The following is a 72,089-nucleotide window of genomic DNA, read 5'->3' as shown; positions in this document are numbered from 1 at the left end:
GTTCCCCTTCTTCTCCGGCAGCACCCACCACCCTCTCCTGGAGTGAGGACCCAAGGGAGACCCTCCTCCCCACCCTCCTCACCTCCTTGCTTCTCCTCCTCCACCAGATGAAGATCTCCAGGCCAAAGTTGATCACCCAGCTATGATCGAGGGCCAACTCACAACATCTCAACTGGGATGAAAGAGTGGAGAACATCCAACCTCAACCCAACGGGGTCTTCTCTTCCAAGAAGAGACCCAAATCCATCCGGCGTGGCTGGACCAGCAGCAAGCGGGTTGTGCCGACAGCTGAGCAGGATGTTTCAGGGCGGGAGGGGTGGACAACTCCCTTCTTATTTATTATTTATTTGGATGATGAAACCCGGTGGCTCCCGGGTGGAGCCCAGGGGGTGACCACGTGGGGATGATGCCCCTCCCCCAACCCTTAGCGGGGGGTGCAGGACTCCTAAGGGGGTGCAGGTTGTAGCGATATGTGGGGTCACCGCCACGGGGGACCCCCCTCCCCACCCCCAATTTCCCACGAGTGTCACACGTTGTAATAAACTTATTGTTATTATTGTGGTAAATTGAGTTGTGTGGTTGGTTGGTGGCCGGTCGTAACTGGTGTTCCCCAGGGCTGGAAGTACTCGGAGACACCGGGAAGTGCTGGGGGAAGCACGTGATACCCAGAACACACTGGGAAGTACCAGGAGACACTGGGGAGCCCTGGAAAGTACTGGGATGCACTGGGGAGCATGTAATACCCAGAACAAACTGGGAAGTACTGGGATACACTGGGGTGCCCTGGGAAGTACTGGGACACCCTGGGGAGCACGTGGCACCCAGAACATACTGGGACACGCTGGGAAGTACTGGGATACACTGGGGTGCCCTGGGAAGTACTGGGGAGCATGTGGCACCCAGAACATACTGGGAAGTCCTGGGAGATACGGGGGAGTCCTGGGAAGTACTGGGACGAAGTGGGAAGCACACGGCACCCAGAACAAACTGGGATACGCTGGGAAGTACTGGGACAACCCGTGGAGCAAGTGGCATCCGGAACAAACTGGGATACATTGGGAAGTACTGGGACACCCTGACAAGCACGTGGCATCCGTAACAAACTGGGATACACTGGGAAGTACTGGGACACCCCAGGAAGGAGGGAACACAGCGGGGGGGCTACGGGACACCCCGGAGGAGAGGGAGAAAGGGGCTGGGATGGGACTGGGGACAACCCGGCGGGGACAGGGGACAATCTGGGGACACGCGCCACCCCCCCACCGCAGTGTCGCCACCACCATGGACAGCGCCCGGCTCGTCAGCACCAGGGACAGCGCCAAGGGGGCCGTGGGGGGGCAACCCATGGGTGACTGGGGATTGGGGGTCGTGGGAATGGCACCTATGGGTGCCTGGGGACAAAGGGTCTTGGGGACACTGCCCACGGGGGTCTGGGGATAGGGGACACTGGGGATGGCACCCATGGGTGCCTGGGGTGGGGGGGTGGGGCTGGGAAAGGCACCCATGGGTGCCTGGGGGACAAAGGGTCTTGGGGACACTGCCCACGGGGGTCTGGGGATAGGGGACACCGGGAATGGCACCCATGGGTGCCTGGGGGACAAAGGATCTTGGGGACACTGCCCACAGGTTCCTGGAGATGTAGGACTCCAGTGATGGCACCCATGGGTGCTCAGGGAGCCCAAGGACGGTGCCTGGGGATGGAGGAGCCTGGGGGCAGTGCCCAAGGAAGGAGACGCCCAGGGAGAGAGCTTGAGGGTGCCCCGTGGATGGCACCCAGGGACGGGTGGCCCTGGAGAAACCACCTGTAGGTGCCAAAGGGACGCGCCCAACCCCCGGTGCCACCATCCTCCCTGTTGCATGGTGAAGAGGGACCACAAAGCCAGGTTGGGGGACAGCATGGGGGTGGCACAGGTCCCGTTCTCTCCCCCCCAGCACCCAAAGGACTTGCACCCTTGGGTTGGCGGTGGGCGGAGAGGGGAGGGGACATGGCCGTGGTGCCGCTTTGCCACATCCCAATAAGGCTTCGACCATCCGGGGTGATTCAGCGGGAACCCCCGCTTTCTTTCTCCATCCACCCCCAGGAGGTTTGGGGAGGGGACAACGCCCCAAGGTGTGGGTTTGGGGAGGGGACAACACCCCAAGGTGGAGCAGGACGAGCGGGTGCCGGTAATCAAGGGAGACCGGCCATGTCTCGCCCTAATCTTATCAGCGTGGCGGAGGGAAAAGCGCGGCTCCCTCCCTCCCTCGTCTCCGGCTCAAGGGTTGGGCCCATTGTGGTCACTCCAGAGCTGGCCAAGAAGGTGGAACACCATGGGGACGTCCGGACCTTCCCACACCCTTTCTATTTCGGGATTTGATAAAAAAATTACTCAGTAATTATTTACCGGCGCGGCCCTACCTTGCGGTTGATGACCAGGCTGGATTTCGGCACACAAAGTCCCTGCGGTTGGTGCCTCCGGCTCAGTCGTTCTGTGGCTCCCGGCTCCTTCGGGTCTTGCTGATGATGGAGCTGGGTTCCGTCTTCTTCCTCCTCTTCTTCATCCCCTTGGAGGCTCTGTCAGGTAAGAGAGGGAGAAGATGGGAAGATCTTCATCCTGCTGGTGGTGAGGCATCATCCCACCTCCGCTGAAAAATCCCGCAAGGAGGTTTTTTTGGGCTCTTTCTGGGCTTTGCGGTCCACTGGAAGCTCCTCTTTGAAGAACTTGGACCACCCAGCTTCCCTCGGCACATGGGTGTTAATCCCAGCCCATGGGGTGTCCATGGGGATCCCCACCTGCCCTCCAAGGGCAAAGTCACCCTATGGGTGCCCGTTCCCCTCTTCCCTTCTCTGGGTGGGGTTTTAGTGCCTTGGGCACTGGTCGGAGCTGGTTTTTTTGTGGGGGGGGGACACCCTGCCCCAGACTCCTGGGTCCTCTCCTCAGGGGGTTGGGTTGGATAATGTTGACTCGTCAGAGGTGGGGTGGGACTCCCAGGTCCTTCCTCCAACCGGGGAGGAGGGGTCTGGGATTTGTGTTGTCGTCCCCCCCCTATCCCAACCTGTCCCTCTTCCAGCCCCCTGCGAGAACGGCGGCACGGCGGTGGGGGAGGGATGCGTGTGTCCCCCCGGCTACAACGGCACCCGCTGCGAGACGGAGGACCCCGCCAAAGCTTGCCAAAACGGTGCCACCGCCGTGGGGACGAAGTGCTACTGCTCGCCGGGATTTCGGGGTCCCCTTTGCGAACACCCCGACCCCGCCAGTGCCTGCCAGAACGGGGCCACGGCTTTCGGGACGGCGTGCGTGTGTCCCCCGGGCTACCGGGGAGAAGTCTGTCAGCACCCAGAACAACCCGATTCATGTCTAAACGGTGGCACGTTGGTGGGGGTGGCCTGTCACTGTCCCCTGGCAACCTGGGGACCCCGGTGTGAGTGCACCAGCCTGTCCCCTGCCGCGGAGCACACCACGGTGGGGAGCCTGAGCACGGTGGTCGATGAGACGGTCTCCATGTCAACGACTGGTGTCACCTGCTTGACAAATACCATGGAGACCCGTACCACGGTCCTGACCACCCTGGAAAGCACTAGCGTGGCCACGGTCCCGACTACCACTATGGAAAGCAAGGCTACAGCCATGCCATGGGCACCCCGGGCAAGAAACGCCATGGTCGCCCCCGCAGAAAGCAACACCACGGCCACGCTACCAACTACCGCCCTGGAGAGCAACACCACGGCCACGGAGAGCAACACCACGGCCACCACCTTGGAAAGTGAGACCACGGCCACGCTACCAACCCCCCTGGAAAGCAACACCACGGTCGTGGAAATAAACACCACGGCTACTTCCATGGAAAGTGAGACCACGGCCACGCTCCTGCCCTCCCCGGAAAGCAACACCACGGCCACCACCCTGGAAAGCGAGACCACGGCCACGCTCCTGCCCCCCCTGGAAAGCGACACCGTGGTCGTGGAAAGCGAGACCACGGTGACGGTACTGACCCCCTTGGAAAGGAACACCACAGCCCTGGAGAGCAACACCATGGCCGCCACCACCCTGGAAAGTGAGACCACGGCCACGCTCCTGCCCCCCCTGGGAAGCAACACTACGACCATGAAAAGCAACACCGTGGCCACCACCCTGGAAAGCGAGACCACGGTGATGGTACTGACTCCCCTGGAAAGCAACACAGCAGTCCGGGAAAACAACACCACAACCATGAAAAGCAACACCGTGGCCACCACCCTGGAAAGTGAGACCACGGCCACACTCCTGCCCCCCCTGGGAAGCAACACTACGACCATGAAAAGCAACACCGTGGTCACCACCCTGGAAAGTGAGACCACGGCCACGCTACTGACCCCCCCGGAAAGTAATATCACGGACACTCTGCCGACCCCCATGGAAAGCAACACCACGGCCACGCTCCCGACCGCTCCCACCAACGCCTCTGCTCCCCCAGCTCAGCCCAATGCCACCCACACGGTCCTCCTGGATGCCACCACAGCATGCGCTGGGAACTGCACCAGCCCCGCCACCGAGACCACAGTCGTGACGTCCCAGTCCCCTCCCAACACCATGGTGCCCACGACAGAGATTTTTGGCTCGGCCACCGTCACCACCTCGTCCTCTTCAACCAGCAGACCCCCCACCACCTTGGCCACCATCTGCCTCTACCTCCCACACGGGTCCAGCCCTCCGGCTAGTGGGTGCTCTGGAATGGGGTCCTTGGGGTGGGAGGGGTCTTCTTCCCCAGGGCCAGGAGGGACATGGGGTCTTCCAGGGTTGGGGTGAGGAGGAGGAGGGAGAGAAGGATGGACATGGGTCCAGCCCTGTGGGTGGTGGGTGTCCTGGCATGGGGTCCTTGGGGTTCTCCTTCCCAGGGGTCTCCTGGGGCAAGAAGATAAAGGGGCGGGGAGGTGAAGAAGGATGGATGTGGGTCTACCATGCCCAAGGATCAGAGCTGGGGGTGGCGGTGGGGAGGCCAGGACTTCTGGGTCCCCCCCACCAACTCCTTCTGCCCCCACCTCTCTTCCAGTCGTCTGCCGCAACGGTGGGGTGGCCAACTTGACCGAATGCCTTTGCCCACCCGGCTACTCCGGCCCCACTTGCGAGATGGTGGACACCACCGACCAATGTGCCGGCGGCAGCACGGCGGTGGGCAACCGGTGCATCTGCCCACCGGGGCGGTCGGGACCCCGTTGTGACACTCGTGATGAAACCACGGCTTGCCGGAACGGTGGCACAGCCGTGGGTACAGAGTGTTACTGCCCCGCTGGGTTTTATGGTCCACGGTGTGAGCACCACCGCACCACCGCCGGCCCCACCTCTGGGAGGACCACCACGTCCCGAGTAACCCCCCATCACCCTACGAGGAGCAGACCTACACCAAGGAGTAGACCTACACCAGGGACCAGACCTACACCAAGGACCACCAGGAGAACCACCACCACCACCACACCCATCCCAACCACCGCAGGTTGGTGGGTCCTCCTTGGCATTGGGTGCTCAGGCAAAGACCACCCTTCCCCACCCCAGTCCCTTCTGGGAGAGGGCCATCTGCGTGGCCACCCCCCCCTCCCCCCAGAGGGGCTACCCCCACCCCTACAGCCCCAATGTTGTCCCACAACCAAAGGGGGACACACCAGGGAGCTGCTGGTTGGGATGAGGAACCGCTTTTCTCCCTGTCCCCCCCCCGCCCCAAATTGGGGGGGGGGGGGCTGTGGTGATGGTGCACCCAACTGGATGGATCTGGGAGGGGACACGGGGTGCTGGACACGGTGGGAAGGAGGGTACAGGCAGGCAATGGGGGGCTACCCATGAGCCCTTGCGTCCTTCTCCCCACAGACCCCTGCCAGAATGGGGGTCACTGGACAGGGACATTTTGTCTCTGCCCCCCCAACACGGACGGAGCCCGCTGCCAGTTCGGGGCATCGACCATCAACATCACGGCAGGTAAGGCAGAGGGGGACACCTCACCTTGTCCCCGCCTTGTCCCCAAGAGGGACACCCCATGGGATGTCCCCATCTGATGGGCATCGCATCCTACCCCCTTCCACGAAGAGCTGGGTCCCTCCATCTTGATGCTGGCACGTGTCACCAACCGGAACTTCTCTGAGGACTTGAGGGACACCTCGTCCCCCACCTATCGCAGCTTCGTGGACGAGTTCAGCCGGATGGTGAGTCCCCCGTTGTGTCCTCCCACAACTCATGAGGGGGTCACTGGGACCACCCCAAGGGACCACCCAGCCCAGCCCCACTGGTGACATGTGTCTCCCTGTCCCCAGATGGACAGGATCTACCACAACGTCTCTGGCTACAGCGGCACCCGGGTCCTGACTCTGACGTGAGTGTGGGTCTGGTGGTGGGAATGGGATGGGATGGGTGAGGAACCCCTGGGATGGGATGAGACAGGATGGGATGGGACGGGTGAGGAAACCCTGGGATGGGATGGGATGGGAGAGGAACCCCTGGGATGGGATGGGATGGAACAGGACGGGTGAGGAACGCCTGGAATGGAATGGGATGGAACAGGACGGGTGAGGAACCCCTGGAATAGGATGGGATGAGATGGGATGGGATGGGATGGGAGAGGAACCCCTGGGATGGGATGGGATGGAATGGGATGGAACAGGACGGGTGAGGAACCCCTGGGATGGGATGGGATGGGATGGGATGGGATGGGATGGGACGGGTGAGGAACCCCTGGAATGGGATGAGATGGGATGGGATGGGTGGGGACCCCCTGGGATGGGATGAGATGGGATAGAATGGGACGGGTGAAGAACCCCTGGGATGGGATGGGATGGGACGGGACAGAACAGGATGGGTGAGGAACCCCTGGAATGGGGTGGGGTGGGGTGGGATGGGGTGGGTGGGATGAGGAACCCCTGGGATGGGATGGGATGGGTTGGTTGAGGAACCCCTGGAATGGGATGAGATGGGATGGGGTGGGTGAGGAATCCCTGGAACGGGACGGCATGGGAGAGGAACCCCTGGAATGAGATGTGACAGGTGGGGAACTCCTGGGATGAGATGGGTGAGGAACCCCTGGAATAAGATGGGATGGGAGAGTGAGGAACGCCACATCCCATGCCGATGCTCTCGCTGCCCCACAGAAGAGGCAGCGTGGTGGTGAACTACAAAGTCATGTTGCACCCACCGGCTGGAGACAAACCCACCCCCGACCTTCACCGCCGAGCCCGGGAGCTGCTGGACGCTGCCAACGCCGCGGCTCAGCCCCGAAACTGCAGCCACTCCGCGGGTAGGTGCCAAGCGAGCCACCGCCGCTCAGGGTTGGAGGGTTGGTCCCCACATCTCTGGTAGCCTCCAGTGACCTCTCCCCACTCTTCCCTCTCCCAGAAGGGCTCTGCTTCAGCACCTCCTTCTCCAGATCGACCCGTGCCGAGGTGCCGGCACTTAATGCCACAGGTAAGCGGGGATGGCTGGGACAGCTGTGGGGAGTGGGAGGGGAGGGGGTCAGGACTTCCCTGACCGGTGGCTTCTCCTCTCCAGAGCTCTGCAGAAAATACGCGCCGGCCAACTTCAGCCGGTATTACTACCCCTACCGCACGCAGAACAGCCTCCTCTGCATCACCAACTGCACCCTCAACGTCCCCGGCTCCATCAACTGCAACAGCGGGCTCTGCCGGTTGACGCTGGAGGGTCCCCGCTGCTTGTGAGTGGACCCAAACCATCCCCCTACCCATAATTCCCACCTCACCCCCCGGTCTGACCCCTCATCCGGGCTCAAATCTCCCCCCCAACGCTGACTGTAGACCCGATTCCAGTCCTAAACCTAAGGATGACCCTAACCCTAACCCCACTCCTGACCCAAACCTACTCCCTGTCATAGAATGAACTTCTTAACCCTAATCTGACCCTTAACCCCACCCAAGCCCTAACCCTGGTGGGAACCTGAACCCCAGTCCTTGACCCCCAACCCTTGTCCTCAAACCCCAATCCTTGTCTCCAAAACCTGACCCCAAGCCAAAACCTTGACCCCCCCCCAAGCCCCAACCCTCGACCCAACACCACAAACCTTGAGCCTTAAAGCCCCAAACTTGAGCCCAACACCCCAACCGCTGCCCTCCCAACCCAACCGCTGCCCCCCAAACCCCACCCTGCCTCTCCAAACCCAACCCTTGACCCTCAAAGCCCTAAACTTGAGCCCAACGCTCCAACCCCTGCCCTCCAAACCCAACCCTTGACCGTCAAAGCCCTAAACTTGAGCCCAGTGCTCCAACCCCTGCCCTCCAAACCCAATCCTTGACCCCCAAGCTCCAAACGTGAGCCCAAACCCCAAGTCCTGCCCTTCAAACCCAACCACTGCCCTTGACCTCCAAAAACCCTTGACTACAACCCCCAAACTCAATCCCAACCCGTGGACATGGGGATGGGTCTTCTGGGTTCTTCCCAGCTCTGGGAAGGGCTCCGGGAACCCAAAGGGTCTCTTGGAGGATCCCCACCCCCAAAGCCCACCTCGGGCGGGATCTGGGGTGGGGCGGGGACCCTGCCCGTGACTCGTCACTCTCGCAGCTGCCCAGACATGCCTTGGTACCTGACGTCCGGCGGCCGCTGCCAGACCCACATCAGCAAACTGGGGCTGGGGCTGGGTGTGGGGCTGGGGCTGGGACTCCCCCTCCTCATTCTGCTGGTCCTTTGCATCGTCCTCACCACCCGCTTGGCCCAAAGGAAGAAGAAATCTGCTGGTGCCAGGTGAAGGGGCTGGGGGGAGGGTGGGTTGTCCACGACGGTCCAGGGAGGAGAGACAGGGCCGATACCAAGCTGTGCCCCTTGGCCAAAACCACCAGGGGGGGCGGGAGCGTTCAAACTCCCCATCCCCACCCCAGAGGTGGCTCAGACCCCCAAGGCTGGAGCCCCCCCAGCGTCTCTTCCACCCTCCCCACCCCAGCCCCCCACACAAGTCCCGTGGACTCACCCGGCTCAACAGTACGGCCAGCGAGGACAGCAACTGGCCGGAGGGCAAGCGCAACGCCCGCGCCACCGGTATCTACCACGTAAATGGCAGAGGCTCCACCGCCCAGCAAGGTGAGACCCGCTGCGGGGCAGGGGGGGACAACGACACGACACCACACGAACCCATCCCCACCCTTACCGGACCCTCACACCCACCCCCCCACCCCCCCCGGCCTTCCTCTTCTTCCTCTTCCAGACCCTTACGGACACAGCTCCTACAAGCCCAACGCGGAGGTGGCGGCGGCACCCACCACGCCGGTAGGTACCCGGGGCAAAGCGTCGGGGGGGTGGTGGGGAGGACACACACGCCATGACACACACCCCCCCCCCCCCCCCCCCATCCTCACTGCTCCCTCCCCTCTTCACAGGTGCTGGCAGAAAGTGCAGCATCCCTGTGACACCCCCCCCCCCCCACCTCCAAAAATAACTGGTGTGGGGTGGTCGAGGTGCTCCCCCCCACGGCATGGGAGGTCAGCGACCAAAGACCTCACCCCCGCCCCCTGGTGGCGAGGGGAGGTGGGGAACGTCTTGTGCCTGTCGTCCCCGCCCCCCTCCCCCAGCATTTCGTATTTTTGGGTCAAAAACCGGTGGGATTTGGTTCCTCGGTGAGAGAGGAGAAGTTCCCCCCCCCCCACCGCCGCGACGATCCTGGGAGGGACTCCTTACTGGAGAGGACATCCCTGGGCTGGGCTGGGACTTAATCCAGCTGACGGAGCCTCGCCGGAGCTGGATAAACCTTATCTTAGCGGAAATTATATTTATTAACATATTTATTTTGCCTCCTGAAAAAAATAATCTGGCTAGACGGCGCTGCGGGAGGGGGGGGTGGGGAGGGGAGGGATTCTCAACAACAGGGCATCAAGGCCACCGTCCCACTTGGGAGGGCAAGATTTGGGGCTGTGGGTCACGGTGGGGGGGATTGGGGTCACGGTTGGGGTCTTGGGGATCATGGTTGGGGTCTTGGCGGGGACATGGCGAGACATGGTTGGTGTCTCGGTTGGGGTCACGGGGTTCACAGTTGGGGACTTGGGGGGGGTCACAGTTGGGGTCTTGGAAGTGTCAGTTGGGGTCTTTGGGGGTCCTGGTTGAGGTTTTGGGAGGGTCTCGGGCTTTTTAGGGTAAAGGTTGGGGACTTGGGGGTCCCAGTTGGGGTCTTGAGGGTTTCAACTGAGGACTTGGGGGTCTCAACTGGGGTGTTTGGGGGTCAAGATTGGGCTTTTTGGGGTCACAGTTGGGGTCTTGAGGGGGGTCTCCATTGGGGTTTTTGGGGTGACAGGGGGTGTCTTGGGGGGTTCCAGTTGGGGTTTTTGGGGTCACAGTTGGGGTCTTGGGGGGGTCTCAGTTGGGGTTTTTGGGGTGACAGGGGGTGTCTTGGGGGTTCCAGTTGGGGTTTTTGGGGTCACGGTTGGGGTCTTGGGGGTTTCAGTTGGGGTTTTTGGGGTCACGGTTGGGGTCTTGGGGGGGGTCTCCGTTGGGGTTTTTGGGGTGACAGGGGGTGTCTTGGGGGTTCCAGTTGGGGTTTTTGGGGTCACGGTTGGGGTCTTGGGGGGGTCTCAGTTGGGGTTTTTGGGGTGACAGGGGGTGTCTTGGGGGTTCCAGTTGGGGTTTTTGGGGTCACGGTTGGGGTCTTGGGGGTTTCAGTTGGGGTTTTTGGGGTCACGGTTGGGGTCTTGGGGGGGGTCTCCGTTGGGGTTTTTGGGGTGACAGGGGGTGTCTTGGGGGTTCCAGTTGGCGTTTTTGGGGTCACGGTTGGGGTCCTGGGGGGGGGGTCTCAGTTGGGGTTTTTGGGGTGACAGGGGGTGTCTTGGGGGTTCCAGTTGGGGTTTTTGGGGTCGCGGTTGGGGTCTTGGGGGGGTCTCAGTTGGGGTTTGTGGGGTGACAGGGGGTGTCTTGGGGGTTCCAGTTGGGGTTTTTGGGGTCACAGTTGGGGTCTTGGGGGGGGTCTCCATTGGGGTTTTTGGGGTGACAGGGGGTGTCTTGGGGGTTCCAGTTGGGGTTTTTGGGGTCACAGTTGGGGTCCTGGGGGGGGGTCTCAGTTGGGGTTTTTGGGGTGACAGGGGGTGTCTTGGGGGTTCCAGTTGGGGTTTTTGGGGTCACGGTCGGGGTCTTGGGGGGGTCTCGGAGTTCTTGGGGTGACAGTGGCTGTCTTGGGGGTTTCAGCTGGGGTTTTTGGGGTTATAAGTAGGGTTTTGGGGGTTATGAGTGGGGTTTTGGGGTTCACAACTGGGGTTTTGGGGGTCACGGGGGTGGGTTCGGATGGGAACTCCTAGTGCCGCGCCACCAAGGCAGGGCTGGAAACGATACGGGAAGACCCAACAGCAACCGGAGGAGGAAGAAATTACGCAGAAAACTCACTTGTTTGCACAGCACCGGCGGGGAGGGACACGCGGCCCACACCTGCCCGTCGTCCTGAAATAAAACGAGAATTAATCCTCTGCCACCACAAAGAAATAAATCCACCCAGCCCAACACCGCCCTTCACCCCTCCCGCTGCCCCCAGTCGCAAACCCACTGAGATTACCCGGTATTTGTTTTCTGGGTGGGAAAAAAAAGGCCCTTCCCTGGTCACCAGGCGGTGGGGGCGGGGGGGGGGGGAGAAGAAGTGGGAGAAAGATGGTCAAGGATTTTTGGGAAGGTCTTAGGGGGCAGGGGGTTTGCCTATTTTCCCCCACCGGTGATGTGCAACGGAGGGGAGGGGGCTGCCCGCGTCCATCTTGGCGGGGCGGGAGGGGGGTGGAATTTGGCACCGACCACCCCCCCCCCCCCCCAGAATCTTGAGGGTTGGCTTCGAATTCGCCACCGCCATCCCCCCCCCCCCCCCCCCCCCGCACACGCCTTGAGGAAATGCCACCCAACGGGTCTCAAAGGCCACCCGGGGCCTTTGGGGAGAGTCTTGGCAACCCAACAGCCGTCAGGGCCATCAAACAAACCCTGTGGTTCAATCCCTGCCCGTAGCCGGGGTGGGGGGACAAAGGTCTTCCCTCGGGCGCTTCTTGCCAGAGCTTCTTCTGCCCGCTCCCGGCACGGCTGGGGCTCTGGGATGTTGCGGGAGCGGTGAATGGGAAGATGAAGGTTTCCACCCTTCTTCTCCCCTTCTTCTTCCTCCTCCTCTTCGGAGGTACAATGAGTGAGTAGGGCTGGGGAGGACGGGGCTGGGGGGGGGGATTTTCCCTGGGTGTTTTTTGGCAGGGGAGGGGGGGGGGGGGGGGGGGATGACACACAGGGGAGCGGGTGACACAAGGTGGGACAGGAGGTGACACGTCCTCCTGGGTTCCTTCCACCTCCATCCCCTGGCCAAAAAAAAAAACCAAAAAAACCCAAAAAAACCCCACCCCACACCCCTTTTTCCCAAGCTCCCACCCCCCACCGTGGGGGTCTGAGAGGGATGCTTTGGGGGGGGGGTCCAAACTAGCCCCTTCCCCACACTCACCCGCCCCCCCTCAACCATGGGCTGGTGTCCCCAAATGGGTGACACTTGGTGCCTACGCGCAACCTGGTCCGGCCTCCACCGCCACCGGGTGGCCATAGCTCCGGATCGGAGCCAAGGCGCGACCCACCCCACCCCCCCCCCGCCCCCCCAACCCCCCCCCCAACCCAAAAGCTGACCACCCCCCATCACCACCACCCCCCACCCCTCCTCGCCCCGCTGTTTGCCGGTTTAGCCATCCCCATCCTCCTCCTCCTCCTCCCCGCTGCCGCCGGCGGCCTCTGTTGATGCCAACCCAACCACCTTCCCCCCCACCATGCCCGTGTCCCCCCCCTCCCGCCCCCGCACAGCGCCAGGAGCTTTTAATCCTCGTTAAGAGCGGGGGAAGAGGGCGAGTTGATTGCATAAGGGCGGCTAATTTCGGAGGAAGGCAGCAGGGCCTCGGCTGGAGAGCATCAATTAAGAGCAAATGAGCTGGAAAGATGGGGCTTTTTGGAACGGCATGGCTTTTTTTTTTGGGAGGGGGTGGGGTGGTTTTTTTTGTTGTTCGGGCGTTATTTTTTTAATTTGAGCGGGGTTTTTTTTGGCTGTTTGGTTGGTTGGTTTTTTTTTTTTTTTTGAGCTCGAACGAGCTGGGGAATTTTCCAGGGGAAAAAAAAAAACCAACAAAAAAAACCAAAAAAAAAAACCCCCCCTTGATTTGAAGGACGCCGTCACTAGGTGGGGGGGCAAGGGGGAAGAGGGCCTTCCCCCCCCACCCTCCTCCCCATGCCGGCATGACCCGTGCTCACCCGAGCAATAACGGCGTGAAGGTGTTGCCATCCTTCACCCCTACCCCGGTACGTGATTCCCACTCCCGTGGCTCCGCATCCTTGGCACGAGCCCCCGCCCTGCTATCAGTGACACACGAGTCTTTGCCGGAGCACGTGCTCCCTGACCCCTTTGATGAGGGTTCAACGCCTTTTCTTGGGAAACGAAAGCCTGGGAGACGAAGGTGCAAGAGGAAGGGCAGGGCTGAAGGTCGCGGCGTATGAGAATCAGCTGAAAACTTAAGTTCATTCTCACGCCGGCTTCTCGGCGTTGGGTTGGAGGACGTTCAAGGGGTGCTTTGGGGTAGGAGGGTGGCACCTTGCTGGTGGGATGGGACTGGGGTCACCTCCTGAACCTCAGGGGGACGCAGCACCCGTGGCGGGAGTGCATCCATGGGTGTTTGTTGATGAGACGCTCAACGTGAGCCGGCAACCGCATCCTGGGCTGCGCCACCGGCAGCGTGGCCAGAAGGTTGAGGGAGGGGATTCTGTCCCCTCTGGGTGAGACCCCAACCTGGAGTGCTGTGTCCAGCTCTGGGGCCACCGGCATCAGAAGGACACGGAGCTGTGGGAGTGGGGCCAGAGGAGATGCTGGGAGGGCTGGAGCCCCTCTGCTGTGGGACAGGCTGAGAGAGCTGGGGGGGTTCAGTCTGGAGAAGAGAAGGCTCCGGGGAGACCTTCCAGCCCCTTCCAGTCCCTCAAGGGGCTCTGGGAAAGCTGGGGAGGGACTCTGGAGCAGGGAGGGGAGCCATGGGACATTGGGAAGGGTTTTCCACTGAAAAGGGGAAGTTTAGATGAGATATGAGGCAGAAATTGTTGGCTGTGAGGGCGGGGAGCCGCTGGCCCAGGTTGCCCAGAGAAGCTGTGGCTGCCCCATCTCCAGAGAGGTTCAAGGTCAGGTTGGACGGGGCTTGGAGCAACCTGGGCTGGTGGGAGGTGTCCCTGCCCAGGGCAGGGGGTGGAACTAGATGGTCTTTAAGGTCCCTTCCAAACCATTCTATGGTTCTGTGGTCCATGGGGCGAAAGAGGGGGATGAATTTCTCCCCGTGTCCAGCCCCAAGGAACCCTAACTCTGTCCCACAACCACTAACAGAGGTCTCACCCTCAAGTCCTTCACAGCAACCCCTAAAAAACTCCATGAGAACTTCTGTAAACCACAAATGTCTCCATGCCCAACGCAACCACAACATTGTCTGCAAACCCCACCAACACCTACACAACCATCAACCCCACCGAACCCACCAAAGCCGTTACCACCATTGCACAAAGCACAGACACCAGAACATCTTCTCTCTCCACAGAACATGGCCCAAATGCAAGCACCAGCAGTCCTACCGCCAACATGCCCACAGGCAGCTCCGCAGAAAACACCGCGAGCACCACCATCTCCATAATCACCATGACCGCCACTAAGTCTACAGACATCGTGTCCTACAGCAACCCTAAAGTCTCTACACCCACCACCACCTCTAGAGTCACTATGTCCAAGACCATTTCAACAGCCACCACACCCACCAATGCCTCGGAAATATCCATCTCCACAAGCTTCTCGGAAATGTCCACAGCAGCCAGCTCTGCTGGAACCCCCACAGCCACCTTCACTTCTAAAACCACCATGACCACCAGCACCTCTGAAAGCCCCACAACCACCAGCACCTCTACTACAACCTTGGGAACAAGCACCTTTCCTTTCTCCACACCCATCACCACCTCTACAGACACCACACCCGCCAGCACCACTGGAACCTCAACAGCCACTACAATTTCTAGGGTCACCTCGCCCTCCACCACCTCTGTGGTCACCACAGCCACCAGCTCTTCAGAAATATCCACCTCGAGAAGCACCTCGGAAATGTCCACAGCAGCCAGCACTGCTGCAACCTCCACAGCCACCTTCACTCCTACAGCCACCACGCCCACCAGCACCTCTGAAAGCCCCACAACCACCAGCACCTCTACAACAGCCATGGGAACAAGCACCCTTCCTTCCATCACGTCCACCAGCCCCTCTACCGTCACCACACCCGCCAGCGCCTCAGAAACCTCCACAACCACCAGCTCCTCTGAAACCTCCATGGTCACCGGCACCTCTGTAGTCTCCACACCCTCCAGCACCTCCAAAACCCCCACCACCACCAGCACCTCTACACTCACTCCATCCCCCGACACTTCAACAGCCACCATCTCCACCAGCACCTCTCAAATCCCCACAGCCACCAGCTGCTCTGTGGTCACAACGGCCACCAGCAGCTCTGAAACCCCCACAGCCACCAGCACCTCTACTGCAGCCATGGGAACAAGCACCTTTCCTTCCACCATGACCACCAGCACCTCTGAAATCTCAATGCCCAGTAGCACCTCCATGTTCTCCATGTCCACCAGCACCTCTGACTTCTCCACATCCTCCAGCACCCCTATGGTCAGCACCCTCACCAGCACCTTGCAAACATCCATCTCCACAAGCACCTCCAAAATGACCACCACAGCCAACACTGCTGGAACCTCAACAGCCACATCCACTCCTACAGCCACCACGCCCATGAGCACCACTGAAACTTCCACAACCACCAGCACCTCTGAAACCTCGATGCCCACCGGCACCTTTACAACTCTCATGGGAACAAGCACTTCTCCATCCACCATGCCCATCAGCACCTCTACAGACACCACACTCGCCAGCACCACTGAAACGTCCACAGCCACCAGCACCTCTGTGGTCACCACGCCTACAGGCAACTCAGAAATACCCTTCTCCACAAGCACCTCCGAAATGCCCACCACACCCAGCTCTGCTGGATCCTCCACAGCCACCTTCACTTCTACAGCCACCACGCCCACCAGCACCGCTGACATCTCAACGCTCAGTAGCAGCTCCGTGGTCACCACACCAACCAGCACCTCTGACGTCTCCACTCCCACCAGCACCTCGACGGTCACCACCCCCACGACTTCCCCCGAAACCCCCACAACCACCAGCACCCCTACGATAACCACAGGAACAAGCTCCTTTCCTTCCACCACACCCATCAGCACCTCTACAGACACCACACCCGCCAGCACCACAGAAACATCCATGTCCACCAGCAGCTCTATGGTTACCTCGCCCACCAGCACCTCAGAAATCTCAACACCCAGTGGCACTTCTGTAGTCACGAGTCACACCAGCACCTCTGAAGTCACCACGCTCACCAGCACCTCAGAAATCCCCACAGCCACAGGTTCCTCTCTAGTCACAACCTCCACCATCACTTCAACAGCCACCACGCCCACCAGCCCCATGGAAATATCAACCTCCACAAGCACCTCCGAAATGTCCACAGCAGCCAGCTCTGCTGGAACCCCCACAAACCCCTTGACTTCTGCAGCCACCATGACCACAGGCACCTCTGAAATCTCAATGTCCAGTAGCACCTCCATGGTCTCCACACCTACCAGCACCTCTGACATCTCCACGGCAACCAGCACCTCTACAACAACGATGGGAACAAGCAACTCTCCAGTCACCGTACTCACCACCTCCTCTGAAATGTCCACTTTCACCAGCACCCCTATGGTCACCTCGCCCACCAGCACCTCTGAAATCTCAATGCCCAGTAGCATCTCTGTGGTCACCACACCCACCAGCATCACTGAACTCTCCACAGACTCGAGAACCTCTACAACAGCCATGGGAATAAGCATCTTTCCTTCCACCATGACCACCAGCACCTCCGAAGCCTCCACACCCTCTAGCACCTCTGTGGTCACCAGGCCCATCTCCACGTCTGAAAACCCCACAACTACCAGCACCTCTACAATAACCACAGGAACAAGCTCCTTTCCTTCCACCACACCCATCAGCACCTCTACACACACCACACCCGCCAGCACCACGGAAACCTCCACAGCCACCAGCACTTCTATGGTCAGCTCGTCCACCAGCACCTCCGAAATCTCAACGCCCAGTAGCACCTCCGTGGTCTCCACACCGACCAGCACCTCTGACGTCTCCATGCCCTCCAGCACCTCGGCGGTCACAACGCCCACCAGTAGCTCTATTCTCACCTTTCCTGCCGGCACATCTATTGTCACGTTGCTCACCAGCACCTCTGAAATCCCCACAACCAAAACCTCCACCATCACTTCAACAGCCACCACACCCACCAGCACCATGGGAATATCGACCTCTACAAGCACCTCCGAAATGTCCAGCACTGATGGAACCTCCAAAACCCCCTTGACTTCTACAGCCACCATGACCACAAGCACCTCTGAAATGTCAATGCCCAGTAGCACCTCCATGGTCTCCCCACCCTCCAGCACCTCTGACATCTCCACGGCAACCAGTACCTCTACAATAACCATGGGAACAAGCAACTCTCCATCCACCATGCCCACCAGCTCCTCTGAAATCTCCACAGCCACCAGCTCCTCTGAAATGTCCACAGGCACCAGCACCCCTATGGTCACCATGGCCACCAGCACCTCTGAAATCTCAACGCCCACCAGCACATCTATGCGCACCTCGCTCACCAGCACCTCAGCAACATCCATCTCCACAAGCACCTCCGAAACGTCCACCACAGCCAACACTGCTGGAACCCCCACAGCCACCTTCACTCCTACAGCCACCACGCCCACCGGCACGTCTGAAACCCCGACGGCTACTGGCAGCTCCGAAAGCTCCATGGCCACCAGCACCTTTACAACAATCACGGGAACAAGCACTTCTCCATCCACCATGCCCATCAGCACCTCTACAGACACCACACTCGCCAGCACCACTGAAACGTCCACAGCCACCAGCACCTCTGTGGTCACCACGCCTACAGGCAACTCAGAAATACCCTTCTCCACAAGCACCTCCGAAATGCCCACCACACCCAGCTCTGCTGGATCCTCCACAGCCACCTTCACTTCTACAGCCACCACGCCCACCAGCACCGCTGACATCTCAACGCTCAGTAGCAGCTCCGTGGTCACCACACCAACCAGCACCTCTGACGTCTCCACTCCCACCAGCACCTCGACGGTCACCACCCCCACGACTTCCCCCGAAACCCCCACAACCACCAGCACCCCTACGATAACCACAGGAACAAGCTCCTTTCCTTCCACCACACCCATCAGCACCTCTACAGACACCACACCCGCCAGCACCACAGAAACATCCATGTCCACCAGCAGCTCTATGGTTACCTCGCCCACCAGCACCTCAGAAATCTCAACACCCAGTGGCACTTCTGTAGTCACGAGTCACACCAGCACCTCTGAAGTCACCACGCTCACCAGCACCTCACAAATCCCCACAGCCACAGGTTCCTCTCTAGTCACAACCTCCACCATCACTTCAACAGCCACCACGCCCACCAGCCCCATGGAAATATCAACCTCCACAAGCACCTCCGAAATGTCCACAGCAGCCAGCTCTGCTGGAACCCCCACAAACCCCTTGACTTCTGCAGCCACCATGACCACCAGCACCTCTGAGATCTCAATGTCCAGTAGCACCTCCATGGTCTCCACACCTACCAGCACCTCTGACATCTCCACGGCAACCAGCACCTCTACAACAACGATGGGAACAAGCAACTCTCCAGTCACCATACTCACCACCTCCTCTGAAATGTCCACTTTCACCAGCACCCCTATGGTCACCTCGCCCACCAGCACCTCTGAAATCTCAATGCCCAGTAGCATCTCTGTGGTCACCACACCCACCAGCATCACTGAACTCTCCACAGACTCGAGAACCTCTACAACAGCCATGGGAATAAGCATCTTTCCTTCCACCATGACCACCAGCACCTCCGAAGCCTCCACACCCTCTAGCACCTCTGTGGTCACCAGGCCCATCTCCACGTCTGAAAACCCCACAACTACCAGCACCTCTACAATAACCACAGGAACAAGCTCCTTTCCTTCCACCACACCCATCAGCACCTCTACACACACCACACCCGCCAGCACCACGGAAACCTCCACAGCCACCAGCACTTCTATGGTCAGCTCGTCCACCAGCACCTCCGAAATCTCAACGCCCAGTAGCACCTCCGTGGTCTCCACACCGACCAGCACCTCTGACGTCTCCATGCCCTCCAGCACCTCGGCGGTCACAACGCCCACCAGTAGCTCTATTCTCACCTTTCCTGCCGGCACATCTATTGTCACGTTGCTCACCAGCACCTCTGAAATCCCCACAACCAAAACCTCCACCATCACTTCAACAGCCACCACACCCACCAGCACCATGGGAATATCGACCTCTACAAGCACCTCCGAAATGTCCAGCACTGATGGAACCTCCAAAACCCCCTTGACTTCTACAGCCACCATGACCACAAGCACCTCTGAAATGTCAATGCCCAGTAGCACCTCCATGGTCTCCCCACCCTCCAGCACCTCTGACATCTCCACGGCAACCAGTACCTCTACAATAACCATGGGAACAAGCAACTCTCCATCCACCATGCCCACCAGCTCCTCTGAAATCTCCACAGCCACCAGCTCCTCTGAAATGTCCACAGGCACCAGCACCCCTATGGTCACCATGGCCACCAGCACCTCTGAAATCTCAACGCCCACCAGCACATCTATGCGCACCTCGCTCACCAGCACCTCAGCAACATCCATCTCCACAAGCACCTCCGAAACGTCCACCACAGCCAACACTGCTGGAACCCCCACAGCCACCTTCACTCCTACAGCCACCACGCCCACCGCCACGTCTGAAACCCCGACGGCTACTGGCAGCTCCGAAAGCTCCATGGCCACCAGCACCTTTACAACAATCACGGGAACAAGCACTTCTCCATCCACCATGCCCATCAGCACCTCTACAGACACCACACTCGCCAGCACCACTGAAACGTCCACAGCCACCAGCACCTCTGTGGTCACCACGCCTACAGGCAACTCAGAAATACCCTTCTCCACAAGCACCTCCGAAATGCCCACCACACCCAGCTCTGCTGGATCCTCCACAGCCACCTTCACTTCTACAGCCACCACGCCCACCAGCACCGCTGACATCTCAACGCTCAGTAGCAGCTCCGTGGTCACCACACCAACCAGCACCTCTGACGTCTCCACTCCCACCAGCACCTCGACGGTCACCACCCCCACGACTTCCCCCGAAACCCCCACAACCACCAGCACCCCTACGATAACCACAGGAACAAGCTCCTTTCCTTCCACCACACCCATCAGCACCTCTACAGACACCACACCCGCCAGCACCACAGAAACATCCATGTCCACCAGCAGCTCTATGGTTACCTCGCCCACCAGCACCTCAGAAATCTCAACACCCAGTGGCACTTCTGTAGTCACGAGTCACACCAGCACCTCTGAAGTCACCACGCTCACCAGCACCTCACAAATCCCCACAGCCACAGGTTCCTCTCTAGTCACAACCTCCACCATCACTTCAACAGCCACCACGCCCACCAGCCCCATGGAAATATCAACCTCCACAAGCACCTCCGAAATGTCCACAGCAGCCAGCTCTGCTGGAACCCCCACAAACCCCTTGACTTCTGCAGCCACCATGACCACCAGCACCTCTGAAATCTCAACGTCCAGTAGCACCTCCATGGTCTCCACACCTACCAGCACCTCTGACATCTCCACGGCAACCAGCACCTCTACAACAACGATGGGAACAAGCAACTCTCCAGTCACCATACCCACCACCTCCTCTGAAATGTCCACTTTCACCAGCACCCCTATGGTCACCTCGCCCACCAGCACCTCTGAAATCTCAATGCCCAGTAGCATCTCTGTGGTCACCACACCCACCAGCATCACTGAACTCTCCACAGACTCGAGAACCTCTACAACAGCCATGGGAATAAGCATCTTTCCTTCCACCATGACCACCAGCACCTCCGAAGCCTCCACACCCTCTAGCACCTCTGTGGTCACCAGGCCCATCTCCACGTCTGAAAACCCCACAACTACCAGCACCTCTACAATAACCACAGGAACAAGCTCCTTTCCTTCCACCACACCCATCAGCACCTCTACACACACCACACCCGCCAGCAGCACGGAAACCTCCACAGCCACCAGCACTTCTATGGTCAGCTCGTCCACCAGCACCTCCGAAATCTCAACGCCCAGTAGCACCTCCGTGGTCTCCACACCGACCAGCACCTCTGACGTCTCCATGCCCTCCAGCACCTCGGCGGTCACAACGCCCACCAGTAGCTCTATTCTCACCTTTCCTGCCGGCACATCTATTGTCACGTTGCTCACCAGCACCTCTGAAATCCCCACAACCAAAACCTCCACCATCACTTCAACAGCCACCACACCCACCAGCACCATGGAAATATCGACCTCTACAAGCACCTCCGAAATGTCCAGCACTGATGGAACCTCCAAAACCCCCTTGACTTCTACAGCCACCATGACCACAAGCACCTCTGAAATGTCAATGCCCAGTAGCACCTCCATGGTCTCCCCACCCTCCAGCACCTCTGACATCTCCACGGCAACCAGTACCTCTACAATAACCATGGGAACAAGCAACTCTCCATCCACCATGCCCACCAGCTCCTCTGAAATCTCCACAGCCACCAGCTCCTCTGAAATGTCCACAGGCACCAGCACCCCTATGGTCACCATGGCCACCAGCACCTCTGAAATCTCAACGCCCACCAGCACATCTATGCGCACCTCGCTCACCAGCACCTCAGCAACATCCATCTCCACAAGCACCTCCGAAACGTCCACCACAGCCAACACTGCTGGAACCCCCACAGCCACCTTCACTCCTACAGCCACCACGCCCACCGGCACGTCTGAAACCCCGACGGCTACTGGCAGCTCCGAAAGCTCCATGGCCACCAGCACCTTTACAACAATCACGGGAACAAGCACTTCTCCATCCACCATGCCCATCAGCACCTCTACAGACACCACACTCGCCAGCACCACTGAAACGTCCACAGCCACCAGCACCTCTGTGGTCACCACGCCTACAGGCAACTCAGAAATACCCTTCTCCACAAGCACCTCCGAAATGCCCACCACACCCAGCTCTGCTGGATCCTCCACAGCCACCTTCACTTCTACAGCCACCACGCCCACCAGCACCGCTGACATCTCAACGCTCAGTAGCAGCTCCGTGGTCACCACACCAACCAGCACCTCTGACGTCTCCACTCCCACCAGCACCTCGACGGTCACCACCCCCACGACTTCCCCCGAAACCCCCACAACCACCAGCACCCCTACGATAACCACAGGAACAAGCTCCTTTCCTTCCACCACACCCATCAGCACCTCTACAGACACCACACCCGCCAGCACCACAGAAACATCCATGTCCACCAGCAGCTCTATGGTTACCTCGCCCACCAGCACCTCAGAAATCTCAACACCCAGTGGCACTTCTGTAGTCACGAGTCACACCAGCACCTCTGAAGTCACCACGCTCACCAGCACCTCAGAAATCCCCACAGCCACAGGTTCCTCTCTAGTCACAACCTCCACCATCACTTCAACAGCCACCACGCCCACCAGCCCCATGGAAATATCAACCTCCACAAGCACCTCCGAAATGTCCACAGCAGCCAGCTCTGCTGGAACCCCCACAAACCCCTTGACTTCTGCAGCCACCATGACCACCAGCACCTCTGAGATCTCAATGTCCAGTAGCACCTCCATGGTCTCCACACCTACCAGCACCTCTGACATCTCCACGGCAACCAGCACCTCTACAACAACGATGGGAACAAGCAACTCTCCAGTCACCATACTCACCACCTCCTCTGAAATGTCCACTTTCACCAGCACCCCTATGGTCACCTCGCCCACCAGCACCTCTGAAATCTCAATGCCCAGTAGCATCTCTGTGGTCACCACACCCACCAGCATCACTGAACTCTCCACAGACTCGAGAACCTCTACAACAGCCATGGGAATAAGCATCTTTTCTTCCACCATGACCACCAGCACCTCCGAAGCCTCCACACCCTCTAGCACCTCTGTGGTCACCAGGCCCATCTCCACGTCTGAAAACCCCACAACTACCAGCACCTCTACAATAACCACAGGAACAAGCTCCTTTCCTTCCACCACACCCATCAGCACCTCTACACACACCACACCCGCCAGCACCACTGAGACCTCCACAGCCACCAGCACTTCTATGGTCAGCTCGTCCACCAGCACCTCCGAAATCTCAACGCCCAGTAGCACCTCCGTGGTCTCCACACGGACCAGCACCTCTGACGTCTCCATGCCCTCCAGCACCTCGGCGGTCACAACGCCCACCAGTAGCTCTATTCTCACCTTTCCTGCCGGCACATCTATTGTCACGTTGCTCACCAGCACCTCTGAAATCCCCACAACCAAAACCTCCACCGTCACTTCAACAGCCACCACACCCACCAGCACCATGGAAATATCGACCTCTACAAGCACCTCCGAAATGTCCAGCACTGATGGAACCTCCAAAACCCCCTTGACTTCTACAGCCACCATGACCACAAGCACCTCTGAAATGTCAATGCCCAGTAGCACCTCCATGGTCTCCCCACCCTCCAGCACCTCTGACATCTCCACGGCAACCAGTACCTCTACAATAACCATGGGAACAAGCAACTCTCCATCCACCATGCCCACCAGCTCCTCTGAAATCTCCACAGCCACCAGCTCCTCTGAAATGTCCACAGGCACCAGCACCCCTATGGTCACCATGGCCACCAGCACCTCTGAAATCTCAACGCCCACCAGCACATCTATGCGCACCTCGCTCACCAGCACCTCAGCAACATCCATCTCCACAAGCACCTCCGAAACGTCCACCACAGCCAACACTGCTGGAACCCCCACAGCCACCTTCACTCCTACAGCCACCACGCCCACCGGCACGTCTGAAACCCCGACGGCTACTGGCAGCTCCGAAAGCTCCATGGCCACCAGCACCTTTACAACAATCACGGGAACAAGCACTTCTCCATCCACCATGCCCATCAGCACCTCTACAGACACCACACTCGCCAGCACCACTGAAACGTCCACAGCCACCAGCACCTCTGTGGTCACCACGCCTACAGGCAAATCAGAAATACCCTTCTCCACAAGCACCTCCGAAATGCCCACCACACCCAGCTCTGCTGGATCCTCCACAGCCACCTTCACTTCTACAGCCACCACGCCCACCAGCACCGCTGACATCTCAACGCTCAGTAGCAGCTCCGTGGTCACCACACCAACCAGCACCTCTGACGTCTCCACTCCCACCAGCGCCTCGACGGTCACCACCCCCACGACTTCCCCCGAAACCCCCACAACCACCAGCACCCCTACGATAACCACAGGAACAAGCTCCTTTCCTTCCACCACACCCATCAGCACCTCTACAGACACCACACCCGCCAGCACCACAGAAACATCCATGTCCACCAGCAGCTCTATGGTTACCTCGCCCACCAGCACCTCAGAAATCTCAACACCCAGTGGCACTTCTGTAGTCACGAGTCACACCAGCACCTCTGAAGTCACCACGCTCACCAGCACCTCAGAAATCCCCACAGCCACAGGTTCCTCTCTAGTCACAACCTCCACCATCACTTCAACAGCCACCACGCCCACCAGCCCCATGGAAATATCAACCTCCACAAGCACCTCCGAAATGTCCACAGCAGCCAGCTCTGCTGGAACCCCCACAAACCCCTTGACTTCTGCAGCCACCATGACCACCAGCACCTCTGAGATCTCAATGTCCAGTAGCACCTCCATGGTCTCCACACCTACCAGCACCTCTGACATCTCCACGGCAACCAGCACCTCTACAACAACGATGGGAACAAGCAACTCTCCAGTCACCATACTCACCACCTCCTCTGAAATGTCCACTTTCACCAGCACCCCTATGGTCACCTCGCCCACCAGCAGCTCTGAAATCTCAATGCCCAGTAGCATCTCTGTGGTCACCACACCCACCAGCATCACTGAACTCTCCACAGACTCGAGAACCTCTACAACAGCCATGGGAATAAGCATCTTTCCTTCCACCATGACCACCAGCACCTCCAAAGCCTCCACACCCTCTAGCACCTCTGTGGTCACCAGGCCCATCTCCACGTCTGAAAACCCCACAACTACCAGCACCTCTACAATAACCACAGGAACAAGCTCCTTTCCTTCCACCACACCCATCAGCACCTCTACAGACACCACACCCGCCAGCACCACGGAAACCTCCACAGCCACCAGCACTTCTATGGTCAGCTCGTCCACCAGCACCTCCGAAATCTCAACGCCCAGTAGCACCTCCGTGGTCTCCACACCGACCAGCACCTCTGACGTCTCCATGCCCTCCAGCACCTCGGCGGTCACAACGCCCACCAGTAGCTCTATTCTCACCTTTCCTGCCGGCACATCTATTGTCACGTTGCTCACCAGCACCTCTGAAATCCCCACAACCAAAACCTCCACCATCACTTCAACAGCCACCACACCCACCAGCACCATGGGAATATCGACCTCTACAAGCACCTCCGAAATGTCCAGCACTGATGGAACCTCCAAAACCCCCTTGACTTCTACAGCCACCATGACCACAAGCACCTCTGAAATGTCAATGCCCAGTAGCACCTCCATGGTCTCCCCACCCTCCAGCACCTCTGACATCTCCACGGCAACCAGTACCTCTACAATAACCATGGGAACAAGCAACTCTCCATCCACCATGCCCACCAGCTCCTCTGAAATCTCCACAGCCACCAGCTCCTCTGAAATGTCCACAGGCACCAGCACCCCTATGGTCACCATGGCCACCAGCACCTCTGAAATCTCAACGCCCACCAGCACATCTATGCGCACCTCGCTCACCAGCACCTCAGCAACATCCATCTCCACAAGCACCTCCGAAACGTCCACCACAGCCAACACTGCTGGAACCCCCACAGCCACCATCACTTCTACAGCCACCACGCCCACCGCCACGTCTGAAACCCCGACGGCTACTGGCAGCTCCGAAAGCTCCATGGCCACCAGCACCTTTACAACAATCACGGGAACAAGCACTTCTCCATCCACCATGCCCATCAGCACCTCTACAGACACCACACTCGCCAGCACCACTGAAACGTCCACAGCCACCAGCACCTCTGTGGTCACCACGCCTACAGGCAACTCAGAAATACCCTTCTCCACAAGCACCTCCGAAATGCCCACCACACCCAGCTCTGCTGGATCCTCCACAGCCACCTTCACTTCTACAGCCACCACGCCCACCAGCACCGCTGACATCTCAACGCTCAGTAGCAGCTCCGTGGTCACCACACCAACCAGCACCTCTGACGTCTCCACTCCCACCAGCACCTCGACGGTCACCACCCCCACGACTTCCCCCGAAACCCCCACAACCACCAGCACCCCTACGATAACCACAGGAACAAGCTCCTTTCCTTCCACCACACCCATCAGCACCTCTACAGACACCACACCCGCCAGCACCACAGAAACATCCATGTCCACCAGCAGCTCTATGGTTACCTCGCCCACCAGCACCTCAGAAATCTCAACACCCAGTGGCACTTCTGTAGTCACGAGTCACACCAGCACCTCTGAAGTCACCACGCTCACCAGCACCTCAGAAATCCCCACAGCCACAGGTTCCTCTCTAGTCACAACCTCCACCATCACTTCAACAGCCACCACGCCCACCAGCCCCATGGAAATATCAACCTCCACAAGCACCTCCGAAATGTCCACAGCAGCCAGCTCTGCTGGAACCCCCACAAACCCCTTGACTTCTGCAGCCACCATGACCACCAGCACCTCTGAGATCTCAATGTCCAGTAGCACCTCCATGGTCTCCACACCTACCAGCACCTCTGACATCTCCACGGCAACCAGCACCTCTACAACAACGATGGGAACAAGCAACTCTCCAGTCACCATACTCACCACCTCCTCTGAAATGTCCACTTTCACCAGCACCCCTATGGTCACCTCGCCCACCAGCACCTCTGAAATCTCAATGCCCAGTAGCATCTCTGTGGTCACCACACCCACCAGCATCACTGAACTCTCCACAGACTCGAGAACCTCTACAACAGCGATGGGAATAAGCATCTTTCCTTCCACCATGACCACCAGCACCTCCGAAGCCTCCACACCCTCTAGCACCTCTGTGGTCACCAGGCCCATTTCCACGTCTGAAAACCCCACAACTACCAGCACCTCTACAATAACCACAGGAACAAGCTCCTTTCCTTCCACCACACCCATCAGCACCTCTACACACACCACACCCGCCAGCACCACTGAGACCTCCACAGCCACCAGCACTTCTATGGTCAGCTCGTCCACCAGCACCTCCGAAATCTCAACGCCCAGTAGCACCTCCGTGGTCTCCACACCGACCAGCACCTCTGACGTCTCCATGCCCTCCAGCACCTCGGCGGTCACAACGCCCACCAGTAGCTCTATTCTCACCTTTCCTGCCGGCACATCTATTGTCACGTTGCTCACCAGCACCTCTGAAATCCCCACAACCAAAACCTCCACCATCACTTCAACAGCCACCACACCCACCAGCACCATGGAAATATCGACCTCTACAAGCACCTCCGAAATGTCCAGCACTGATGGAACCTCCAAAACCCCCTTGACTTCTACAGCCACCATGACCACAAGCACCTCTGAAATGTCAATGCCCAGTAGCACCTCCATGGTCTCCCCACCCTCCAGCACCTCTGACATCTCCACGGCAACCAGTACCTCTACAATAACCATGGGAACAAGCAACTCTCCATCCACCATGCCCACCAGCTCCTCTGAAATCTCCACAGCCACCAGCTCCTCTGAAATGTCCACAGGCACCAGCACCCCTATGGTCACCATGGCCACCAGCACCTCTGAAATCTCAACGCCCACCAGCACATCTATGCGCACCTCGCTCACCAGCACCTCAGCAACATCCATCTCCACAAGCACCTCCGAAACGTCCACCACAGCCAACACTGCTGGAACCCCCACAGCCACCTTCACTCCTACAGCCACCACGCCCACCGCCACGTCTGAAACCCCGACGGCTACTGGCAGCTCCGAAAGCTCCATGGCCACCAGCACCTTTACAACAATCACGGGAACAAGCACTTCTCCATCCACCATGCCCATCAGCACCTCTACAGACACCACACTCGCCAGCACCACTGAAACGTCCACAGCCACCAGCACCTCTGTGGTCACCACGCCTACAGGCAACTCAGAAATACCCTTCTCCACAAGCACCTCCGAAATGCCCACCACACCCAGCTCTGCTGGATCCTCCACAGCCACCTTCACTTCTACAGCCACCACGCCCACCAGCACCGCTGACATCTCAACGCTCAGTAGCAGCTCCGTGGTCACCACACCAACCAGCACCTCTGATGTCTCCACTCCCACCAGCACCTCGACGGTCACCACCCCCACGACTTCCCCCGAAACCCCCACAACCACCAGCACCCCTACGATAACCACAGGAACAAGCTCCTTTCCTTCCACCACACCCATCAGCACCTCTACAGACACCACACCCGCCAGCACCACAGAAACATCCATGTCCACCAGCAGCTCTATGGTTACCTCGCCCACCAGCACCTCAGAAATCTCAACACCCAGTGGCACTTCTGTAGTCACGAGTCACACCAGCACCTCTGAAGTCACCACGCTCACCAGCACCTCAGAAATCCCCACAGCCACAGGTTCCTCTCTAGTCACAACCTCCACCATCACTTCAACAGCCACCACGCCCACCAGCCCCATGGAAATATCAACCTCCACAAGCACCTCCGAAATGTCCACAGCAGCCAGCTCTGCTGGAACCCCCACAAACCCCTTGACTTCTGCAGCCACCATGACCACCAGCACCTCTGAGATCTCAATGTCCAGTAGCACCTCCATGGTCTCCACACCTACCAGCACCTCTGACATCTCCACGGCAACCAGCACCTCTACAACAACGATGGGAACAAGCAACTCTCCAGTCACCATACCCACCACCTCCTCTGAAATGTCCACTTTCACCAGCACCCCTATGGTCACCTCGCCCACCAGCACCTCTGAAATCTCAATGCCCAGTAGCATCTCTGTGGTCACCACACCCACCAGCATCACTGAACTCTCCACAGACTCGAGAACCTCTACAACAGCCATGGGAATAAGCATCTTTTCTTCCACCATGACCACCAGCACCTCCGAAGCCTCCACACCCTCTAGCACCTCTGTGGTCACCAGGCCCATCTCCACGTCTGAAAACCCCACAACTACCAGCACCTCTACAATAACCACAGGAACAAGCTCCTTTCCTTCCACCACACCCATCAGCACCTCTACACACACCACACCCGCCAGCAGCACGGAAACCTCCACAGCCACCAGCACTTCTATGGTCAGCTCGTCCACCAGCACCTCCGAAATCTCAACGCCCAGTAGCACCTCCGTGGTCTCCACACCGACCAGCACCTCTGACGTCTCCATGCCCTCCAGCACCTCGGCGGTCACAACGCCCACCAGTAGCTCTATTCTCACCTTTCCTGCCGGCACATCTATTGTCACGTTGCTCACCAGCACCTCTGAAATCCCCACAACCAAAACCTCCACCGTCACTTCAACAGCCACCACACCCACCAGCACCATGGAAATATCGACCTCTACAAGCATCTCCGAAATGTCCAGCACTGATGGAACCTCCAAAACCCCCTTGACTTCTACAGCCACCATGACCACAAGCACCTCTGAAATGTCAATGCCCAGTAGCACCTCCATGGTCTCCCCACCCTCCAGCACCTCTGACATCTCCACGGCAACCAGTACCTCTACAATAACCATGGGAACAAGCAACTCTCCATCCACCATGCCCACCAGCTCCTCTGAAATCTCCACAGCCACCAGCTCCTCTGAAATGTCCACAGGCACCAGCACCCCTATGGTCACCATGGCCACCAGCACCTCTGAAATCTCAACGCCCACCAGCACATCTGTGCGCACCTCGCTCACCAGCACCTCAGCAACATCCATCTCCACAAGCACCTCCGAAACGTCCACCACAGCCAACACTGCTGGAACCCCCACAGCCACCTTCACTCCTACAGCCACCACGCCCACCGGCACGTCTGAAACCCCGACGGCTACTGGCAGCTCCGAAAGCTCCATGGCCACCAGCACCTTTACAACAATCACGGGAACAAGCACTTCTCCATCCACCATGCCCATCAGCACCTCTACAGACACCACACTCGCCAGCACCACTGAAACGTCCACAGCCACCAGCACCTCTGTGGTCACCACGCCTACAGGCAACTCAGAAATACCCTTCTCCACAAGCACCTCCGAAATGCCCACCACACCCAGCTCTGCTGGATCCTCCACAGCCACCTTCACTTCTACAGCCACCACGCCCACCAGCACCGCTGACATCTCAACGCTCAGTAGCAGCTCCGTGGTCACCACACCAACCAGCACCTCTGACGTCTCCACTCCCACCAGCGCCTCGACGGTCACCACCCCCACGACTTCCCCCGAAACCCCCACAACCACCAGCACCCCTACGATAACCACAGGAACAAGCTCCTTTCCTTCCACCACACCCATCAGCACCTCTACAGACACCACACCCGCCAGCACCACAGAAACATCCATGTCCACCAGCAGCTCTATGGTTACCTCGCCCACCAGCACCTCAGAAATCTCAACACCCAGTGGCACTTCTGTAGTCACGAGTCACACCAGCACCTCTGAAGTCACCACGCTCACCAGCACCTCAGAAATCCCCACAGCCACAGGTTCCTCTCTAGTCACAACCTCCACCATCACTTCAACAGCCACCACGCCCACCAGCCCCATGGAAATATCAACCTCCACAAGCACCTCCGAAATGTCCACAGCAGCCAGCTCTGCTGGAACCCCCACAAACCCCTTGACTTCTGCAGCCACCATGACCACCAGCACCTCTGAGATCTCAATGTCCAGTAGCACCTCCATGGTCTCCACACCTACCAGCACCTCTGGCATCTCCACGGCAACCAGCACCTCTACAACAACGATGGGAACAAGCAACTCTCCAGTCACCATACTCACCACCTCCTCTGAAATGTCCACTTTCACCAGCACCCCTATGGTCACCTCGCCCACCAGCACCTCTGAAATCTCAATGCCCAGTAGCATCTCTGTGGTCACCACACCCACCAGCATCACTGAACTCTCCACAGACTCGAGAACCTCTACAACAGCCATGGGAATAAGCATCTTTCCTTCCACCATGACCACCAGCACCTCCGAAGCCTCCACACCCTCTAGCACCTCTGTGGTCACCAGGCCCATCTCCACGTCTGAAAACCCCACAACTACCAGCACGTCTACAATAACCACAGGAACAAGCTCCTTTCCTTCCACCACACCCATCAGCACCTCTACACACACCACACCCGCCAGCACCACGGAAACCTCCACAGCCACCAGCACTTCTATGGTCAGCTCGTCCACCAGCACCTCCGAAATCTCAACGCCCAGTAGCACCTCCGTGGTCTCCACACCGACCAGCACCTCTGACGTCTCCATGCCCTCCAGCACCTCGGCGGTCACAACGCCCACCAGTAGCTCTATTCTCACCTTTCCTGCCGGCACATCTATTGTCACGTTGCTCACCAGCACCTCTGAAATCCCCACAACCAAAACCTCCACCATCACTTCAACAGCCACCACACCCACCAGCACCATGGGAATATCGACCTCTACAAGCACCTCCGAAATGTCCAGCACTGATGGAACCTCCAAAACCCCCTTGACTTCTACAGCCACCATGACCACAAGCACCTCTGAAATGTCAATGCCCAGTAGCACCTCCATGGTCTCCCCACCCTCCAGCACCTCTGACATCTCCACGGCAACCAGTACCTCTACAATAACCATGGGAACAAGCAACTCTCCATCCACCATGCCCACCAGCTCCTCTGAAATCTCCACAGCCACCAGCTCCTCTGAAATGTCCACAGGCACCAGCACCCCTATGGTCACCATGGCCACCAGCACCTCTGAAATCTCAACGCCCACCAGCACATCTATGCGCACCTCGCTCACCAGCACCTCAGCAACATCCATCTCCACAAGCACCTCCGAAACGTCCACCACAGCCAACACTGCTGGAACCCCCACAGCCACCTTCACTCCTACAGCCACCACGCCCACCGCCACGTCTGAAACCCCGACGGCTACTGGCAGCTCCGAAAGCTCCATGGCCACCAGCACCTTTACAACAATCACGGGAACAAGCACTTCTCCATCCACCATGCCCATCAGCACCTCTACAGACACCACACTCGCCAGCACCACTGAAACGTCCACAGCCACCAGCACCTCTGTGGTCACCACGCCTACAGGCAACTCAGAAATACCCTTCTCCACAAGCACCTCCGAAATGCCCACCACACCCAGCTCTGCTGGATCCTCCACAGCCACCTTCACTTCTACAGCCACCACGCCCACCAGCACCGCTGACATCTCAACGCTCAGTAGCAGCTCCGTGGTCACCACACCAACCAGCACCTCTGACGTCTCCACTCCCACCAGCGCCTCGACGGTCACCACCCCCACGACTTCCCCCGAAACCCCCACAACCACCAGCACCCCTACGATAACCACAGGAACAAGCTCCTTTCCTTCCACCACACCCATCAGCACCTCTACAGACACCACACCCGCCAGCACCACAGAAACACCCATGTCCACCAGCAGCTCTATGGTTACCTCGCCCACCAGCACCTCAGAAATCTCAACACCCAGTGGCACTTCTGTAGTCACGAGTCACACCAGCACCTCTGAAGTCACCACGCTCACCAGCACCTCAGAAATCCCCACAGCCACAGGTTCCTCTCTAGTCACAACCTCCACCATCACTTCAACAGCCACCACGCCCACCAGCCCCATGGAAATATCAACCTCCACAAGCACCTCCGAAATGTCCACAGCAGCCAGCTCTGCTGGAACCCCCACAAACCCCTTGACTTCTGCAGCCACCATGACCACCAGCACCTCTGAGATCTCAATGTCCAGTAGCACCTCCATGGTCTCCACACCTACCAGCACCTCTGACATCTCCACGGCAACCAGCACCTCTACAACAACGATGCGAACAAGCAACTCTCCAGTCACCATACTCACCACCTCCTCTGAAATGTCCACTTTCACCAGCACCCCTATGGTCACCTCGCCCACCAGCACCTCTGAAATCTCAATGCCCAGTAGCATCTCTGTGGTCACCACACCCACCAGCATCACTGAACTCTCCACAGACTCGAGAACCTCTACAACAGCCATGGGAATAAGCATCTTTTCTTCCACCATGACCACCAGCACCTCCGAAGCCTCCACACCCTCTAGCACCTCTGTGGTCACCAGGCCCATCTCCACGTCTGAAAACCCCACAACTACCAGCACCTCTACAATAACCACAGGAACAAGCTCCTTTCCTTCCACCACACCCATCAGCACCTCTACACACACCACACCCGCCAGCAGCACGGAAAACTCCACAGCCACCAGCACTTCTATGGTCAGCTCGTCCACCAGCACCTCCGAAATCTCAACGCCCAGTAGCACCTCCGTGGTCTCCACACCGACCAGCACCTCTGACGTCTCCATGCCCTCCAGCACCTCGGCGGTCACAACGCCCACCAGTAGCTCTATTCTCACCTTTCCTGCCGGCACATCTATTGTCACGTTGCTCACCAGCACCTCTGAAATCCCCACAACCAAAACCTCCACCGTCACTTCAACAGCCACCACACCCACCAGCACCATGGAAATATCGACCTCTACAAGCACCTCCGAAATGTCCAGCACTGATGGAACCTCCAAAACCCCCTTGACTTCTACAGCCACCATGACCACAAGCACCTCTGAAATGTCAATGCCCAGTAGCACCTCCATGGTCTCCCCACCCTCCAGCACCTCTGACATCTCCACGGCAACCAGTACCTCTACAATAACCATGGGAACAAGCAACTCTCCATCCACCATGCCCACCAGCTCCTCTGAAATCTCCACAGCCACCAGCTCCTCTGAAATGTCCACAGGCACCAGCACCCCTATGGTCACCATGGCCACCAGCACCTCTGAAATCTCAACGCCCACCAGCACATCTATGCGCACCTCGCTCACCAGCACCTCAGCAACATCCATCTCCACAAGCACCTCCGAAACGTCCACCACAGCCAACACTGCTGGAACCCCCACAGCCACCTTCACTCCTACAGCCACCACGCCCACCGCCACGTCTGAAACCCCGACGGCTACTGGCAGCTCCGAAAGCTCCATGGCCACCAGCACCTTTACAACAATCACGGGAACAAGCACTTCTCCATCCACCATGCCCATCAGCACCTCTACAGACACCACACTCGCCAGCACCACTGAAACGTCCACAGCCACCAGCACCTCTGTGGTCACCACGCCTACAGGCAACTCAGAAATACCCTTCTCCACAAGCACCTCCGAAATGCCCACCACACCCAGCTCTGCTGGATCCTCCACAGCCACCTTCACTTCTACAGCCACCACGCCCACCAGCACCGCTGACATCTCAACGCTCAGTAGCAGCTCCGTGGTCACCACACCAACCAGCACCTCTGACGTCTCCACTCCCACCAGCACCTCGACGGTCACCACCCCCACGACTTCCCCCGAAACCCCCACAACCACCAGCACCCCTACGATAACCACAGGAACAAGCTCCTTTCCTTCCACCACACCCATCAGCACCTCTACAGACACCACACCCGCCAGCACCACAGAAACATCCATGTCCACCAGCAGCTCTATGGTTACCTCGCCCACCAGCACCTCAGAAATCTCAACACCCAGTGGCACTTCTGTAGTCACGAGTCACACCAGCACCTCTGAAGTCACCACGCTCACCAGCACCTCAGAAATCCCCACAGCCACAGGTTCCTCTCTAGTCGCAACCTCCACCATCACTTCAACAGCCACCACGCCCACCAGCCCCATGGAAATATCAACCTCCACAAGCACCTCCGAAATGTCCACAGCAGCCAGCTCTGCTGGAACCCCCACAAACCCCTTGACTTCTGCAGCCACCATGACCACCAGCACCTCTGAGATCTCAATGTCCAGTAGCACCTCCATGGTCTCCACACCTACCAGCACCTCTGACATCTCCACGGCAACCAGCACCTCTACAACAACGATGGGAACAAGCAACTCTCCAGTCACCATACTCACCACCTCCTCTGAAATGTCCACTTTCACCAGCACCCCTATGGTCACCTCGCCCACCAGCACCTCTGAAATCTCAATGCCCAGTAGCATCTCTGTGGTCACCACACCCACCAGCATCACTGAACTCTCCACAGACTCGAGAACCTCTACAACAGCCATGGGAATAAGCATCTTTTCTTCCACCATGACCACCAGCACCTCCGAAGCCTCCACACCCTCTAGCACCTCTGTGGTCACCAGGCCCATCTCCACGTCTGAAAACCCCACAACCACCAGCACCTCTACAATAACCACAGGAACAAGCTCCTTTCCTTCCACCACACCCATCAGCACCTCTACAGACACCACACCCGCCAGCACCACTGAGACCTCCACAGCCACCAGCACTTCTATGGTCAGCTCGTCCACCAGCACCTCCGAAATCTCAACGCCCAGTAGCACCTCCGTGGTCTCCACACCGACCAGCACCTCTGACGTCTCCATGCTCTCCAGCACCTCGGCGGTCACAACGCCCACCAGTAGCTCTATTCTCACCTTTCCTGCCGGCACATCTATTGTCACGTTGCTCACCAGCACCTCTGAAATCCCCACAACCAAAACCTCCACCATCACTTCAACAGCCACCACACCCACCAGCACCATGGAAATATCGACCTCTACAAGCACCTCCGAAATGTCCAGCACTGATGGAACCTCCAAAACCCCCTTGACTTCTACAGCCACCATGACCACAAGCACCTCTGAAATGTCAATGCCCAGTAGCACCTCCATGGTCTCCCCACCCTCCAGCACCTCTGACATCTCCACGGCAACCAGTACCTCTACAATAACCATGGGAACAAGCAACTCTCCATCCACCATGCCCACCAGCTCCTCTGAAATCTCCACAGCCACCAGCTCCTCTGAAATGTCCACAGGCACCAGCACCCCTATGGTCACCATGGCCACCAGCACCTCTGAAATCTCAACGCCCACCAGCACATCTATGCGCACCTCGCTCACCAGCACCTCAGCAACATCCATCTCCACAAGCACCTCCGAAACGTCCACCACAGCCAACACTGCTGGAACCCCCACAGCCACCTTCACTCCTACAGCCACCACGCCCACCGGCACGTCTGAAACCCCGACGGCTACTGGCAGCTCCGAAAGCTCCATGGCCACCAGCACCTTTACAACAATCACGGGAACAAGCACTTCTCCATCCACCATGCCCATCAGCACCTCTACAGACACCACACTCGCCAGCACCACTGAAACGTCCACAGCCACCAGCACCTCTGTGGTCACCACGCCTACAGGCAACTCAGAAATACCCTTCTCCACAAGCACCTCCGAAATGCCCACCACACCCAGCTCTGCTGGATCCTCCACAGCCACCTTCACTTCTACAGCCACCACGCCCACCAGCACCGCTGACATCTCAACGCTCAGTAGCAGCTCCGTGGTCACCACACCAACCAGCACCTCTGACGTCTCCACTCCCACCAGCACCTCGACGGTCACCACCCCCACGACTTCCCCCGAAACCCCCACAACCACCAGCACCCCTACGATAACCACAGGAACAAGCTCCTTTCCTTCCACCACACCCATCAGCACCTCTACAGACACCACACCCGCCAGCACCACAGAAACATCCATGTCCACCAGCAGCTCTATGGTTACCTCGCCCACCAGCACCTCAGAAATCTCAACACCCAGTGGCACTTCTGTAGTCACGAGTCACACCAGCACCTCTGAAGTCACCACGCTCACCAGCACCTCAGAAATCCCCACAGCCACAGGTTCCTCTCTAGTCACAACCTCCACCATCACTTCAACAGCCACCACGCCCACCAGCCCCATGGAAATATCAACCTCCACAAGCACCTCCGAAATGTCCACAGCAGCCAGCTCTGCTGGAACCCCCACAAACCCCTTGACTTCTGCAGCCACCATGACCACCAGCACCTCTGAGATCTCAATGTCCAGTAGCACCTCCATGGTCTCCACACCTACCAGCACCTCTGACATCTCCACGGCAACCAGCACCTCTACAACAACGATGGGAACAAGCAACTCTCCAGTCACCATACTCACCACCTCCTCTGAAATGTCCACTTTCACCAGCACCCCTATGGTCCCCTCGCCCACCAGCACCTCTGAAATCTCAATGCCCAGTAGCATCTCTGTGGTCACCACACCCACCAGCATCACTGAACTCTCCACAGACTCGAGAACCTCTACAACAGCCATGGGAATAAGCATCTTTTCTTCCACCATGACCACCAGCACCTCCGAAGCCTCCACACCCTCTAGCACCTCTGTGGTCACCAGGCCCATCTCCACGTCTGAAAACCCCACAACTACCAGCACCTCTACAATAACCACAGGAACAAGCTCCTTTCCTTCCACCACACCCATCAGCACCTCTACAGACACCACACCCGCCAGCACCACGGAAACCTCCACAGCCACCAGCACTTCTATGGTCAGCTCGTCCACCAGCACCTCCGAAATCTCAACGCCCAGTAGCACCTCCGTGGTCTCCACACCGACCAGCACCTCTGACGTCTCCATGCCCTCCAGCACCTCGGCGGTCACAACGCCCACCAGTAGCTCTATTCTCACCTTTCCTGCCGGCACATCTATTGTCACGTTGCTCACCAGCACCTCTGAAATCCCCACAACCAAAACCTCCACCGTCACTTCAACAGCCACCACACCCACCAGCACCATGGAAATATCGACCTCTACAAGCACCTCCGAAATGTCCAGCACTGATGGAACCTCCAAAACCCCCTTGACTTCTACAGCCACCATGACCACAAGCACCTCTGAAATGTCAATGCCCAGTAGCACCTCCATGGTCTCCCCACCCTCCAGCACCTCTGACATCTCCACGGCAACCAGTACCTCTACAATAACCATGGGAACAAGCAACTCTCCATCCACCATGCCCACCAGCTCCTCTGAAATCTCCACAGCCACCAGCTCCTCTGAAATGTCCACAGGCACCAGCACCCCTATGGTCACCATGGCCACCAGCACCTCTGAAATCTCAACGCCCACCAGCACATCTATGCGCACCTCGCTCACCAGCACCTCAGCAACATCCATCTCCACAAGCACCTCCGAAACGTCCACCACAGCCAACACTGCTGGAACCCCCACAGCCACCTTCACTCCTACAGCCACCACGCCCACCGGCACGTCTGAAACCCCGACGGCTACTGGCAGCTCCGAAAGCTCCATGGCCACCAGCACCTTTACAACAATCACGGGAACAAGCACTTCTCCATCCACCATGCCCATCAGCACCTCTACAGACACCACACTCGCCAGCACCACTGAAACGTCCACAGCCACCAGCACCTCTGTGGTCACCACGCCTACAGGCAACTCAGAAATACCCTTCTCCACAAGCACCTCCGAAATGCCCACCACACCCAGCTCTGCTGGATCCTCCACAGCCACCTTCACTTCTACAGCCACCACGCCCACCAGCACCGCTGACATCTCAACGCTCAGTAGCAGCTCCGTGGTCACCACACCAACCAGCACCTCTGACGTCTCCACTCCCACCAGCACCTCGACGGTCACCACCCCCACGACTTCCCCCGAAACCCCCACAACCACCAGCACCCCTACGATAACCACAGGAACAAGCTCCTTTCCTTCCACCACACCCATCAGCACCTCTACAGACACCACACCCGCCAGCACCACAGAAACATCCATGTCCACCAGCAGCTCTATGGTTACCTCGCCCACCAGCACCTCAGAAATCTCAACACCCAGTGGCACTTCTGTAGTCACGAGTCACACCAGCACCTCTGAAGTCACCACGCTCACCAGCACCTCAGAAATCCCCACAGCCACAGGTTCCTCTCTAGTCACAACCTCCACCATCACTTCAACAGCCACCACGCCCACCAGCCCCATGGAAATATCAACCTCCACAAGCACCTCCGAAATGTCCACAGCAGCCAGCTCTGCTGGAACCCCCACAAACCCCTTGACTTCTGCAGCCACCATGACCACCAGCACCTCTGAGATCTCAATGTCCAGTAGCACCTCCATGGTCTCCACACCTACCAGCACCTCTGACATCTCCACGGCAACCAGCACCTCTACAACAACGATGGGAACAAGCAACTCTCCAGTCACCATACTCACCACCTCCTCTGAAATGTCCACTTTCACCAGCACCCCTATGGTCCCCTCGCCCACCAGCACCTCTGAAATCTCAATGCCCAGTAGCATCTCTGTGGTCACCACACCCACCAGCATCACTGAACTCTCCACAGACTCGAGAACCTCTACAACAGCCATGGGAATAAGCATCTTTCCTTCCACCATGACCACCAGCACCTCCGAAGCCTCCACACCCTCTAGCACCTCTGTGGTCACCAGGCCCATCTCCACGTCTGAAAACCCCACAACTACCAGCACCTCTACAATAACCACAGGAACAAGCTCCTTTCCTTCCACCACACCCATCAGCACCTCTACAGACACCACACCCGCCAGCACCACGGAAACCTCCACAGCCACCAGCACTTCTATGGTCAGCTCGTCCACCAGCACCTCCGAAATCTCAACGCCCAGTAGCACCTCCGTGGTCTCCACACCGACCAGCACCTCTGACGTCTCCATGCCCTCCAGCACCTCGGCGGTCACAACGCCCACCAGTAGCTCTATTCTCACCTTTCCTGCCGGCACATCTATTGTCACGTTGCTCACCAGCACCTCTGAAATCCCCACAACCAAAACCTCCACCGTCACTTCAACAGCCACCACACCCACCAGCACCATGGAAATATCGACCTCTACAAGCACCTCCGAAATGTCCAGCACTGATGGAACCTCCAAAACCCCCTTGACTTCTACAGCCACCATGACCACAAGCACCTCTGAAATGTCAATGCCCAGTAGCACCTCCATGGTCTCCCCACCCTCCAGCACCTCTGACATCTCCACGGCAACCAGTACCTCTACAATAACCATGGGAACAAGCAACTCTCCATCCACCATGCCCACCAGCTCCTCTGAAATCTCCACAGCCACCAGCTCCTCTGAAATGTCCACAGGCACCAGCACCCCTATGGTCACCATGGCCACCAGCACCTCTGAAATCTCAACGCCCACCAGCACATCTATGCGCACCTCGCTCACCAGCACCTCAGCAACATCCATCTCCACAAGCACCTCCGAAACGTCCACCACAGCCAACACTGCTGGAACCCCCACAGCCACCTTCACTCCTACAGCCACCACGCCCACCGCCACGTCTGAAACCCCGACGGCTACTGGCAGCTCCGAAAGCTCCATGGCCACCAGCACCTTTACAACAATCACGGGAACAAGCACTTCTCCATCCACCATGCCCATCAGCACCTCTACAGACACCACACTCGCCAGCACCACTGAAACGTCCACAGCCACCAGCACCTCTGTGGTCACCACGCCTACAGGCAACTCAGAAATACCCTTCTCCACAAGCACCTCCGAAATGCCCACCACACCCAGCTCTGCTGGATCCTCCACAGCCACCTTCACTTCTACAGCCACCACGCCCACCAGCACCGCTGACATCTCAACGCTCAGTAGCAGCTCCGTGGTCACCACACCAACCAGCACCTCTGACGTCTCCACTCCCACCAGCACCTCGACGGTCACCACCCCCACGACTTCCCCCGAAACCCCCACAACCACCAGCACCCCTACGATAACCACAGGAACAAGCTCCTTTCCTTCCACCACACCCATCAGCACCTCTACAGACACCACACCCGCCAGCACCACAGAAACATCCATGTCCACCAGCAGCTCTATGGTTACCTCGCCCACCAGCACCTCAGAAATCTCAACACCCAGTGGCACTTCTGTAGTCACGAGTCACACCAGCACCTCTGAAGTCACCACGCTCACCAGCACCTCAGAAATCCCCACAGCCACAGGTTCCTCTCTAGTCACAACCTCCACCATCACTTCAACAGCCACCACGCCCACCAGCCCCATGGAAATATCAACCTCCACAAGCACCTCCGAAATGTCCACAGCAGCCAGCTCTGCTGGAACCCCCACAAACCCCTTGACTTCTGCAGCCACCATGACCACCAGCACCTCTGAGATCTCAATGTCCAGTAGCACCTCCATGGTCTCCACACCTACCAGCACCTCTGACATCTCCACGGCAACCAGCACCTCTACAACAACGATGGGAACAAGCAACTCTCCAGTCACCATACTCACCACCTCCTCTGAAATGTCCACTTTCACCAGCACCCCTATGGTCACCTCGCCCACCAGCAGCTCTGAAATCTCAATGCCCAGTAGCATCTCTGTGGTCACCACACCCACCAGCATCACTGAACTCTCCACAGACTCGAGAACCTCTACAACAGCCATGGGAATAAGCATCTTTCCTTCCACCATGACCACCAGCACCTCCGAAGCCTCCACACCCTCTAGCACCTCTGTGGTCACCAGGCCCATCTCCACGTCTGAAAACCCCACAACTACCAGCACCTCTACAATAACCACAGGAACAAGCTCCTTTCCTTCCACCACACCCATCAGCACCTCTACAGACACCACACCCGCCAGCACCACGGAAACCTCCACAGCCACCAGCACTTCTATGGTCAGCTCGTCCACCAGCACCTCCGAAATCTCAACGCCCAGTAGCACCTCCGTGGTCTCCACACCGACCAGCACCTCTGACGTCTCCATGCCCTCCAGCACCTCGGCGGTCACAACGCCCACCAGTAGCTCTATTCTCACCTTTCCTGCCGGCACATCTATTGTCACGTTGCTCACCAGCACCTCTGAAATCCCCACAACCAAAACCTCCACCGTCACTTCAACAGCCACCACACCCACCAGCACCATGGAAATATCGACCTCTACAAGCACCTCCAAAATGTCCAGCACTGATGGAACCTCCAAAACCCCCTTGACTTCTACAGCCACCATGACCACAAGCACCTCTGAAATGTCAATGCCCAGTAGCACCTCCATGGTCTCCCCACCCTCCAGCACCTCTGACATCTCCACGGCAACCAGTACCTCTACAATAACCATGGGAACAAGCAACTCTCCATCCACCATGCCCACCAGCTCCTCTGAAATCTCCACAGCCACCAGCTCCCCTGAAATGTCCACAGGCACCAGCACCCCTATGGTCACCATGGCCACCAGCACCTCTGAAATCTCAACGCCCACCAGCACATCTATGCGCACCTCGCTCACCAGCACCTCAGCAACATCCATCTCCACAAGCACCTCCGAAACGTCCACCACAGCCAACACTGCTGGAACCCCCACAGCCACCTTCACTCCTACAGCCACCACGCCCACCGGCACGTCTGAAACCCCGACGGCTACTGGCAGCTCCGAAAGCTCCATGGCCACCAGCACCTTTACAACAATCACGGGAACAAGCACTTCTCCATCCACCATGCCCATCAGCACCTCTACAGACACCACACTCGCCAGCACCACTGAAACGTCCACAGCCACCAGCACCTCTGTGGTCACCACGCCTACAGGCAACTCAGAAATACCCTTCTCCACAAGCACCTCCGAAATGCCCACCACACCCAGCTCTGCTGGATCCTCCACAGCCACCTTCACTTCTACAGCCACCACGCCCACCAGCACCGCTGACATCTCAACGCTCAGTAGCAGCTCCGTGGTCACCACACCAACCAGCACCTCTGACGTCTCCACTCCCACCAGCACCTCGACGGTCACCACCCCCACGACTTCCCCCGAAACCCCCACAACCACCAGCACCCCTACGATAACCACAGGAACAAGCTCCTTTCCTTCCACCACACCCATCAGCACCTCTACAGACACCACACCCGCCAGCACCACAGAAACATCCATGTCCACCAGCAGCTCTATGGTTACCTCGCCCACCAGCACCTCAGAAATCTCAACACCCAGTGGCACTTCTGTAGTCACGAGTCACACCAGCACCTCTGAAGTCACCACGCTCACCAGCACCTCACAAATCCCCACAGCCACAGGTTCCTCTCTAGTCACAACCTCCACCATCACTTCAACAGCCACCACGCCCACCAGCCCCATGGAAATATCAACCTCCACAAGCACCTCCGAAATGTCCACAGCAGCCAGCTCTGCTGGAACCCCCACAAACCCCTTGACTTCTGCAGCCACCATGACCACCAGCACCTCTGAAATCTCAACGTCCAGTAGCACCTCCATGGTCTCCACACCTACCAGCACCTCTGACATCTCCACGGCAACCAGCACCTCTACAACAACGATGGGAACAAGCAACTCTCCAGTCACCATACTCACCACCTCCTCTGAAATGTCCACTTTCACCAGCACCCCTATGGTCACCTCGCCCACCAGCAGCTCTGAAATCTCAATGCCCAGTAGCATCTCTGTGGTCACCACACCCACCAGCATCACTGAACTCTCCACAGACTCGAGAACCTCTACAACAGCCATGGGAATAAGCATCTTTCCTTCCACCATGACCACCAGCACCTCCGAAGCCTCCACACCCTCTAGCACCTCTGTGGTCACCAGGCCCATCTCCACATCTGAAAACCCCACAACTACCAGCACCTCTACAATAACCACAGGAACAAGCTCCTTTCCTTCCACCACACCCATCAGCACCTCTACACACACCACACCCGCCAGCACCACGGAAACCTCCACAGCCACCAGCACTTCTATGGTCAGCTCGTCCACCAGCACCTCCGAAATCTCAACGCCCAGTAGCACCTCCGTGGTCTCCACACCGACCAGCACCTCTGACGTCTCCATGCCCTCCAGCACCTCGGCGGTCACAACGCCCACCAGTAGCTCTATTCTCACCTTTCCTGCCGGCACATCTATTGTCACGTTGCTCACCAGCACCTCTGAAATCCCCACAACCAAAACCTCCACCATCACTTCAACAGCCACCACACCCACCAGCACCATGGGAATATCGACCTCTACAAGCACCTCCGAAATGTCCAGCACTGATGGAACCTCCAAAACCCCCTTGACTTCTACAGCCACCATGACCACAAGCACCTCTGAAATGTCAATGCCCAGTAGCACCTCCATGGTCTCCCCACCCTCCAGCACCTCTGACATCTCCACGGCAACCAGTACCTCTACAATAACCATGGGAACAAGCAACTCTCCATCCACCATGCCCACCAGCTCCTCTGAAATCTCCACAGCCACCAGCTCCTCTGAAATGTCCACAGGCACCAGCACCCCTATGGTCACCATGGCCACCAGCACCTCTGAAATCTCAACGCCCACCAGCACATCTATGCGCACCTCGCTCACCAGCACCTCAGCAACATCCATCTCCACAAGCACCTCCGAAACGTCCACCACAGCCAACACTGCTGGAACCCCCACAGCCACCTTCACTCCTACAGCCACCACGCCCACCGCCACGTCTGAAACCCCGACGGCTACTGGCAGCTCCGAAAGCTCCATGGCCACCAGCACCTTTACAACAATCACGGGAACAAGCACTTCTCCATCCACCATGCCCATCAGCACCTCTACAGACACCACACTCGCCAGCACCACTGAAACGTCCACAGCCACCAGCACCTCTGTGGTCACCACGCCTACAGGCAACTCAGAAATACCCTTCTCCACAAGCACCTCCGAAATGCCCACCACACCCAGCTCTGCTGGATCCTCCACAGCCACCTTCACTTCTACAGCCACCACGCCCACCAGCACCGCTGACATCTCAACGCTCAGTAGCAGCTCCGTGGTCACCACACCAACCAGCACCTCTGACGTCTCCACTCCCACCAGCGCCTCGACGGTCACCACCCCCACGACTTCCCCCGAAACCCCCACAACCACCAGCACCCCTACGATAACCACAGGAACAAGCTCCTTTCCTTCCACCACACCCATCAGCACCTCTACAGACACCACACCCGCCAGCACCACAGAAACATCCATGTCCACCAGCAGCTCTATGGTTACCTCGCCCACCAGCACCTCAGAAATCTCAACACCCAGTGGCACTTCTGTAGTCACGAGTCACACCAGCACCTCTGAAGTCACCACGCTCACCAGCACCTCACAAATCCCCACAGCCACAGGTTCCTCTCTAGTCACAACCTCCACCATCACTTCAACAGCCACCACGCCCACCAGCCCCATGGAAATATCAACCTCCACAAGCACCTCCGAAATGTCCACAGCAGCCAGCTCTGCTGGAACCCCCACAAACCCCTTGACTTCTGCAGCCACCATGACCACCAGCACCTCTGAAATCTCAACGTCCAGTAGCACCTCCATGGTCTCCACACCTACCAGCACCTCTGACATCTCCACGGCAACCAGCACCTCTACAACAACGATGGGAACAAGCAACTCTCCAGTCACCATACTCACCACCTCCTCTGAAATGTCCACTTTCACCAGCACCCCTATGGTCACCTCGCCCACCAGCACCTCTGAAATCTCAATGCCCAGTAGCATCTCTGTGGTCACCACACCCACCAGCATCACTGAACTCTCCACAGACTCGAGAACCTCTACAACAGCCATGGGAATAAGCATCTTTCCTTCCACCATGACCACCAGCACCTCCGAAGCCTCCACACCCTCTAGCACCTCTGTGGTCACCAGGCCCATCTCCACGTCTGAAAACCCCACAACTACCAGCACCTCTACAATAACCACAGGAACAAGCTCCTTTCCTTCCACCACACCCATCAGCACCTCTACACACACCACACCCGCCAGCAGCACGGAAACCTCCACAGCCACCAGCACTTCTATGGTCAGCTCGTCCACCAGCACCTCCGAAATCTCAACGCCCAGTAGCACCTCCGTGGTCTCCACACCGACCAGCACCTCTGACGTCTCCATGCCCTCCAGCACCTCGGCGGTCACAACGCCCACCAGTAGCTCTATTCTCACCTTTCCTGCCGGCACATCTATTGTCACGTTGCTCACCAGCACCTCTGAAATCCCCACAACCAAAACCTCCACCATCACTTCAACAGCCACCACACCCACCAGCACCATGGGAATATCGACCTCTACAAGCACCTCCGAAATGTCCAGCACTGATGGAACCTCCAAAACCCCCTTGACTTCTACAGCCACCATGACCACAAGCACCTCTGAAATGTCAATGCCCAGTAGCACCTCCATGGTCTCCCCACCCTCCAGCACCTCTGACATCTCCACGGCAACCAGTACCTCTACAATAACCATGGGAACAAGCAACTCTCCATCCACCATGCCCACCAGCTCCTCTGAAATCTCCACAGCCACCAGCTCCTCTGAAATGTCCACAGGCACCAGCACCCCTATGGTCACCATGGCCACCAGCACCTCTGAAATCTCAACGCCCACCAGCACATCTATGCGCACCTCGCTCACCAGCACCTCAGCAACATCCATCTCCACAAGCACCTCCGAAACGTCCACCACAGCCAACACTGCTGGAACCCCCACAGCCACCTTCACTCCTACAGCCACCACGCCCACCGCCACGTCTGAAACCCCGACGGCTACTGGCAGCTCCGAAAGCTCCATGGCCACCAGCACCTTTACAACAATCACGGGAACAAGCACTTCTCCATCCACCATGCCCATCAGCACCTCTACAGACACCACACTCGCCAGCACCACTGAAACGTCCACAGCCACCAGCACCTCTGTGGTCACCACGCCTACAGGCAACTCAGAAATACCCTTCTCCACAAGCACCTCCGAAATGCCCACCACACCCAGCTCTGCTGGATCCTCCACAGCCACCTTCACTTCTACAGCCACCACGCCCACCAGCACCGCTGACATCTCAACGCTCAGTAGCAGCTCCGTGGTCACCACACCAACCAGCACCTCTGACGTCTCCACTCCCACCAGCGCCTCGACGGTCACCACCCCCACGACTTCCCCCGAAACCCCCACAACCACCAGCACCCCTACGATAACCACAGGAACAAGCTCCTTTCCTTCCACCACACCCATCAGCACCTCTACAGACACCACACCCGCCAGCACCACAGAAACATCCATGTCCACCAGCAGCTCTATGGTTACCTCGCCCACCAGCACCTCAGAAATCTCAACACCCAGTGGCACTTCTGTAGTCACGAGTCACACCAGCACCTCTGAAGTCACCACGCTCACCAGCACCTCAGAAATCCCCACAGCCACAGGTTCCTCTCTAGTCACAACCTCCACCATCACTTCAACAGCCACCACGCCCACCAGCCCCATGGAAATATCAACCTCCACAAGCACCTCCGAAATGTCCACAGCAGCCAGCTCTGCTGGAACCCCCACAAACCCCTTGACTTCTGCAGCCACCATGACCACCAGCACCTCTGAGATCTCAATGTCCAGTAGCACCTCCATGGTCTCCACACCTACCAGCACCTCTGACATCTCCACGGCAACCAGCACCTCTACAACAACGATGGGAACAAGCAACTCTCCAGTCACCATACTCACCACCTCCTCTGAAATGTCCACTTTCACCAGCACCCCTATGGTCACCTCGCCCACCAGCACCTCTGAAATCTCAATGCCCAGTAGCATCTCTGTGGTCACCACACCCACCAGCATCACTGAACTCTCCACAGACTCGAGAACCTCTACAACAGCCATGGGAATAAGCATCTTTCCTTCCACCATGACCACCAGCACCTCCGAAGCCTCCACACCCTCTAGCACCTCTGTGGTCACCAGGCCCATCTCCACGTCTGAAAACCCCACAACTACCAGCACCTCTACAATAACCACAGGAACAAGCTCCTTTCCTTCCACCACACCCATCAGCACCTCTACACACACCACACCCGCCAGCACCACGGAAACCTCCACAGCCACCAGCACTTCTATGGTCAGCTCGTCCACCAGCACCTCCGAAATCTCAACGCTCAGTAGCACCTCCGTGGTCTCCACACCGACCAGCACCTCTGACGTCTCCATGCCCTCCAGCACCTCGGCGGTCACAACGCCCACCAGTAGCTCTATTCTCACCTTTCCTGCCGGCACATCTATTGTCACGTTGCTCACCAGCACCTCTGAAATCCCCACAACCAAAACCTCCACCGTCACTTCAACAGCCACCACACCCACCAGCACCATGGAAATATCGACCTCTACAAGCACCTCCGAAATGTCCAGCACTGATGGAACCTCCAAAACCCCCTTGACTTCTACAGCCACCATGACCACAAGCACCTCTGAAATGTCAATGCCCAGTAGCACCTCCATGGTCTCCCCACCCTCCAGCACCTCTGACATCTCCACGGCAACCAGTACCTCTACAATAACCATGGGAACAAGCAACTCTCCATCCACCATGCCCACCAGCTCCTCTGAAATCTCCACAGCCACCAGCTCCTCTGAAATGTCCACAGGCACCAGCACCCCTATGGTCACCATGGCCACCAGCACCTCTGAAATCTCAACGCCCACCAGCACATCTATGCGCACCTCGCTCACCAGCACCTCAGCAACATCCATCTCCACAAGCACCTCCGAAACGTCCACCACAGCCAACACTGCTGGAACCCCCACAGCCACCTTCACTCCTACAGCCACCACGCCCACCGCCACGTCTGAAACCCCGACGGCTACTGGCAGCTCCGAAAGCTCCATGGCCACCAGCACCTTTACAACAATCACGGGAACAAGCACTTCTCCATCCACCATGCCCATCAGCACCTCTACAGACACCACACTCGCCAGCACCACTGAAACGTCCACAGCCACCAGCACCTCTGTGGTCACCACGCCTACAGGCAACTCAGAAATACCCTTCTCCACAAGCACCTCCGAAATGCCCACCACACCCAGCTCTGCTGGATCCTCCACAGCCACCTTCACTTCTACAGCCACCACGCCCACCAGCACCGCTGACATCTCAACGCTCAGTAGCAGCTCCGTGGTCACCACACCAACCAGCACCTCTGACGTCTCCACTCCCACCAGCACCTCGACGGTCACCACCCCCACGACTTCCCCCGAAACCCCCACAACCACCAGCACCCCTACGATAACCACAGGAACAAGCTCCTTTCCTTCCACCACACCCATCAGCACCTCTACAGACACCACACCCGCCAGCACCACAGAAACATCCATGTCCACCAGCAGCTCTATGGTTACCTCGCCCACCAGCACCTCAGAAATCTCAACACCCAGTGGCACTTCTGTAGTCACGAGTCACACCAGCACCTCTGAAGTCACCACGCTCACCAGCACCTCAGAAATCCCCACAGCCACAGGTTCCTCTCTAGTCGCAACCTCCACCATCACTTCAACAGCCACCACGCCCACCAGCCCCATGGAAATATCAACCTCCACAAGCACCTCCGAAATGTCCACAGCAGCCAGCTCTGCTGGAACCCCCACAAACCCCTTGACTTCTGCAGCCACCATGACCACCAGCACCTCTGAGATCTCAACGTCCAGTAGCACCTCCATGGTCTCCACACCTACCAGCACCTCTGGCATCTCCACGGCAACCAGCACCTCTACAACAACGATGGGAACAAGCAACTCTCCAGTCACCATACTCACCACCTCCTCTGAAATGTCCACTTTCACCAGCACCCCTATGGTCACCTCGCCCACCAGCAGCTCTGAAATCTCAATGCCCAGTAGCATCTCTGTGGTCACCACACCCACCAGCATCACTGAACTCTCCACAGACTCGAGAACCTCTACAACAGCCATGGGAATAAGCATCTTTCCTTCCACCATGACCACCAGCACCTCCGAAGCCTCCACACCCTCTAGCACCTCTGTGGTCACCAGGCCCATCTCCACGTCTGAAAACCCCACAACTACCAGCACCTCTACAATAACCACAGGAACAAGCTCCTTTCCTTCCACCACACCCATCAGCACCTCTACACACATCACACCCGCCAGCACCACGGAAACCTCCACAGCCACCAGCACTTCTATGGTCAGCTCGTCCACCAGCACCTCCGAAATCTCAACGCCCAGTAGCACCTCCGTGGTCTCCACACCGACCAGCACCTCTGACGTCTCCATGCCCTCCAGCACCTCGGCGGTCACAACGCCCACCAGTAGCTCTATTCTCACCTTTCCTGCCGGCACATCTATTGTCACGTTGCTCACCAGCACCTCTGAAATCCCCACAACCAAAACCTCCACCATCACTTCAACAGCCACCACACCCACCAGCACCATGGGAATATCGACCTCTACAAGCACCTCCGAAATGTCCAGCACTGATGGAACCTCCAAAACCCCCTTGACTTCTACAGCCACCATGACCACAAGCACCTCTGAAATGTCAATGCCCAGTAGCACCTCCATGGTCTCCCCACCCTCCAGCACCTCTGACATCTCCACGGCAACCAGTACCTCTACAATAACCATGGGAACAAGCAACTCTCCATCCACCATGCCCACCAGCTCCTCTGAAATCTCCACAGCCACCAGCTCCTCTGAAATGTCCACAGGCACCAGCACCCCTATGGTCACCATGGCCACCAGCACCTCTGAAATCTCAACGCCCACCAGCACATCTATGCGCACCTCGCTCACCAGCACCTCAGCAACATCCATCTCCACAAGCACCTCCGAAACGTCCACCACAGCCAACACTGCTGGAACCCCCACAGCCACCTTCACTCCTACAGCCACCACGCCCACCGCCACGTCTGAAACCCCGACGGCTACTGGCAGCTCCGAAAGCTCCATGGCCACCAGCACCTTTACAACAATCACGGGAACAAGCACTTCTCCATCCACCATGCCCATCAGCACCTCTACAGACACCACACTCGCCAGCACCACTGAAACGTCCACAGCCACCAGCACCTCTGTGGTCACCACGCCTACAGGCAACTCAGAAATACCCTTCTCCACAAGCACCTCCGAAATGCCCACCACACCCAGCTCTGCTGGATCCTCCACAGCCACCTTCACTTCTACAGCCACCACGCCCACCAGCACCGCTGACATCTCAACGCTCAGTAGCAGCTCCGTGGTCACCACACCAACCAGCACCTCTGACGTCTCCACTCCCACCAGCGCCTCGACGGTCACCACCCCCACGACTTCCCCCGAAACCCCCACAACCACCAGCACCCCTACGATAACCACAGGAACAAGCTCCTTTCCTTCCACCACACCCATCAGCACCTCTACAGACACCACACCCGCCAGCACCACAGAAACATCCATGTCCACCAGCAGCTCTATGGTTACCTCGCCCACCAGCACCTCAGAAATCTCAACACCCAGTGGCACTTCTGTAGTCACGAGTCACACCAGCACCTCTGAAGTCACCACGCTCACCAGCACCTCACAAATCCCCACAGCCACAGGTTCCTCTCTAGTCACAACCTCCACCATCACTTCAACAGCCACCACGCCCACCAGCCCCATGGAAATATCAACCTCCACAAGCACCTCCGAAATGTCCACAGCAGCCAGCTCTGCTGGAACCCCCACAAACCCCTTGACTTCTGCAGCCACCATGACCACCAGCACCTCTGAGATCTCAATGTCCAGTAGCACCTCCATGGTCTCCACACCTACCAGCACCTCTGACATCTCCACGGCAACCAGCACCTCTACAACAACGATGGGAACAAGCAACTCTCCAGTCACCATACTCACCACCTCCTCTGAAATGTCCACTTTCACCAGCACCCCTATGGTCACCTCGCCCACCAGCAGCTCTGAAATCTCAATGCCCAGTAGCATCTCTGTGGTCACCACACCCACCAGCATCACTGAACTCTCCACAGACTCGAGAACCTCTACAACAGCCATGGGAATAAGCATCTTTCCTTCCACCATGACCACCAGCACCTCCGAAGCCTCCACACCCTCTAGCACCTCTGTGGTCACCAGGCCCATCTCCACGTCTGAAAACCCCACAACTACCAGCACCTCTACAATAACCACAGGAACAAGCTCCTTTCCTTCCACCACACCCATCAGCACCTCTACAGACACCACACCCGCCAGCACCACGGAAACCTCCACAGCCACCAGCACTTCTATGGTCAGCTCGTCCACCAGCACCTCCGAAATCTCAACGCCCAGTAGCACCTCCGTGGTCTCCACACCGACCAGCACCTCTGACGTCTCCATGCCCTCCAGCACCTCGGCGGTCACAACGCCCACCAGTAGCTCTATTCTCACCTTTCCTGCCGGCACATCTATTGTCACGTTGCTCACCAGCACCTCTGAAATCCCCACAACCAAAACCTCCACCATCACTTCAACAGCCACCACACCCACCAGCACCATGGAAATATCGACCTCTACAAGCACCTCCGAAATGTCCAGCACTGATGGAACCTCCAAAACCCCCTTGACTTCTACAGCCACCATGACCACAAGCACCTCTGAAATGTCAATGCCCAGTAGCACCTCCATGGTCTCCCCACCCTCCAGCACCTCTGACATCTCCACGGCAACCAGTACCTCTACAATAACCATGGGAACAAGCAACTCTCCATCCACCATGCCCACCAGCTCCTCTGAAATCTCCACAGCCACCAGCTCCTCTGAAATGCCCTCTGTCACCAGCACCCCTATGGTCACCATGGCCACCAGCACCTCTGAAATCTCAACGCCCACCAGCACCTCTGCTGGCACCGTTCCCACCAGCACCTCTATGGTCACCACGCCCACCAGCTACTCTGAAATGTCCACAGCCACCACCACCTCTGAAATGTCCACTATCACCAGCACCTCTACAACAACCATGGGGACAATGACCTTTCTACCCATCATGTCCACCAGCCCTTCTACGGTCAACACAGCTGCCAGCACCTCTGAAACCTCCACAGCCACCAGTAATTCTATGGTCACCGCACACACCAGCACCTCTGCAATCCCCACAGCCACCAGCAGCTCTGTGGTCACAACGCCCATCAGCATATCTGAAGTCACCTCGCCCACCAGCACCTCAGAAATATCCATCTCCACAAGCGCCTCCGAAATGCCCACCACAGCCAGCACTGCTGGAACCCCCACAGCCACCATCACTTCTACAGCCACCATGTCCACCGGCACTGCTGAATCCTCCATGGCCACGAGCAGCTCTGAAACCTCCACATCCACCAGCACTTCTATGCTCACCTCGCCCACCAGCACCTCAGAAATCTCAACGCCCAGTGGTACCTCTGTGGTCACAACTCCCACCAGCACCTCAGAAATATCCATCTCCACCAGCACCTTGGAAATGTCCACCACAGCCAGCACTGCTGGAACCCCCACAGCCACCTTCACCCCTACAGCCACCACACCCACCAGCACCGATGAAATCTCAACTCCCAGTACCACTTCCATGGCGTCCACACCCACCAGCACCTCGGACGTCTCCACGCCCTCCAGCACCTCTACAATAACCATGGGAAGAAGCACCTCTCCAATTACCATGCCCACTAGCTCTTCTGAAACGTCCACAGCCACCAGCTCCTCTGAAATATCCACTGTCACCAGCACCTCTACAACAGCCATGGGAACAAGCACCCTTCGTCCCATCACGTCCACCAGCCCCTCTGAAATCCCCACAGCCACCAGCACCTCTACAACAGCCGTGGGAACAAGCACTTTTCCTTCCATCATGCCCATCAGCACCTCTACAGCCACCACACCCTCTAGCACCACTGAAACCTCCACAGCCACCAGCACCTCTCTGGTTACCTCGCCCACCAGCACCTCTGCAATCCCCACAGCCATCAGCAGTTCTGTGGTCACCTCGCCCACCAGCACCATGGAAATATCCACTTCTAGAAGCACCTCGGAAACATCCACAGCAGCCAGCACTGCTGGTACCTCCACAGGCACCTTCACTTCTACAGCCACTACGCCCACCAGCACCTCTATGGTCACCACACCCACCAGCTCCTCTGAAATGTCCTCAGCCACCAGCTCCTCTGAAATGCCCACAGCCACCAGCACCTCTACAACAACCATGGGAACGAGCAACTCTCCAGTCACCATACTCACCACCTCCTCTGAAATGTCCACTTTCACCAGCACCCCTATGGTCACCATGCCCACCAGCACCTCTGAAATCTCAACGCCCACCAGCACCTCTACTGGCACCGTTCCCACCAGCACCTCTATGGTCACCATGCCCACCAGCTACTCTGAAATCTCAACGCCCACCAGCACCTCTACTGGCACCGTTCCCACCAGCACCTCTATGGTCACCACGCCCACCAACTACTCTGAAATGTCCACTATCACCAGCACCTCTACAACAACCATGGGGACAATGACCCTTCTACCCATCATGTCCGTCAGCCCATCTACAGTCAACACACCTGCCAGCACCTCTGAAACCTCCACAGCCACCAGCTCCTCTGATACTTCCGTGGTCACCAGCACCTCTGTAGTCTCCACACCCTCCAACATCTCCAAAATCCCCACCACCACCAGCACTTCTACAGCCACCGCGACCACCAGCACCTCTGAAATCTCAATGCCAAGCAGCACCTCTGTGGTCACCACACCCACCAGTTCCGCTGAATTCTCCACAGAATCGAGAACCTCTACAACAGCCATGGGAACAAGCACCTTTCCTTCCACCATGACCACCAGCACCTACGAAGTCTCCACACCCTTTAGCAGCTCTGTGGTCACCAGGCCCATCTCCACGTCTGAAAACCCCGCAACCACCAGCACCTCTACAATAACCACAGGAACAAGCTCCTTTCCTTCCACCACACCCATCATCACCTCTACAGACACCACACCCGCCAGCACCACTGAGACCTCCACAGCCACCACCAATTCTATGGTCACCGCACCCACCAGCACCTCCGAAATCCCCACAGCCACCAGCAGCTCTGTGGTCACCTCGCCCACCAGCACCATGGAAATATCCACTTCTAGAAGCACATCGGAAACATCCACAGCAGCCAGCACTGCTCGAATCTCCACAGCCACCTTCACTTCTACAGCCACCACGCCCAGCAGCACCCCTCTGGTAACCACGCCCCTCAGCTCCTCTGAAATGTCTACAGCCACCACCACCTCTGAAATGCCCTCTGTCACCAGCACCTCCACAACAACCATGGGGACAATCACCCTTCTACCCGTCATGTCCGCCAGCCCCTCTACGGTCAACATACCTGCCAGCACCTCTGAAACCTCTACAGCCACCAGCACCTCTGATACTTCCGTGGTCACCAGCACCTCTGTAGTCTCCACACCCTCCAGCATCTCCGAACTCCCCACCACCACCAGCACCTCTACACTCACTCCATCCACCATCACTTCTGCAGCCACCGCGACCACCAGCACCTCTGAAATCTCAATGCCAAGCAGCACCTCTGTGGTCACCACACCCACCAGCATCCCTGAATTCTCCACAGAATCGAGAACCTCTACAACAGCCATGGGAACAAGCACCTTTCCTTCCACCATGACCACCAGCACCTACGAAGTCTCCACACCCTTTAGCAGCTCTGAGGTCACCAGGCCCATCTCCACGTCTGAAAACCCCGCAACCACCAGCACCTCTACAATAACCACAGGAACAAGCTCCTTTCCTTCCAACACACCCATCAGCACCTCTACAGACACCACACCCGCCAGCAGCACGGAAACCTCCACAGCCACCAGCACTTTTATGGTCACCGCACCCACCAGCACCTCCGAAATCCCCACAGCCACTGGTACCTCTATGGTCACAACCTCCACCATCACTTCAACAGCCACCACTCCCACCAGCACCATGGAAATATTGACCTCCACAAGCACCTCCAAAATGTCCACCGCAGGCAGCACTGATGGAACCCCCACAGCCACCTTCACTCCTACAGCCACCACGCCCACCGGCACCGCTGAAATCTCAACTCCCAGTAGTACTTCCATGGCGTCCACACCCACCAGTACCTCGGACGTCTCCACGCCCTCCAGCACCTCTACAATAACCATGGGAACAAGCACCTCTCCAATTACCATGCGCACCAGCTCTTCTGAAACGTCCACAGCCACCAGCTCCTCTGAAATGTCCACTGTCACCAGCACCTCTACAACAGCCATGGGAACAAGCACCCTTCCTTACACCATGCCCATCAGCACCTCTACAGCCACCACACCCTCTAGCACCACTGAAACCTCCACAGACACCAGCACCTTTGTGGTCACCACGCTCACCAGCACCTCTGCAATCCCCACAGCCACCAGCAGCTCTGTGGTCACAACGGCCACCAGCAGCTCTGAAGTCACCTCGTCCACCAGCATAGTGGAAATATCCACTTCCAGAAGTACCTTGGAAACATCCACAGCAGCCAGCACTACTGAAACCTCAACAGCTACTGGCAGCTCTGAAACCACCATGTCCAGCAGCACCTCTGAAACCTCCATGGCCACCAGCACTTCTATGGTCACCGCACCCACCAGCACCTCAGAAATATCCATCTCCACGAGCACCTCTGAAATGCCCACCACAGCCAGCACTGATGGAACCCTCACAGCCACCTTCACTCCTACAGCCACCACGCCCACCGGCACCGCTGAAATCTCAACACCCAGTAGCACTTCCATGGCGTCCACACCCACCAGCACCTCGGACGTCTCCACGCCCTCCAGCACCTCTACAATAACCATGGGAAGAAGCACCTCTCCAATTACCATGCCCACCAGCTCTTCTGAAACGTCCACAGCCACCAGCTCCTCTGAAATGTCCACTGTCACCAGCACCTCTACAACAGCCGTGGGAACAAGCACCCTTCGTCCCATCACGTCCACCAGCCCCTCTACGGTCACCACACGCGCCACCACCACTGAAACCTCTACAGCCACCAGCTCCTCTGAAACCTCCATGGTCACCGGCACCTCTGTAGTCTCCACACCCTCCAGCACCTCCAAAATCCCCACCACCACCAGCACCTCTACACTCACTCCATCCCCCGACACTTCAACAGCCACCATGTCCACCAGCACCTCTGAAATCCCCACAGCCACCAGCAGCTCTACTGGCACTGTTTCTGCCAGCACATCTGAGGTCACCTCGCTCACCAGCACCTCTGAAATCCCCACAGCCACCAGCACCTCTACGACAGCCGTGGGAACAAGCACCTTTCCTTCCACCGTGCCCATCAGAACCTCTACAGCCACCACACCCTCTAGCACCACTGAAACCTCCACAGACACCAGCACCTTTGTGGTCACCACGCTCACCAGCACCTCTGCAATCCCCACAGCCACCAGCAGCTCTGTGGTCACAACGGCCACCAGCAGCTCTGAAGTCACCTCGTCCACCAGCATAGTGGAAATATCCACTTCCAGAAGTACCTTGGAAACATCCACAGCAGCCAGCACTGCTGAGACCTCAACGGCTACTGGCAGCTCTGAAACCACCATGTCCAGCAGCACCTCTGAAACCTCCATGGCCACCAGCACTTCTGTGGTCACCGCACCCACCAGCACCTCAGAAATATCCATCTCCACGAGCACCTCTGAAATGCCGACCACAGCCAGCACTGCTGGAACCCCCACAGCCACCTTCACTCCTACAGCCACCACGCCCACCGGCACCGCTGAAATCTCAACACCCAGTACCACTTCCATGGTGTCCACACCAACCAGCACCTTGGACTTCTCCACGCCCTCCAGCACCTCTACAATAACCATGGGAAGAAGCACCTCTCCAATTACCATGCCCACTAGCTCTTCTGAAACGTCCACAGCCACCAGCTCCTCTGAAATATCCACTGTCACCAGCACCTCTACAACAGCCATGGGAACAAGCACCCTTCATCCCATCACGTCCACCAGCCCCTCTGAAATCCCCACAGCCACCAGCACCTCTACAACAGCCGTGGGAACAAGCACTTTTCCTTCCATCATGCCCATCAGCACCTCTACAGCCACCACACCCTCTAGCACCACTGAAACCTCCACAGCCACCAGCACCTCTCTGGTTACCTCGCCCACCAGCACCTCTGCAATCCCCACAGCCATCAGCAGTTCTGTGGTCACCTCGCCCACCAGCACCATGGAAATATCCACTTCTAGAAGCACCTCGGAAACATCCACAGCAGCCAGCACTGCTGGTACCTCCACAGGCACCTTCACTTCTACAGCCACTACGCCCACCAGCACCTCTCTGGTCACCACACCCACCAGCTCCTCTGAAATGTCCTCAGCCACCAGCTCCTCTGAAATGCCCACAGCCACCAGCACCTCTACAACAACCATGGGAACGAGCAACTCTCCAGTCACCATACTCACCACCTCCTCTGAAATGTCCACTTTCACCAGCACCCCTATGGTCACCATGCCCACCAGCACCTCTGAAATCTCAACGCCCACCAGCACCTCTACTGGCACCGTTCCCACCAGCACCTCTATGGTCACCATGCCCACCAGCTACTCTGAAATCTCAACGCCCACCAGCACCTCTACTGGCACCGTTCCCACCAGCACCTCTATGGTCACCACGCCCACCAACTACTCTGAAATGTCCACTATCACCAGCACCTCTACAACAACCATGGGGACAATGACCCTTCTACCCATCATGTCCGTCAGCCCATCTACAGTCAACACACCTGCCAGCACCTCTGAAACCTCCATAGCCACCAGCTCCTCTGATACTTCTGTGGTCACCAGCACCTCTGTAGTCTCCACACCCTCCAGCATCTCCAAAATCCCCACCACCACCAGCACTTCTACAGCCACCGCGACCACCAGCACCTCTGAAATCTCAATGCCAAGCAGCACCTCTGTGGTCACCACACCCACCAGTTCCGCTGAATTCTCCACAGAATCGAGAACCTCTACAACAGCCATGGGAACAAGCACCTTTCCTTCCACCATGACCACCAGCACCTACGAAGTCTCCACACCCTTTAGCAGCTCTGAGGTCACCAGGCCCATCTCCACGTCTGAAAACCCCGCAACCACCAGCACCTCTACAATAACCACAGGAACAAGCTCCTTTCCTTCCAACACACCCATCAGCACCTCTACAGACACCACACCCGCCAGCAGCACGGAAACCTCCACAGCCACCAGCACTTTTATGGTCACCGCACCCACCAGCACCTCCGAAATCCCCACAGCCACTGGTACCTCTATGGTCACAACCTCCACCATCACTTCAACAGCCACCACTCCCACCAGCACCATGGAAATATCGACCTCCACAAGCACCTCCAAAATGTCCACCGCAGCCAGCACTGCTGGAACCCCCACAGCCACCTTCACTCCTACAGCCACCACGCCCAGCAGCACCCCTCTGGTAACCATGCCCACCAGCTCCTCTAAAATATCCACAGCCACCAGCTCCTCTGAAATGCCCTCTGTCACCAGCTCCTCTACAGCAACCATGGGATCGAGCAACTCTCCAGTCACCATACTCACCACCTCCTCTGAAATGTCCACTTTCACCAGCACCCCTATGGTCACCATGCCCACCAGCACCTCTGAAATCTCAACGCCCACCAGCACCTCTACTGGCACCTTTCCCACCAGCACCTCTATGGTCACCACACCCACCAGCTACTCCCAAATGTCCACTATCACCAGCACCTCTACAACAACCATGGGGACAATGACCCTTCTACCCATCATGTCCACCAGCCCATCTACAGTTAACACACCTGCCAGCACCTCTGAAACCTCCACAGCCACCAGCTCCTCTGATACTTCCGTGGTCACCAGCACCTCTGTAGTCTCCACACCCTCCAGCATCTCCAAAATCCCCACCACCACCAGCACTTCTACACTCACTCCATCCACCATCAGTTCTGCAACCATCACGACCACCAGCACCTCTGAAATCTCAACGCCCACCAGCACCTCTACTGGCACCATTCCCACCAGCACCTCTATGGTCACCATGCCCACCAGCTACTCTGAAATCTCAACGCCCACCAGCACCTCTACTGGCACCGTTCCCACCAGCACCTCTATGGTCACCACGCCCACCAACTACTCTGAAATGTCCACTATCACCAGCACCTCTACAACAACCATGGGGACAATCACCCTTCTTCCCATCATGTCCGTCAGCCCATCTACAGTCAACACACCTGCCAGCACCTCTGAAACCTCCACAGCCACCAGCACCTCTGATACTTCCGTGGTCACCAGCACCTCTGTAGTCTCCACACCCTCCAGCATCTCCAAACTCCCCACCACCACCAGCACCTCTACACTCACTCCATCCACCATCACTTCTGCATCCACTGCGACCACCAGCACCTCTGAAATCTCAATGCCAAGCAGCACCTCTGTGGTCACCACACCCACCAGCATCCCTGAATTCTCCACAGAATCGAGAACCTCTACAACAGCCATGGGAACAAGCACCTTTCCTTCCACCATGACCACCAGCACCTACGAAGTCTCCACACCCTCTAGCACCTCTGTGGTCACCAGGCCCATCTCCACGTCTGAAAACCCTGCAACCACCAGCACCTCTACAATAACCACAGGAACAAGCCCCTTTCCTTCTACCACACCCATCAGCACCTCTACAGACACCACACCCGCCAGCACCACTGAAACCTCCACAGCCACCAGCACTTTTATGGTCACCGCACCCACCAGCATCTCCGAAATCCCCACAGCCACTGGTACCTCTACGGTCACAACCTCCACCATCACTTCAACAGCCACCACTCCCACCAGCACCATGGAAATATCGACCTCCACAAGCACCTCCAAAATGTCCACCGCAGCCAGCACTGCTGGAACCCCCACAGCCACCTTCTCTCCTACAGCCACCACGCCCTACAGAACCTCAGTGGTCACAGCGCCCACCCGTACCTCTGAAACCTCAACGGCTACTGGCAGCTCTGAAACCTCCATGGCCACCAGCACCTCCAAAATCTCCACGGCCACCAGCACCTCTGTGGTCACCATTCCCACCAGCACCTCAGAGATATCCATCTCCACAAGCACCTCAGAAATGACCACCACAGCCACCACTGCTGGAACCCCCACAGCCACCATCACTTCTACAGCAACCACGTCCACCGGCACTTCTGAATCCTCCATGGCCACGAGCAGCTCTGAAACCTCCATGGCCACCAGCACTTCTATGGTCACCTTGCCCACCAGCACCTCAGAAACCTCAAGGCCCAGTGGTACCTCTGTGGTCACAACTCCCACCAGCACCATGGAAATATCCATTTCCACAAGCAACTCCGAAATGTCCACCGCAGCCAGCACTGCTGGAACCTCCACAGCCACCTTCACTTCTACAGCCACCACGCCCACCAGCACCTCTCTGGTCACCACACCCACCAGCTCCTCTGAAATGTCCACAGCCACCAGCTCCTCTGAAATGCCCTCTGTCACCAGCACCTCTACAACAACCATGGGAACGAGCAACTCTCCAGTCACCATACTCACCACCTCCTCTGAAATGTCCACTTTCACCAGCACCCCTATGGTCACCATGCCCACCAGCACCTCTGAAATCTCAACGCCCACCAGCACCTCTGCTGGCACCGTTCCCACCAGCACCTCTATGGTCACCTCGCCCACCAGCACCTCTGAAATCTCAATGCCCACCAGCACTTCTACGGGCACCTTTCCCACCAGCACCTCTATGGTCACCACGCCCACCAGCTACTCCCAAATGTCCACTATCACCAGCACCTCTACAACAGCCATGGGGACAATCACCCTTCTTCCCGTCATGTCCACCAGCCCCTCTACGGTCAACACACCTGCCAGCACCTCTGAAACCTCCACAGCCACCAGCTCCTCTGATACTTCCGTGGTCACCAGCACCTCTGTAGTCTCCACACCCTCCAACATCTCCAAAACCCCCACCACCACCAGCACCTCTACACTCACTCCATCCACCATCACTTCTGCAACCATCACGACCACCAGCACCTCTGAAATCTCAATGCCCAGTAGCACCTCTGTGGTCACCACACCCACCAGCATCCCTGAATTCTCCACAGAATCGAGAACCTCTACAACAGCCATGGGAACAAGCACCTTTCCTTCCACCATGCCCATCAGCACCTCTACAGACACCACACCCTCTAGCACCACTGAAACCTCCACAGCCACCAGCACTTTTATGGTCACCGCACCCACCAGCACCCCCGAAATCCCCACAGCCACTGGTACCTCTACGGTCACAACCTCCACCATCACTTCAACAGCCACCACTCCCACCAGCACCATGGAAATATCGACCTCCACAAGCACCTCCAAAATGTCCACCGCAGCCAGCACTGCTGGAACCCCCACAGCCACCTTCACTTCTACAGCCACCACGCCCACCAGCACCTCTCTGGTCACCACGCCCCTCAGCTCCTCTGAAATCCCCACAGCCACCAGCACCTCTACAACAGCCATGGGAACAAGCACCTTTCCTTCCACCATGCCCATCAGCACCTCTACAGCCACCACACCCTCTAGCACCACTGAAACCTCCACGTACACCAGCACCTCTCTGGTCCCTATGCCCACCAGCACCTCTGGAATCCCCACAGCCACCAGCAGCTCTGTGGTCTCAGCACCCACCAGCACCATGGAAATATCCACTTCCAGAAGCACCTCGGAAATTTCCACGGCAGCCAGCACTGCTGGAATCTCCACAGCCAACTTCACTTCTATAGCCACCATGCCCACCAGCACCTCTGAAATCCCCACAACCAGCAGCACCTCTACAACAGCCATGGAAACAAGCACCCTTCCTTTCATCACGTCCACCAGCCCCTCTATGGTTACCACACCTGCCAGTACCTCTGAATCCTCCACAACCACCACCACCTCTACAAGAACCAGGGGAACAAGCAACTCTCCATTCACCGTGTCCTTCAGCACCTCTGTGGTCACCATGCCCATCAGAACTGCTGAAACCTCCCGAGCCACCAGCACCTCTGGAACCTCCATGGCCACCAGCAGCTCTGTGGTCACCACAGCCACCAGCACCTCTATGGGCAGCATGCCCACCAGCACCTCTGAAGTCACCACAACCAGCAACACCTCTACAACAACCATGGGAACAAGCACCTCTCATTCCACCATGCCAACCAGCACCTCTGAAATCTCCACAGGCACCAGCACCTCTATGGTCTCGACGCCCACCAGCACCACTGAAACATCCACGGCCCCCAGCACCTCTGAAATCTCAATGCCCAGCAGCACCTCTGTAGTCACCACACCCACCAGCACCTCTGAAATCTACACAGAAACGAGCACCTCTACAACAGCCATGGCAACAAGCACCTTTCCTTCCACCATCACCACCAGCACCTCCTCAGAGACCACACCGTCCAGCACCTCTGAAACCTCCACGTCCACCAGCATTTCTATGGTTACCACGCCCACCAGCACCTCTGAAATCCCCACAACCACCAGCAGCTCTATGGTTACAACGTCCAGTACCACCTTGGAAATATCCACCTCCACAAGCACTTCGAAAATGTCCACAGCAGCCAGCACTGCTGGAACCTCCACAGGCACCTTCACTTCCACAGCCACCACTCCCTCCAGCACCTCTGTGGTCACCATGCCTACCAGAACCTCTGAAATCTCCAGAGCTACTATCAGCTCTGAAACTTCCTTGTCCACCAGCGCCTCCGAAATCCCCACAACCACCAGCACCTCTGAAGTCTCCACACCCTCCAGCACCACTGTGGTCACCAGGACCATCACCACCTCTGAAATCCCCACAACCACCAGCACCTCTACAACAGCCATGTGGACAAGCACCTTTCCTTCCACCATGCCCATCAGCACCTCTGAAGTCTCAATGCCCAGTAGCACCTCTGCGGTCACAACTCCCACCAGCACCTCAGAAATATCCATCTCCACAAGCACCTCCAAAGTGTCCACCACAGCCAGCACTGCTGGAACCTCCACAGCCACCTTCACTTCTACAGCCACCACGTCCACCAGCACTTCTGTGGTCACCATACCCACCAGCACCTCTGAAATCCCCACGAACACCAGCACCTCTACAACAACCTTGGGAACAAGCATCTTTCCTTCCACCACGCCCATCAGCACCTCTACAGACACCACACCCGCCAGCACCACTGAAACCTCCATGGGCACCAGAATTTCTATGGTCACCACGCCCACCAGCACCTCAGAAATCTCAATGCCCAGTAGCACCTCTGTAGTCACCATGCTCACCAGCACTTCTGAAGTCTCCATGCTCTCCAGCACCTCTGTGGTCACCAGGGGCATCACCACCTCTGAAACCCAAACATCCGCCAGCACCCCTACAACAGCCATGCGAACAAGCACCTCCACTCCCTCCATGCCAACCAGCACCTCTGAAATCCCCACAACTACCAGCACCTCTGTGGTCACCACGTCCACCCGCCCCTCTGAAATCCCAATGTCCACCAGTGCCTCTACTGTCACCTTTCCCGCCAGCACATCTGTGGTCACCTCACCCGCCAGCACCTCTGAAATCTCAACACCTAGTAGCACCTCTCTGGTAACCACTCCCACCAGCACCGCTGAAGTCACCACGCCCACCAGCACCTCTGAAATCCCCAGGACCACCAGCACCCCTACAACAACCTCGGGAACAAGCAGATTTCCCTCCACAATGGCCATCAGCACCTCTACAGACACGACGCCCGCCAGTACATCTGAAATATCAATGCCCGGTAGCACCTCTGTGGTCACAACTCCCACCAGCACCTCTATAGTCACCACACCCGCCAGCACCTCCGAAATCAACACCACCCCCACCCCTATGACCACCACCCAACCCACCAACAACACCACCACAACCACCCCTATGACCACCACCCAACCCACCGCCACCACCACCACAACCACCCCTATGACCAGCACCCAACCCACCAACATCACCACCACCCCTACGACCACCACCCCATCCACCAAACACACCACCACCCCCACCCTTACCAACACCACCACCCCACCCACCAACACCACCACCACCCCCACCCTTACCAACACCACCACCCCCACCCCTACCACCAACACCACCACCACCCCCCCTACCACCAACACCACCACCACCACCACCCCTATGACCACCAACCCACCCACGTACAACACCACCACCCCCACCCTTATGACCACCACCCAACCCACCAACACCACCCCCACCCCTATGACCACCACCCCACCGACCAACACCAGCCCCACCCCTATGACCACCACCCCCACACTTACCAACTCCACCACCCCCCCCACCAACACCACCCCCACCCCTACCACCACCACCCCCACCCAAACCACCAACACCACCACCGCCCCTATGACCACCACCCCACCCACCAACAACACCACCACCCCCACCCCTACCACCACCACCCAACCCACCACCACCAACCCCACCACTATGGCCACAACCCCACCCACCAACACCACCACCCCTAACCCTACCAACAGCACCACCACCCCCACCCTTACCAGCACCACCACCCAACCCACCACCCCCACCCCTATGACCACCACCCCATCCACCAACAACACCACCACCCCCACCCCTAACACCAGCACCACCACGCAACCCAACACCACCACCACCCCTATGGCCACCACCCCACCCACCAATAACACCACAAACCCCACCCCTATGACCACCACCCCGCCCACCAACACCACCACCACCCCCACCCCTACCACCACCACCACCCCTACCAACACCACCACCACCCCTACCAACACCACCACCACCCCACCCACCAACACCACCACTACCCCCAGCCCTACCAACACCACCACCACCACCCCTATGACCACCACCACAACTACCTCTACCACCACTACCACCGTCCCTACCACTCATTCCACCAACGCAACCACCATGACCACCACCACCAATGCAGGTGAGTATTCCTCCTTGCTGGCACCACCTAGCCATCTTCCTCCTCCCTTTCCTCTCACCGTGCCCCAAGCATTCTCCAGGTGGCTTTGCCCTCCTGGCCTTTCTCCGGGCTCTCTCACAGCACCCATGTCCTGGGCTGCCTTTTCCAGGTCAATGCCAGAACGGGGGCACCTGGCTTGGCACCCATTGCGAATGTCCTGGTGGTTACGAGGGCACGCACTGTGAGACCCCCATCTGCAAGAATAACGGCACCTGGATGCCTCCCAATATTTGCCAGTGCACCGACAATTTCCAGGGGGATTATTGCCAGTATGCCAAGGAAACCATCGAGCTCAAAGATGGTAAGGAGCCATCCCAAGTTGTGCTACGTCACACTGGGGCTTCTGTGGGGGAGGCCCCAACGCAGAATTTGGGCTGAGGTCACCTCAGAGGGACGAACCAAATGGGGAGACCATGAGGAATCAACCTGGGAATGGGGTTAGGGTCACCTCAGAGGGACCAACACGGGAATGGGGCCACCATGGAGGGACCAAGCCGGGAATGGAGTTGGGTCACCTCAGAGGGACTGACCCGGGAATGGGGCCACCATGGAGGGACTGACCTGATCACCTGAATAAGGGATGGGGATAGGGATGGGGGGGATGGGGACACTTGAGTCTATTGCTTATGGGTTGTCGCCTGCTTGGTGAAGTAACGGTGAATGCAACGGTGGAGATGAAGGCGAAGATTGACAACAGGAATTTCACAGAAGACCTGAAAAATAAGACCTCTGCAGCTTACCGAGATTTTGAGAAGGAATTCAAGGAGCAGGTCAGGGCACAGCGATGCCAGGGGCATCCACGTGCTGGAGCAGCACTTCTGGGGGGGGTATTTGGGGCATGACGGGGCTGGTACCCGCATCTCCCCACGGCTTCTCTTTGTCTTCCAGATGAGGAAGGTTTACGAACATTTAGAGGGCTACCAGGATGTGGAGATCCATGAACTGACGTGAGTGCCCATCAGGGGCTGGGTGGTGTGTCCTCATGGGCTACTGACCCCCTCCATCTGCTCTGGCAGGGTGATTTGGGGTGAAGGGAACCACAAGGATCAATTCAAAGTGATGCTCTCCAAGGATGGGGCATCCACATCCCTTCAAGCCACGTTCTGTCCCTGGGCTTCCTCCAGGGTGGCCCAGCCCCACATCAAAGTGGCCACACTGTCCCTCCACATCGGGGGACCCCAAATTAGTCCCAACTGGGTCCCCTGCAGTGTGGGACCGCAGCCTTAGCCCTGCTGAGCCACCGGTGCCCCTTCTTCTTGCAGCGAGGGCAGCATTCTGGTGAACTACACCGTCCTCCTGAAGGTGCTCGTCAGCGCCACAGTGAACGCTACGGTGGAGACCATCTCCCAAAACCTCGTCAAAGCCGTCAATAACAACACCTTCTGCAACAGCAGCTGCGTAGGAGCCGACTGTGAGTGATGCTAGTGATTGCCCTCCACGTCTCAGTTGGCACCGGGGCAATGGGGGGATTGGGGGTTTGAGCCCAAGGGCTCCCACCAGCAGCTGCTCTCTCCATCCCAGGTGATTTCTGTTTCAACTCCAACTTCACCAACATCACCAGCTACGAGGTGAACGAGGTTGAAAGCAGTAAGTGAGCCCACAGGACATTCGTCCCCACCCCAGGACCCCTCAAACCACGTCCCCGCTCCACCCTGAGCCATGCGCCACCTCCCTTAGGTCTGTGCGACAATTACATCGTGGAGGAGCTCAAGCCCTACTACACCCTGCTCATCACCAACACCAGCGTCTTCTGCATCACCAGATGTGACAAACGATCTCCTGATCCTCACAACTGCGTCCACGGCAAGTGCATCATGATGCTCTCGGGACCACAGTGCGAGTAAGCACCCTCTTGTGCACCCACCTACCTCCAAAATGGGTGCTCCTCTGGGTTTGGGGTGAAACCCGCATCACTCTCACCTCCTGGACGTCTCCACCAGGTGCTCGGACCAGTCGGCGTTCTGGTACCAAGACAGCATGTGCAGCTCACGGATCAGCAAGATCGGTGTGGCCGTAGGGGTACCGGTGACTGGGTTGGCGGTGGCCATCGCCATCTTCACCATCCTCCTGGTGCGGGCTAAGAGGCAGAAGGACAATGACAGGCAAGTGCATCGTCATGGGGTGGGGTGGGGTGGGGTCCCCTGGGGACCGTGCCTCCTTCTTATCCACCTCCGTCCCATTATGCAGGGTTCAGTTGACCTCCTACAGGGACCTCTATTGTGATGAGGAGGAAAGCTGGAACAACACTGAGGGCTTCTCCAGCGTCAACCAGGCAGCTACATTGGAAGGTAACGGGGTTGGACGGTGGTGGGCTGGGCAGGGGGGGGTGGTTGTGACACCCGGGGAGCCGCTGGGGTTCCATGTCACCTCTTCTTCTACCCTGCATGCTCAGAGCCCTCTAGCGCCTCCTACATCAACCTGCAGAAGGTGGACACCTCACAGAAGGTGGGTGCCATGTCCCCTGGACCCTGATGCAGTCCCGCCACCCACTGCGGTGGGGACAACCCCCATCTTCTCACCCCCATCTCTCCTTCCCCACTAGATCCAAATCAAACGACCGTCCGTCATCGTTCCCTGAGTGGAGCCACTCAGGAGCCAGTGGCGAGCAGAGGGGCACAAGGGGAGTGGGTGTGTGTCTCAGGGTGGCAAGCACCGGGAAATCCACCATCCTCTTCCTCCCTGCACGGCTCTTTACGATAGCACTTTCTATAATTTAATAAAACACTTATTTTATTGTCACCTGGCAGTTTCCGCATACCGTCAGGGACACGCAAGGTGGTCTCATGCCCCGTGGGGCGGACGTGGGCTTGGCTGAAGGACAGGTCTTGGTGGTGGGATGCAAATTGCGCCAAAAAATACCCACAAAGCAGGAAGGGAACACATCTGGGGAGGAGTTCATTGCTGAGTGAACAATTGGAACTTGCCATGGGAATCACCCCAAAGGTGCAAGTCCAACGGGTGACACACATGGGAGAATTTGCCCTTGTTCCCACCCCCGGGGTTAACTATCAGCCCAGAGTTTCATCCACGCCTCCTTCCCAGCCTCTCTGTGGGGAAGGGGATAAAGAGCTGTGGGGTGGAGGCCACCCGTGGCGGCTGTGGAGGATGGGGACATCGAGGGGGTGGCCAAGGTGGCAGCACCCATGGATGGTGGGACCATTGAGGGTGGTCCTAAGGTGGCAGCACCCATGGATGGTGGCACACGCAAGGAATGGAATGGGGTCTGGTGTCACCCATCTGAATATCACCTACCCCCCCATATAGGTGTCCCTGGGGGTTGTCCCCTTGGCATCACCACTGCTCCTACGGCGGGCTGGAAAAATGCGGAAACGTGCCCAAGCTCGTCTCCCTTCGCTTGGGCCCTCGGCCAATTCACACCTTGCCCATTTCCTCGAGCGCTAAAATTAGCAATTATTTATTTTTTCCACCTTACCTGGCAGCTGGGAGGTGTGTGGGGAGGTGTGTGCGTGTTGGGGGGGACAAAACGCTGCAGAAAAAGACGTTGAGGGTGTGGGCAGGTGTGGCCCCACCCCTACCTGGCAGGTCCTGGTGTGGGGTAGGAAGGTTCCCCCGCGGGCAGCAGGGTGGGGATCCCGGGGGGCATCACCCCAGAAATGGGCTGCAAAAGGGGCATTAACGGCCTCTTGCCCCCTCCCCAAGTCTACGTTGGGGTTTTCCCAGTACAAACCAGTGTCACCAGCGCCTTTCCAATGTCTTTATTAGGAAGAAAGAGGGGGTCCAGCCCCACTTTCTTTTTTTCTGGGGGGAGATTTCAGAGGTGCTGGTGGGCATCATGACTGAGGTTTCAGAGGTTCCACTGGGCACTGTGACTGCAGAGGTGCTGGTGGTCATTGAGGTTTCGGAGGTGCTGGTGGGCACGGTGGTTGTGGCGATGCTGGTGGGCACGGTTGTTGTGGACACGAGCGTAGCTGTGGAGCTTTCAGTGTTGCTGGTGGTTGTGGTGGCTGTAGAGGTGCTCGTGGACATTGTGGATGGAGAGGCACTTGTTCCCATGGTTGTTGTAGACGTGCTGGTGGCTGTGGGGATTTCAGAGGCGCTGGTGGGCGTGGAGGTTTCAGAGGTGCTGGTGGGCATGGTTGTGGAGATGATGGTGGCTGTGGAGGTTTCAGCAGTGCTGGTGGGCGTGGTGGCTGTAGAGGTGCTGATGGGCATGGTGGATGGAGAGGTGCTTGTTCCCATGGCTGTAGTAGAGGTGCTTGGTGGTTGTGGGGATTTCGGAGGTGCTGGTGGGCGTGGTGACCATCGAGGTGCTGCTGGGTGTGGAGGTTTCAGAGGTGCTGGTGGTTGTGGGGTTTTCGGAGGTGCTGGTGGGCGTGGTGACCATCGAGGTGCTGCTGGGTGTGGAGGTTTCAGAGGTGCTGGAGGGTGCCACAGTTGTAGAGATGCTGGTGCCTGTGAAGGTTTCAGAGGTGCTGGTAAACCTTGTGGTTTCAGAGGTGCTGGAGGGCGTGGTGTATGTAGAGGTGGTGGTGGGCATGGTTGTTGTGGAGATGATGGTGATCATGGTGGTTTCTGTGGAGTTGCTGGTGGTAGTGATGGTTTCTGCAGAATCTCCGGTGCACGTGGTGGTTTCTGTGGACTCGCTGGTGGCATGGCTACAAATACACTCAAGATGTTCCTTCTCTATGTCCTCCACCATGTGGTCTCCAAAGGGCTTCGTGGCACCAGGGTGGTGTCCTGCTGGGGACATCATGGGGACACCAGCACCCTGTAGAGTGTCACCACCATGACTCCACAGCCACCGTGGGCCCAAATATTGGCCAGGAACCACATTGCCATCTGATGACCCCAGTCTGATGCTATCTTCCCAGACCTGTTGACATCACAGGACCTGTCCCATGTCCCCATCCCACCTCCTCATCCCATATCCCACATCTTCATCCCACATCCCCATTCCACCTCATCACCTCACGTCCCCATTCCCGTCCCCATCCTGCTCCTGCCCCCAACCTGCCTCCACGGTGGGGACAAATCACGGCCAGGGCTGGTGGGGAAAGGACAGGGTCTTGGAGATGGCTGGGACATTCCCAGAAGGATCTCATGGACCTTAGGGGAGGGCGATGGGCACCCGATGTCACGATATGTCCCTTGGGACAACATGTCTGCTGAGAAATGGGTGTTGGCACTTGCCCCTTTGTTCCCAGCACCCGCAGCTCAGGTTTCATCCCTCCTACTTCTTAATTGTGACCAAAGGTCCCTGTCACCCTCAACGACTCTCCCTGTCCCATTCCCTCCACACCTGCGATCGGCAGCGGTTGAACAAGCCAAGGTGCCCCCCTCCACCGCCGCAGGCCCCCAACTCTGAGGTGCGGAGAGATGGGGGTTCGTCTGTGGGGTAGCCTGGCCCTGGTCTGCATCTGCTTCCTGGTCGTCATGAGAGGTGGGTGCTGCTGGTGCTGGGACCTCCCATTCCCATTCCACCGCTCCAGTTTCGTCACTGGGGGGACACCCTGAGGACTGGAGGTGGGACAGGGGTGGGCGTGAGGGTCTTCCAAGGACCCCGTGCTGCAGGGCTGATCATGAACAAGCATGAATTGGGGTCCGGGTGGGGTAGCTATGGGTCTCTGGGGGGGGAGGGTCCATGGATCTTTGGGACCCAACTGTGGGTCTTGGAAGGTCTGGGGGGGTCTTTGGAGAACCAAGGGCAAGTCTTTGGGGGACAATGTTCACGTTGGTGGGTGTGGGTCTTTGGAGGTCCATGGGTTGTTGGGAGACAACTGGGGGTTGTTTAACTGCTCGGACTAAAGGCAAAAGTCCCTTTTGCCGTTCAGAGTATCGTTGGTCTCTTTCTTTAAAAGCACTTGAGCTCAACAATAGAGGTCTTTTTGGT

General features: G+C 57.8%; 3 protein-coding genes across 3 annotated transcripts in view; all 3 read left to right on the top strand.

Annotated features, from left to right (window-relative positions):
• LOC141735317 (mucin-3A-like) overlaps nt 1-563 on the top strand; it is a 2,556-nt gene extending 1,993 nt beyond the window's left edge. Inside the window, exon 8 of the mRNA XM_074567959.1 lies at nt 108-563. Coding sequence (XP_074424060.1) covers nt 108-146 — 39 coding nt within the window. The 3' untranslated portion in view covers nt 147-563. The remainder of the gene's footprint in view (nt 1-107) is intronic.
• A 15,265-nt stretch (nt 564-15,828) lies between these two features.
• On the top strand, nt 15,829-38,009 carry LOC141735267 (uncharacterized). Its single transcript, XM_074567876.1, has 15 exons — nt 15,829-15,838; nt 16,013-16,266; nt 16,687-16,752; nt 19,054-19,110; nt 21,673-21,726; nt 24,814-24,921; nt 27,097-27,147; nt 27,376-27,468; nt 30,763-30,816; nt 31,149-31,183; nt 31,527-31,629; nt 31,743-31,752; nt 32,645-32,751; nt 37,849-37,935; nt 37,980-38,009. Exons 1-15 carry the CDS (start codon nt 15,829-15,831, stop codon nt 38,007-38,009), a joined length of 1,119 nt encoding a protein of 372 aa, XP_074423977.1.
• Nucleotides 38,010-38,427: 418 nt separating this feature from the next.
• LOC141735266 (uncharacterized) lies at nt 38,428-53,324 on the top strand. The gene is made up of 21 exons (XM_074567875.1): nt 38,428-38,520; nt 39,091-39,201; nt 39,898-40,068; nt 40,795-41,110; nt 41,247-41,269; nt 41,371-41,421; nt 43,027-43,146; nt 44,530-44,619; nt 44,730-44,736; nt 44,822-44,944; nt 45,119-45,225; nt 46,204-46,305; nt 47,464-47,527; nt 49,277-49,426; nt 49,563-49,596; nt 49,833-49,920; nt 50,353-50,479; nt 51,356-51,462; nt 51,553-51,615; nt 53,089-53,190; nt 53,262-53,324. The coding sequence occupies exons 1-21, from the start codon at nt 38,428-38,430 to the stop codon at nt 53,322-53,324; spliced, it is 2,112 nt and encodes a 703-aa protein (XP_074423976.1).
• Nucleotides 53,325-72,089: the final 18,765 nt, after the last annotated feature.

Source organism: Larus michahellis, chromosome 30 (genome assembly GCF_964199755.1).
Source record: "Larus michahellis chromosome 30, bLarMic1.1, whole genome shotgun sequence".
NCBI lineage: Eukaryota > Metazoa > Chordata > Aves > Charadriiformes > Laridae > Larus > Larus michahellis.
This window is presented reverse-complemented; position numbering and strand designations above follow the sequence as displayed.

Coding starts and splice junctions, on each gene's coding strand:
- LOC141735267 (XM_074567876.1), top strand. Junction 16,267..16,686: donor CCACAGAAACATCCATGTCC/ACCAGCAGCTCT, acceptor AGCAACTCTCCA/GTCACCGTACTCACCACCTC. Junction 30,817..31,148: donor GCACCACAGAAACATCCATG/TCCACCAGCAGC, acceptor AATGTCCAGTAG/CACCTCCATGGTCTCCACAC.
- LOC141735266 (XM_074567875.1), top strand. CDS start 38,428: ATGGCCACCAGCACCTCTGAAATCTCAACGCCCACCAGCACATCTATG. Junction 43,147..44,529: donor CTCCCACCAGCACCTCGACG/GTCACCACCCCC, acceptor TCTGACATCTCC/ACGGCAACCAGTACCTCTAC. Junction 49,921..50,352: donor CCACGGCAACCAGCACCTCT/ACAACAACGATG, acceptor ACCAGCACTTCT/ATGGTCAGCTCGTCCACCAG.